At 37.4% G+C, this 68,703-nt stretch overlaps 7 protein-coding genes across 7 annotated transcripts; 5 read left to right on the forward strand and 2 right to left on the reverse strand.

Annotated features, from left to right (window-relative positions):
• Window positions 1-12,858: 12,858 nt before the first annotated feature.
• On the reverse strand, window positions 12,859-13,572 carry LOC126722036 (uncharacterized). The gene has a single exon (XM_050425169.1). The coding sequence runs from the start codon at window positions 13,570-13,572 to the stop codon at window positions 12,859-12,861; it is 714 nt and encodes a 237-aa protein (XP_050281126.1).
• A 2,239-nt stretch (window positions 13,573-15,811) lies between these two features.
• LOC126722037 (disease resistance RPP13-like protein 4) lies at window positions 15,812-17,869 on the forward strand. The gene has a single exon (XM_050425170.1). The coding sequence runs from the start codon at window positions 15,812-15,814 to the stop codon at window positions 17,867-17,869; it is 2,058 nt and encodes a 685-aa protein (XP_050281127.1).
• Window positions 17,870-39,714: 21,845 nt separating this feature from the next.
• On the forward strand, window positions 39,715-40,914 carry LOC126722038 (F-box protein At3g07870-like). Its single transcript, XM_050425171.1, has one exon. It carries the CDS (start codon window positions 39,715-39,717, stop codon window positions 40,912-40,914), a length of 1,200 nt encoding a protein of 399 aa, XP_050281128.1.
• A 5,910-nt stretch (window positions 40,915-46,824) lies between these two features.
• Window positions 46,825-47,877, forward strand: LOC126722040 (F-box/kelch-repeat protein At3g06240-like). The gene has a single exon (XM_050425172.1). It carries the CDS (start codon window positions 46,825-46,827, stop codon window positions 47,875-47,877), a length of 1,053 nt encoding a protein of 350 aa, XP_050281129.1.
• A 2,797-nt stretch (window positions 47,878-50,674) lies between these two features.
• On the reverse strand, window positions 50,675-52,364 carry LOC126722523 (UDP-glycosyltransferase 79B9-like). The gene has a single exon (XM_050425679.1). It carries the CDS (start codon window positions 52,308-52,310, stop codon window positions 50,934-50,936), a length of 1,377 nt encoding a protein of 458 aa, XP_050281636.1. The 5' UTR covers window positions 52,311-52,364; the 3' UTR covers window positions 50,675-50,933.
• A 7,286-nt stretch (window positions 52,365-59,650) lies between these two features.
• Window positions 59,651-60,196, forward strand: LOC126722043 (uncharacterized). Its single transcript, XM_050425199.1, has one exon. It carries the CDS (start codon window positions 59,651-59,653, stop codon window positions 60,194-60,196), a length of 546 nt encoding a protein of 181 aa, XP_050281156.1.
• A 9-nt stretch (window positions 60,197-60,205) lies between these two features.
• On the forward strand, window positions 60,206-60,886 carry LOC126722044 (uncharacterized). Its single transcript, XM_050425200.1, has one exon. The coding sequence runs from the start codon at window positions 60,206-60,208 to the stop codon at window positions 60,884-60,886; it is 681 nt and encodes a 226-aa protein (XP_050281157.1).
• Window positions 60,887-68,703: the final 7,817 nt, after the last annotated feature.

Genomic DNA, 68,703 nt, shown 5'->3' on the forward strand with positions numbered 1-68,703 from the left:
ATTAGTGTCTTTTGACCCCATTCTGAACGATACAAAAGAAAAGCACTCCCAAAAGTTTGTGTATTCTTCGTTCTGTGTCTTTAACCCTTTACCCCCTCTCTCGCTCTTGATGTCCCAAATGAGAGAACCACCGATTCTCCGACGGAGGAATACCCATCTTCCGTACGACATCGTACTCAACATCCTGGCAAGGCTACCGGTGAAATCATTGATGAGATTCAGGTGCGTATCCAAATCCTTGGACTCCTCAATCAAAAGTCACGATTTCATCTCCAACCACCTTAATATAAACAAAAATCATGTTAATGGTTATGTCATACACATGGGGTCCAATCCTTCTTCTCCGTCTTCTAATAGACCAGTCTGTACAGTGGCTTTGGACCGCACGTTTGATAGGATTTCTGAGTTTGTGGTTCCCTTTGACTTTCCTTTTAAGCATGCTGGAATAGTGGGTTCGTGCAACGGCTTATTGTGTTTCTCTAACTGCTATAAGTTTATATATTTGTGGAACCCCATCATTAGAAAATTCAAGAGTTGCCTCATACTTGCTTAGGACAGTTAAACAATGTTAGAATTGGATTTGCGTATCATTCCGAGAATAATGACTACAAGGTTGTGAGAATCTCATATAGTCCTTTGTCTATACTAGAGATTGAGGTGTACACATTAAGTTTGGATTCATGGAGAAGGGTTGGATTAGACTTGACAATCGATGTTGTGTTTTGTTCTGAATTGCCAGCCCCATTGGTAAATGGAGCTTTGCACTGGATGGCACGTATCGAAGGAGAAGAGACTGAATTGATTATGGCATTTGATGTCAATAGTGAGAAATTCGCAATTCTAGCACTGCCTGATGGTTTTACCAACGTAAACATCTTTCAGAGATGTCTTGCATCATTCAAAGGGAAACTGGCTTTAATTACATGTGCATGTAATGAACAATTTGGCTTCCCCTGTCAATACTCTGTATGGTTGATGAAGGAGTATGGCGTGGCTGAGTCTTGGAATAAACTTTCTGTTATACTTATATCATTTGAAAGAGTGGCTTGTTGCCTTGCCTTCACTGAGTATGGTTCACTTCTGCTATGTTGCCTCAATAAACGATTAGAGAGCAGGGGATCTAGGTTTGTATTAGTTGACATAGAAACTCTACATGAGAAGGAGGATCCTACCCAACATCGTTCATATGTAACTACTTTCATGGAACCCTTATTTTACTTGATGGAGCAGATGTGGAATCTTACTAAGCAGATGGGGGCATGCATATGATATAAGAAGTGAAATCATTAGTGGTATTTATGAAGTGAAACCCTTGTTATTTCTTTTCCTTTAGTTTGGTAGTTGGCATGACAATATTGCTAAAACTTCATTTTTATCCCAGTTTTACATTATCCTTTTGTGGCAATATTATATATTAGTATTTGATATTTGTATGTGGATTGTTGTTGTGCATATATATAAAAAGGCCATGATATTCTTATGAGATCAATCTTTTGAACTTGCCAATGTTACCTGTTCATGTGACAAATGTGAAAGGCTTAAAGTGTGTTGCAGTTTTAGATTTTCTGTTTGAGTTGATTGTATTTTTACAAGGTTCTTTATTCATCATTGTGAACATAGATTCGACCTTTTATTCTCAATAGATTCTATTACTTATCAAAAAGAGAAGTGTGTTGCAGTACAGGAATGAGTCTGAGAAGAAGAGGAGAAATAAATGCAGAGTGAGAGGCAAGGATGCACCAAAAATTGAGGAAGAAAAAAAATTAATTCAATCTTATTTGAATATCCCAATCTGTAGTAAATTGATAAGTGTTTATACTTGTATCTATATATGTATTGAAGCCTAAGTATTCTTGGCGGCCATAGAATCTGTTGTAACAATACATAACAAAAAGTATAACAAACTTCAACTAACTCTAAGAATCATAACCAAAACTACCGTAGAATTTTCTTCAACCAATGATAGTTGTAGGGGCGAAACAAGGATCAGGCCCAATCTAAACAGGAATGGGCTGACAAGCAAGCCCGGTGCAATTAATTTATAGAGATGGGTTATCAAGGCCAATCCTTTAAATCCTATTAGCTTTACTTAGTGATTGTTAATGAAAGGAAAAACTTACCATCCAATAGTTCAAGAAGAAAATAATAAAGTGAAAGGCGAAGATTCTTATTCAAGATCTTCCTCGATTTAGCTGAGGAGAGATGATTCTTTGGATTACACACTTCTCAGCAGTACAGTTCTTAATTTTTTTCTCTTTACTTTCCTTTTTTCTCGTTTTCAGATCCTCTATCTTGGCGGAGCTTCCCTCCTTTTTATAGTAAATGGGGTTGCATCCTAGCCTTCCACTTGGATGGCTATGGATCCTCACTTGGATACTTGTCCCATCAGTGTCTTGCTGGTGGTGGTAGGGTAGGTTGCAAGCTATAAAAACACCGTTTAGGGGTCATTCTTCCATTAAATGTGGCAGGTTGAGTTGGTGCAGTGCATTTAATGCGAAGATAATGGGTGCTTTATCAGGAAGCTTTCTCCTTCCCCTGCCTGCACGTCTCCACTCTCTTTCTTGGCCACCTATCCTGTTATTTCTGGGTTGGGACCCTGGTTTCCCGAGGGAAGCTTGCTCCTCGAACTCCTTGGACTGAACATTCCCCCTGGTCTTTGGTATTTGGTTGTCTTGTTTTGGCTGGACCCAATCTATTCAAGAGTGAGGCCCAATTGTCTCTTCGGGGTGTCCTAATGCCACATGCCTTTGCTCCTCGGGTTCCTCCCTCCCACAATAGTCATTTAGCATATTTATATCATAGGAACGGCTTGGTATAAACGTCTGATGCTTTTGGTATAAACGTCCGATGCTTTGGACGACATGTAGTGTGCTCAGTTGTCTTATTGCTTGACAAAGAACGATCTGTTGAGTTTGAGTGAGCTGTTGTTTAGTAGCATAATCACTGGCATCATCTTGTGCAACCTGTATTGTCTCAACAGTGAATAAGCTGGAGAAGCTAGACTGCTTTTAGGATGCTGTAGGTGACAAGTTCAGATGCTTTTTATATGGTTGGAAGGATGTCAATGCTCATAGTCGGTCAAGAGTCTTGGATATCAGAAAATATATATAGCCTTATTGGCACAATGTGGAGTACTTTCTTTTATTTTTTGTGTTGGTAAGAATAACTTTCACTGTAATTAATTTTTTCGTACAACATAAATGGTAGATTATGTTTTTATATTAAAAATTAAACTGAAAGAGTAGTTAATTCCATTTATAAGGTATTGATAAATTGTGTATATTGAATTAAAATTTTCGTAAGTAATTTTCAAATTCCTCTTTCGGGACAACATCTGTGTAGGTCAGGAATTCTAAAATTATGGGGACAAAGGGCTATGAAGAATTATAAGTAAAAAATCTCACAAACTTTTCTTTAGCCATGCTTTCATGTTTCCTTTCAAAACCTTAGAAACTGTCAATGGTGTTGCTATAAGTAAAATCCTCATCCAATAAAAATGAAGAAGTGTGACCTAAATTGATAATTTTGTTCAATTTCTATGAAAATAGTGAAAGGTCCTATGCCAAAAATACTGTTTTTTTTCCTTGAAACAAAGATATTCTATATATAAAGATATAAAAACATTTCAAACACACAAGAAAAAGAGTCCGGGGGAATTATATTACGTTGAGATGGGATAGGCCTACAAATCCCGATATATTCCTTTCAGTTAAAAACAATAGATAAGTGTCATATTGAATTTCCCTTTCTTGTTGGTTACTGCCTTCTACAACGAGCCTATATGCACAATTCCTTACTTCTGCTTCCTTACTTCTGCATATACTTGATCAATTGATGGTCTTTGTAGTGGGAAAAATATCTGATGTTTTGGATGTATGCAATATCACAATTTCCTGTATACTGGGAGGCTCATTTTTCCTGATTTATATAATCTTATTACTTATCAAAAAAAAAAAAAAAAAAAAAAAAAACGTGGACCATATCATGTTGTGAGCATATTACCATTCCAAGATCATGTTCTTACTTCCCTGGTTCAAGCTACATGGTCTTTGGTGATTTGTGTGCTCCATTTAACCTTAATATTGATGACCAGAAGCTAATTTATTGAGAGGGAATTGGTTTCAATATATGTGATCTTGCTAAACAAACATACTGTGTTCACATGCTCAATCACATGTTTATTGTCAGCGCATGTGGATCAACAAATTTAGGTGCTTAAATGATGTGTTTCTTTTAGTACTGTCCTAAACAAACATGCTATGGTTTCTACTACTGTGGAATTTAAAAGAAATATGTATTAAAAAGACTGTCGATCTACTTATGGTTGTTGATGCTATTCTTGTTACTACTGTTTGCATAACCATTTACATGTCCTTACCATGGGTAATTGAGTTATAGACCTCTGAATGCATGAGTGGTGCTTATTCCTGTATTCTGCATTCGATATCATTTATAATGCATATCCACCTCTTGTAGTTCTCATTCTTGGTTAGGCCTCCTTGTGTACCAGTTGGTCTCAGCTTGTACTTTTTCATCCTTTTGTCAGTAAACTTGCAAAATTACTACTTATTGAAAAGAAATCAGTAAACCTAAAAAATTGCTAGTATTCTGTGAGTTTCTAGATCTTATGGCTATGTCAGTGAGCAATAAAATAAAGTGTTGTGAAAAAATCTGTCAAACATTTAGCATAAACCTTAATAAATTTCTCATTTTAAAGCATGAGAAAGGTAGATAGGAGAGTTGCTAAGAATAGACTGAAGAAAGGAGACTAGAGAGGGTGCCCAAGCAACTTACTCCCTTGAACATAGGTCTAGGAGAAGAGGATGTTGGTCCACTTGAATATAGGATAAGAGCTTGAGCAATGTAGCCCCTGCTGGTTTACAGAGAGATGTGTTACAGCCTTGTAGAACACCATGTTATGATTTAATTGTGCTTTATATTCTTGAAAAAGGTCATCAAACATGATAATTAATACACTAGAAAGATGGGCATGCTTCAACCTTGCAATTGACTATAGTTGGAGAAGAGTCTATTAGAACTTACTGGAAAGAATGCAATCTTTGAGTAGGATCATTACATATTGTTATCATGAATATCAGTTAGATTTCACTAATAACATGGAAACTTTGTAAATTAAATGCTATAGGTCATAAACTTTCGGGTGCTAATTAGCAGAATCAAAATTTTACTCATTGCATTACATCTTTTTTTTTTCTTTTTTCTTTTTTTTTTCCTGAAATTCATTGCATTATTTTTACTGTACTTATTGAACCGACATTAGTATAATTTGAATATTTAACTAAGGTATCAACTGATTATTTATGTTGTGTGTATTGTATTTTTTACTTGAAGAAATTTCATGTTGATGACTGAACTAAGCTGCTCTCTTACTAATATCGTAATGATGGAGGCAACAAGAGGCTTTCAAAAAGCAAGCCTAAAGGCTCAAATATATAACAGGTAGTATGAATTTTTGTAACCCACATTAGAACCTTTATGTCTTTTACTGCATTTTTGAGGTTGGATTTAGAGGAAATGCTTGGAATTTTGAAGATCGTGGATTATCTACTTTGGTGTTGAATTTTCCTTTTCTAAGATGTTTGTATTCACTATTCATGGATAGATGCTTGTAAAAGCCCTTTACCGATGTTATTTTCTATTCTGCCTTCATTTTGCTTTTGAAGATGCATGACCATACAATTTGGGAATTTTTGTTCCATCATTTTTCTTTACCATATAAATTGGGAATTTTTATTTCATGTGCTGGTCAGATCTAATATTGGGGAAAATGAAGGAAATGGATTTTGGCTTGCAATATCACAATGAGATGCTCTTCTCTTGTATTTGGTAGTCATACTGGCTTCTATAGTAGCTTAGGTGGTGTAGAGCAAGGTGATTCTTTGCTCTTGTATTTTATTTCTGGATCGGTAAATGCACAACTCATGCACCCACATGGGATTGAACCTATGACCTCACCATCCACCCATCACTTACAAGGGAAGGATATGTCATTCGGTCCAAGGACAATTGATCTTGGTTTTAAAACTTGGATCAGATAGTTGGTCCAATTGGGAATTGGTCCTTAGGCTGTTCTTATTACCTAAAATACTGGCCCTAGAGAAAAAGTTTGCAACTTGTGCAAACTATAGTTATAAATACCAAATTATTCAAGTCATGTTATGCAATAGAATAACATTATATCAATGTCATTATATACTATATTTATATTAAAATAGGATTACATCTAAAAATCAAAGAAAAAAAAAAGATAATAGCTTAAAAACATAACCAAATTTTATCAATTTAAAGTTTTGTTTTGTAGTGACCCAAAAAGAGGGGTCTTGCATTTTATGGAATCCCACATCGCCTAGGGAAGCACTTGGGAATGTGATTATAAAGAATGACCTCCCTTCAATGTGTAGAGGTATTTTCCCCAGCGCAACCTGGGTACAGCTTTTAGCTAAGTGTCCTATCTTCCCACAATTATAACAAGCCTTTCCTTCAAAGAAACACGGCTTATCTCCATGAAAGCTTCCACATGTAGGGCAAGCATTCGAACTTCTACCTTGAGCATTCTGGGGTGGATTCTTATCTACTGGCTTATTTGATGATGAATTATTCCTAGACCTCCCAAAAGATCCTTTCTTGTTCCAATGACCTTGAGCACTACCTTGTCGAAAGCTTGTCGGTCCAGTGTTTCTAGGTGGGTTCTCCTTCCTTACATTGTTCTTGAAATCTTCCTCCAATCTCATAGCTCTCTTAACTGACTTTGCATAATTATCAACCCCTGATGCAATCAGATGGTGTCGAAGTCTCTCATCTAACCCCTTTTGAGATCTGCTTGCTTTCTTCACCTCACTAAGGATCAGGTGGGGTCCAAAGCGAGATAACTCAATGAATTTTGTTGCATATTGCTCAACAGCCATACTTCCTTGTACCAAATCAGCAAATTCCCTCTCTTTTCATTCCCGAACCACCTTAGGGAAGTAATTATCATAGAGAACCCCTTTAAATTTCTCCCAAGTGATAGGGTTTCTCTCAGTGTCCATTCCCTCCAAAATGGCCTTAGTGGATCTCCACCAATGCTCAGCTTCCCCAGTCAACTTGAAAGTTGCAAACCGCACCTTTTGAGAGTCAGTGCAATCCAAAGCTTCTAACAACTTCTCCATCTGCAAGAACCAATTTTTAGCTTCTGTAGGATCTGGCTTCCCATCAAAGGAAGGGGGATTCTGCTTCATAAAAGTCTCAAAAGAGCAACCAGCCCTTGCCTCTACTCTACCTGTGCCTCTACTAGCAACATGGGCCAACCTGTCCAACAGTCGAGCAACAGCTTCATCCAAAGGATCAGTGCGTGTCACCCTAGAATAATCCATAAAAGTATTAAATAAAAGAAACCAGCAACCTTGAATCTCATCACAAAAGTCAGAGCTCTAATTTACCAAATTCAAAACATCCTCAAAATAATTCTCCAATACAAAGTTTAATACCATAAAATAATAATAAAATTCTCAGTTCCACAAAATAATTCGTAACTGCTGTCTCCCAAGAATCTCTACTCCAAAAATCCCTCTAATGTATATGTAATGGGAAATAAAGAGGGGTGAGATAACTCAGTAAGTGGAATTCACTAACATTGGGGTATGGGAACAAACCTTCAATAAATAATTCTTACAGCAATTTCATAACTTGTAACTCATCAATATTTATCATCAAATATTTCACATAAAAAATAATATCTTTATATTGTGAGCCATCATAATATATATATATATATATATATATATATATACCATCATATAAACAATTTCCTAGGCTTTTCTTGTGGTCAACGTTTACGTCCCGTTGATAGGGTTGTGCTGTCTCCTTTTAGGACTAGAATCTCCTTTCAATCCTTCTTTCTTAGGGAAGGCTCCTTTGGAACCTAAAGGTGCATTCCCTTGCTAAGGAGCTTCATTTTTGGATCCTCAATAGTAAACTCCCTTGCTAAGGAGTTATCAAAAGTGCACTGTCCCCTTTTCTGGGACCGTCCCTTGCTAAGGACTAGCTGCAGTATGATTGTCCATTGCTAAGGACTAAAATATCATACGGAGCTTCTAATCACGACTTGACATAGGTTTTCAAAACATATTCAATATGCTCACAAAATAATCCATTCATAATTCTCAAAATATAAAGACATATTCACACATACATGTTTAAATAAATTTAGGTTGTCCCACAAGTTTTTCATAGAACGAATAGTCAATGTGCACGTCAAGAAATTATAAAATATCCATTTATATGTATAGAATAACAATATATTTCTTTCATATATAATAGTTTAATAACCAACACTGTTTGGGAAAACCCCCAAAATTAGTAACCACCACTTACCTCTTAGTTGCAAAAATAAAAGAAATCAACCTTCCTTGAATCACAACAATTTAGTAGAATTAGAACCTAGCAACACCAAAAATAGATTCATCAATACACAATTTTTCACTTAAAAATTTATTTTCACACTTAGATAGTTTTATCCTAGACGATATTGATATATCCAAAATCCTCCATTTATTCACTTAACTATCCAATTCACTCTAACATTACGTCTATCCAATTTAATATTGGAAGTCACGTATAGCCTTAATTTATCAATCTAGTCACTTAGCATTCCCATTTGATGCCACTGGATAACTATTGACTTTAATATTATATATCTATATTCAATCTAACATGGGAAGCCACATGATATATATAACCTATCTGAACAACCTAATATATATATATATATATATTAAACAAAAGTAAAAGCCACATAATCAATCAAAGCTTGGACCATACTTCGTAGGGAATAGCATAGCAATACGTGATGTAGCATGGCAACAGCATGACAATTGGTCAGAACGTATTCATAGTTTTTTAGCCTCAATGTTGGACTCAGAACTACTATTCCACTGCGGCTATATAAACAATTGCTATTATAATATTGTAATCATCACCCCAAAGACCCAAAATCTAGTACACGGTTGAACTAGTGTGAATGCATAATAACTGGTCAACAATTGAGGCTTAGTGTGAATGCAATAACCATAAGCACTCTTTTCACTTTAACATGGTGACCAAGTCCAAACCTATTACTCTATTTGGCTCAATTTCAAAGTTTGTATTCCTTCCTGACATATTGACCAAATCTTTATCTAATATAATACAATTATAGGAGCCCTTTTCTGTTAGTATAATGATAGTCTAGGTTCATATAAATTGCTAGCTATTGACAATTCAAACTTCTTAAATCTTGAGCATGAGAAAAATCATACCTGAAGACTCCAACTCAACGCCACAGTGAAGAAAGGAAAAATTCAATAGTCAGCTTCATTAACGAACAACTCTGGATACTTTGATTTCATCTCATCTTCTCACTCCCAAGATGCCTCCTCCACTGTGTGATTCTTCCAAAGAACCTTAACCAATGATATGGTCTTGGTGCGTAGCACATGATCCTTGCAGTCAAGTATTTGGATTGGAACTTCCTCATAAGTCAAGTTGTCTTTGATCTTGAATGGCTTATAGTTCAAGACATGTGAAGGATCTGGGATGTACTTCCTTAGCATGGAAACATGAAACACATTATGCACTTCTGCAAGTGTAGGCAGTAAGGCCAACTTGTAGGCAACTTTTCCAATATGTTTTAGGATCTCAAATGGACCAACAAATCTAGGACTCAACTTGCCCTTCTTCCCAAATCTCATCACACCCTTCATTGGGGCAACTTTCTAAAATACCATATCTCCAACTTCAAATTCTAGTTTCCTTATTGAGTTGTCATAATAACTCTTCAATCGACTTTGTGCTGTTTGCAATCTTTTACGAATTAGATCAATCTTCTCAGATGTCATTTGAATGATTTTTGGTCCTAACAATTTTCTCTCACCAACCTCTTCCCAACACAATGGGGACCTACATTTTCTACCATACAAAGCCTCATAGGGAGCCATCTCAATACTAGAGTGGTAGCTATTATTATAGGCAAATTCCACTAAAGACAAGTATTTTTCCCAACTCCCTTTGAAATCCATTACACAAGCCCTTAACATATCCTCCAAAGTACGAATAGTCCTTTCTGACAGTCCATCTATTTGTGGGTGGAAGGCTATACTAAAGCTAAGAGTAGTACCCAAAGCTTTATGTGGGCTTTCCCAAAACTTTGAGGTGAATCTTGGGTCTCGATCAGACACAATTAATGTTGGGACTCCATGAAGACTCATAATCTCATCAATATATATTTGTGCTAGCTGATCAAGTGAGTAAGTCATCTTAACTGGAATAAAATGTGCTGTTTTTGTCATCCTATCCACAATTACCCAAATGGCCTCATGTCCCTTAGGAGATCTTGGCAAACCAGTCAAAAAATCCATACATATACGCTCCCACTTCCACTCAGGAATGGGAAGTGGTTGCAGCAGTCTTGAAGGTTTCTGGTGTAGTGTCTTAATTTGTTGACAAGTCAAACATTGCTCTACAAACTGAGCTATCTCTCTCTTCATGTTATTCCACCAATAAGTTTCTCAAATGTCACGATACATTTTAGTGTTACAAGGGTGCACTAAGTATGGGGTACGCCGGGCTTCTTCCATAATCTCATTCTTTAATGCAAAATCATTTGGCACATAAAGTCTATTTCCAAACCTCAAAACACCATCATTAGACACATTAAATCATGGTTTCTCCCCTTCTTGTACTTCTTCTATGATCTTTACAATTTGTGCATTATCAACCTGTGAACTCTTAATCTTCTCAATCAAAGTGGGTTGTATTGTCAAACTGGCCATAAAGACTTGGGAATCACCCATGACAATTTCAATTCCCATCCTCTCCAAGTCCTTAATAATCTCCTTTTGAGTAGTTAACATGGCAGCTGAGAAACTGGAAGACTTCCGACTAAGTGCATCGGCTACCACATTAGCCTTGCCTTGATGGTAATTGATTGAGCAATCATAATCTTTAATCAACTCAAGCCACCTTCGTTGTCTCATATTCAATTCTTTCTGAGTAAAGAAGTACTTCAAGCTCTTATGATCTATATAAATCTCTCACTTTTCACCAAACAAATAATGTCTCCAAATCTTCAAAGCAAACACCACTGCAGCCAACTCCAAATCATGAGTGGGATAATTCTGTTCATAACTCTTTAATTGGCGGGACGTATAAGCTATGACCTTACCATGCTGCATCAACACCCAACCAAGACATTTTCTTGAAGTATCACTATAAATGACAAAACCTCCCAAGTTGCTAGGGATGGTTAGTACTAGTACAGTGACCAACCTTTGCTTAAGTTCTTGAAAACTCTTTTCACATTCTTCTGTCCACACGAACTTGGCATTCTTACGAGTTAGTTGAGTCATTAGGGCTGCAATATAGGAAAATCCCTCCACAGACCTCCTATAATAGCCAGCAAGGCCCAAAAAGCTTCTAACCTCACTTACATTCGTCGGCCTTGCCCAGTCAACCACAGCTTCAACCTTACTAGGGTCTACAGAAATCCTTGCCTTAGATATCACATGCCCTAGGAACACCACTTGGTCAAGACAAAATTTACACTTCTTAAATTTGGCATATAGCTTCTTCTCCCTCAAAATCTGAAAAACAATTCTCAAGTGCTCTTCATGTTCTTCCATGCTTTTGGAGAAGATTAGGATGTCATCAATAAAGACAATAAAAAGCGGTCTAAGTACTCATGAAAAACCCTATTCATCAAGTCCATAAACGCAGCAGGAGCATTGGTCAATCCAAAAGGCATTACCAAGAATTCATAGTGCCCATACCTAGTCCTGAAAGCTGTCTTGGTATGTCTTTACCCTTGATTTTCAACTGGTGATACCCAGAACAAAGGTCAATCTTAGAGAAGACTTGTGCCCCTTGCAATTGATCAAACATGTCATCAATACGAGGGAAAGGGTATTTGTTTCTCACAGTAACCCGATTTAACTCACGATAATTAATACACAACCTCATAGTCCCATCCTTTTTCTTCACAAATAAAATTGGTGCACCCCAAGGAGATGCACTTGGTCTGATGAACCCCTTATTAAGGAGTTCTTGTAACTGTTCCTTGAGTTCCTTAAGTTCAGTTGGTGCCATCCGAGGTGGTGCTTTTGAAATAGGAGAAGTTCCAGGGAGCAAATCAATAGAGAATTCAATCTCCCTATCTATAGGTATCCCTGGTAGGTCTTCAGGAAAGACATCAGGAATCTCCCTTACAACAGGGATATCATCCAACTTCAATACATCTTTCCTAGTGTCCACCACATGAGCTAGGTACCCTTGGCATCCTTTCCGTAAAAGACGCTTAGCTCAAAGGGCTGATATCACCCTAGGTAAAGCATGCATCCTAGAGCCCTTAAACTGAAATTCAGGTTCTCCTAGAGGCCGAAACATCACTTCTTTTCTAAAACAATCTATACTAGCATGATAAGCCGCCAGCTAGTCCATTCCCAAAATTACATCATAGTCATACATGTCCATCAAAATCAAATCTGTTAACATTTCCCTATCCTCAATTTGGATGATACAAAACTTAAGCATAGAGTTACACACCAAAGAATCACCCATAGGTGTGGCCACAGACAAGTCATAATCCATAAGTCCAGGTTTCTTATCACATAACTTAGCATATCGAAAGGAGATGAAAGAGTGTGTAGATCCAGAATCAAATAAAGTTTTAGCAAAGTTTGAGAATAAAGGGAGGATACCTGTAACCACAGTATCCGAAGCTTGAACGTCTTGTGGTGTGAGTGCAAACACTCTCCCTTGTGCTTTCCTCCTCTGCTCATTCTTTCCAAGTTGTGCCATTGAGTTTTGTTGAGGAGAAGTACAGCTTCAAGCTAAGTGTCCTGTCTTCCCACAATTATAACAAGCCTTTCCTTCAAAGAAACACGGCTTATCTCCATGAAACCTTCCACATGTAGGGCAAGTATTCGAACTTCTACCTTGAGCATTCTGGGGTGGATTCTTATCTACTGGCTTATTTGATGATGAATTATTCCCAGACCTCCCAAAAGATCCTTTCTTGTTCCAATGACCTTGAGCACTACCTTGTCGAAAGCCTGTCGGTCCAGTGTTTCTAGGTGGGTTCTCCTTCCTAACATTGTTCTTGAAATCTTCCTCCAGTCTCATAGCTCTCTTAACTGACTCTGCATAATTATCAACTCTTGATGCAATCAGTTGGTGTCGAAGTCTCTCATCTAACCCCTTTTGAAATCTGCTTGCTATCTTCACCTCAGTAAGGATCAAGTGGGGTCTAAAGTGAGATAACTCGATGAATTGAGCTGCATATTGCTCAACAGTCATACTTCCTTGTACCAAATCAGCAAATTCCCTCTCTTTTCGTTCCCGAACCACCTCAAGGAAGTAGTTATCATAGAAAACCCCTTTAAATTTCCCCCAAGTGATGGGGTTTCTCTTAGTGTCCATTCCCTCCAAAATGGCCTTAGTGGATCTCCACCAACGCTCAGCTTCCCCAATCAACTTGAAAGTTGCAAACTGCACCTTTTGAGAGTCAGTGCAATCTAAAGCTTCTAACAACTTCTCCATCTACAAGAACCAATTCTCAGCTTCTGTAGGATCTAGCTTCCCATCAAAGGAAGGGGGATTCTACTTCATAAAAGTCTCAAAAGAGCAACCAGCCCTTGCATCTACTCTACCTACGGCTCTACTAGCAACATTAGCCAACTTGTCCAACAGTCGGGCAGCAACTTCATCCAAAGGTTCAATGTGTGTCACCATAGGACGTTCATTATTTCTCACGTCTTGAGTGACTTCGGCCTCAGTATCAACCTTTGCTTTGGTTGGCCTTCACAAATTAACAATAGGTTCCTTGCTATTGGAATTAGCTACTCTCTTCTTTTTGGGTGGCATGATACCTAGTTAACAAAGAAATCAAGAAATATAGACGGTGCAACAATTATTATTACTACACATAAGAAGTAACATTGTCAAAATTATTTAAAATATCTCATCAAACATAACCTAAATTCCAAATGCTCTGACAAAAATCAAGACCATAACCTAGTTTCAAGTGTCTATAAAATCATAACCTAGTTTTCAAGTGTCTACAGAATCATATCCTAAGCTCTGATACCATCTGTAATGGCCTCACCCCAACTGTGTAGATATTGTCTGCTTTGGGGCCCATACCCCTCATGGTTTTGTTCTTCCCCAGGTTGCGTTGGGAAAATGGCCTCTACACATTGAAGGGAGGTCATTCCTTATAAACACATTCCCAAGTGCTTCCCTACACGATGCCGACAATATTTACACTGTTGGGGTGAGGCCGTTATAAATGGTATCAGAGCCATGCCCTAATCGAAAGTGTGGGCCCCACACGCAAGGACGCGTGTGCCCATAAAGGGGGTGGATTGTAGTAACCCAAAAAGAGGGGTCTTGCATTCTATGGAATTCCACATTGCCTAGGGAAGCACTTAGGAATGTGTTTATAAGGAATGACCTCCCTTTAATGTGTAGAGGCCTTTTCCCTAGCCCAAGCTGGGGAAGAACAAAACAATGAGAGGTATGGGCCCCAAAGCGGACAATATCTACACAATTGGGGCGGGGTCGTTACAAGTTCAACACAAAAATATATTAACTTAAAATAGAGATATATCATATATACAAGATTGAATTAAAAATCCACCAAAAAAAGAAAAAAAAACACACACACACACACACACATATATATATATATATATAAATACACACACATAGAGAGAGAGAGAGAGAGAGAGATCATCTTCCTGTGGGAAAAATAGAAATAATGGCAAGAAGATACTAAATTTGAAACTAATAAGAAAAGAACATTTGAAGAAGAAATGCAAGGACTCGAGGCATAAACCATACTACTTGCTAAGATTAAGTTGGAAATATGTTTACTCAATTTGCATAGTAAAATTGAAACTTATAGAATTTAGTTGTATATTAGACAAATATGACACCCCATAACAAAGATTAGGGAAAATATGAATCACCTAAAAAAAAATATTAATCATACACAAAAAAAGAAAAAAACAATAGAATGGTATATTTGTGGAGACAAAAAGATAAAAAATACTTGTAGAAGTCTTTAAAAAGAAGGCAATACTTGCTGCTTTTTATAAATTACACTTAATTATAATTTTTTTATATATTCACACACATTGCGAAGGTTGAGACTAGTTAGAAGAAAACTTGAAAAACTAATTTAAAAAAAAAAAAAATGAATGGCTTGCCTAGCCCCATTAGATTTATAATGAGAGTAAGCAACCTTCCGGGAGGGAATCTGCTTGAAACCCAAATTTCTGTGCTCTTTCTTCTCGATTCGATGTATTGGCTTTTCCTTTTTCTTTGGTTAAGGCATCTATTGGATGAGTGTGAATTAAGGGAGGTCAATTAAAAAGTACTCCATACTAGATTCCTTTCAAACCAAAGGTCACAGGCGGGTCTGCTTGGCCTTGGTATAGTCCTTGAATTCTTCTTAATTAAGTCTATTATGATGCGTTGATTTCATTCATATTTGGTTAAGGTATCTAGTGACTAGTGGATATGTGTGAAGTTAAAGGGACGAATGAGCATAAAGTAAAATCAACCCTTTATCCTTGGCTGCTCCCTACAAGTAAAGTAATATGCCTTGAGTTGGAAGTTGGAACAGGCATAAGCGTAACAACAATAACTATGAGTTCCCTTTTCCCTCTTGAAAATTTTATTTTGGTATGCTCCAATTCCAAAATAAGATACCTTCTTCAATCTTTTCTTAACAGCTCCTGAACATTTTCGTAGGTTAACGTGTGCATTTCTCATAATGGAAAAGACTGAAGCCAAGATGCCTACAATGTCTGAGATTCTACAAGAGGCCATGACTCGCATAAAAAAGGCAGCAGGAAAAAATGTAGAGTTGGAGACGATTGCAAACGACCTTGAGAAATCAATTAAGGAGTGGGATGATTTTGTACGAGAAAGCGATAAAATCAATACTGCTTTGAAAAAACTCATTGATGATGAGGGCAACATAATCGAAAAAAGTAAGATACATTCCATTGGTAGCAATATCGAAGGATTAAGAAGGTGGGTTATTCTACAAGAGGCCAAGACTCACATCAATAAGGCAAGAGAAAAAGATGAAGATTTGAAGACGGTAAACGAGCTTGATAAAATCAATGCACTATCCAGAGATGAAGATTTGAAGATGGAAAACGAGCTTGATAAAATCAATACAGTATCCAGTCGTGTCTCAAAGTGGGAGAGCGATTTCGATGGTGAAATTGATAAAATCAATACTGCTTTGAAAGAACTACTAATTCTCAAACAAGGCGACGACAGTGAAAGACAAAAAAAGATAAATTCTGTTCTTGGCGATATCAAACAATTAAGAAGGAAGGGTAGTTCAGTGCAATTCACTAAAGTGAAGAGCAGTTCATCATCTCGGCCACCACAGACACAAGATGTGGCTTTGTCAGAAGCGTGGAAACAACTTGGTTTGGAAGAGAACATTTTTTCAAAGACGATAAACGTGGGAAATCTTCAATCAAGTTACCACAATGTTGAGAACCACCAAATAAAGCTCTGCTTACTCTCTCTCTCAATATTCCCGGTGAATTATCCTATAAAGAAGAGGCTTTTAATTTACTGGTGGATTGGTGAGGGCTTCATCAATGGAAACGGGAAAAAGACAGCTGAGGAGGTTGGAGAAGAAGTGTTTGAGAAACTCATAAATCAAGGCCTAATTAGACCGGTAGTAGACCGTCATGATTCATGGCCAATTGTGAATAAATGTAACCTGCACCCTTGGATTCACCGTATGTTGATATCGTTGGCCAAGGACGTTGAACTTTTTGAATTCATTAACAAGAGCTCCAATACCAAGGTGCCCAAACATAGGCGGTCGTGCTTAGTTTCAATCACTCAAAACTATTCTTCAGCTGATCAGTATCCCGCCATGCCTGAGAACTTGTGGACATTATTCAATTTAAGTGAGCAATATCTTCATTTCAAACCAGACTGGCTTACCAAGTTGAAGACGATTGAGGTTCTTCAGTTGGGGCGTTGGCAGGACGTTTTTTTAAATCACATTGAAACGATAAATGAAGAACTTCTGAAAGGTTTGGGGGCTCAGAAAAACTTGAAGTATCTTAGTCTCCGAGGGATTTCAAGAATAGCTGAACTTCCTCCCTCCATTGTAAACCTCACCAGCCTTGAAATTCTTGAACTTAAAGCATGTCACAATTTAGAGACATTGCCCAATGATATTTCATTATTGAGGAAGCTGACGCATTTGGATGTATCGGAGTGTTACTTGCTAGAAAGAATGCCAACGGGGCTTGATACCCTCACCCTCACTTCTCTCCAAGTGTTGAAGGGATTTCTTATAGGAGATTCAAAAACCACTCCCTGCAGACTTGGTGATCTTGGCAAATTGACGAGATTGAGAAGGTTGAGTATCTACATAGGAAGTGCGGCTGAAATCCTGGAGAATACTTCCTCTCTTCGCTGCCTAACAATCACATGGGCGTTACGTTCTAATTCAGAATCAAGAGATAAAGTAAAGATGCAATCCTTTTCATTTCCACCAGATTTGCAAAAACTAGATCTCAGAGCCTTTCCTCTAGAGGCTCCGCCAAAATGGTTAACACCAACTAAACTGAAAAGATTAAAGAAGCTGTATATAAGGGGAGGGGGACTTGGAAAGTTTGATTTTGGGGAACAAGACAAGTGGGCAGTTGAAATCTTACGTCTCGGGCATCTAAAGAAGCTGCGGATAGACTGGAACAAGTTAAATCAAGATTTTCCTTGTCTACGGTATCCCAAAAAAGAAGAAGAAGTTAATCCAAATAAGAGTGATTCAGAGATGGTTGAGAGTTGAGACTAAAACACTTGATAGAAGTTGATCAAGTTCAAACTACTGATCATGTTCAGGATTGCTAACTAAGGTAGAGGTAGAGGAGGATGATGGAATTATTGTGGGAGGAGATGTACTGCCATCAATATGATGCAGAATTTTATTGCCTTTGATGTAAGGTGAAATGGGGGTTTTCCAAGAGAGTTATCTTTGGTGAGTTTAATTTGAAGGTGATTTGATGGAGTAAGACTAGAGAAGGGTCGAGAGGTAGAAGATTCAACAATGGAGGAGGAAGAAGAAGAGTTTGTCAAGGTTGGACGTGAGTCCGTTTGCTCTTATACCATATAGGAACTTGAATATATATAATTATTAATAGAGATTTGAAAATAATTTTGCTTCCCGTAACTTATTTTTAGGAGCTTATTCTTGTATTTATATGTTCAGTAAAGATTACATTTGTTTGAATATGTATATTATATTTCATTTGAATTTGGATGTTATCAATCTCAGTCAGATAATAGTTGACTTGGTTTTGGCCTGTCAGATGATGGTTTACAAAAAGAAAGTAGTTACAGAAATCTAATATGTATATTATATTCTTGTATAACCTAGGAGAAGAGAATTGTGGTCCACTTGAGAAGAGCTTCAGCATTGTAGGCCCTGCTAGTTTACAGAAAGAAAGCAGTTACAGACCTGTAGAACACCATGTTTTGATTTAATTGTGCTTTATATTCTCGAAAAAATCACCAAATACAATAATTAATACACTAGAAAGATGGGTTTCTTCAGCCTTTCATTTGACTATAGGTGGACTGGTAGAGAAGATTTTATTAGAACTCACTTGAAAGAATGCAAACTTTATCAGGACTATTACATATTGCTATCATGAATTTTATTTACATTTCACTAATAACATTGCCATCTGCCAATTAAATGCTATAAGTTATCAACTTTAGGATGCCAATTAGCAGAATAAAATTTTTATTCATTGCATTACTTTTACTGTCCTCATTAATGCACCAAGTTTGGTGTAATTTAGATACCACTTTTTTTTTTTTTTTTTTTTTTTTTGCGTGTATTGTATATTTGACTTGAGGTGATTTTGTCCTGATGACTGAACTAATGTAGTAATGATAGAGACAACAAGAGGCTTACAAAATGCAACCCTAATGGTTCAAATATATTCATTATGTTTACTTTGTTCTTTGCTTTGAGGCTATGTCTAGATTGAAGGTGAATTTTGGGTCAAGAATGAGATGGTTTCAGTGGGGGAGATGGCTGCCACTCTGAACTTTAAGGTTGTAATGTAGCTTCTTTTCATACATACTATTCAAGAGTTTAATCAGTGTACTTAGGCTGCAAGCCTTCTTTTCCTACATATATATAAATTGGCTTGTACGCACAGTGTTTAGCTTCTCCATATGCATGTGATAAATTGAGAACATCCATGATCTCTGTAGTGGGAAAAAAAATATCATTGCGAAGCATTTAGCATCATAATGACGTGTTGTGATTTTGAAGCTACATGCATCTGAAACACTAGATACAGCCTCTTACTCTAGGTACCTACAATAAATCAATAAAGAAGGGCAATGTAAGCTTAAAGTGGTAAGCCATTGTACCTCTAACAACTGTTTTTGGTAAATTATTTATTAAAAAAAAAAATGTAAGATAGCAATGTTTAAAAGTTTTTTTTTTTTTTTTTGGTAAATAGCATTTCTTTTTTAATTTCGAATGTTGGAGATTCGAGTTCCAACATTGAAAGAGATGAGTTATATGTTTAGTGAAACTCGTATCTTCAAAAGACAAGCTCAAAAGAGATGAGTTTCATATGCTCATATGAACTTGCATCTAATATCCCCCCAAATACTTTTAAAATAACACTAATTAAAAAATTAATTTTAGAATAGTATTTTATTAAGTATGGCCTACTGCTAACAATGAGTCTATTTCCAGTTGAATGTTTCGATAACCCAAATTTCAAGCTAATTGTAGACCAAATCATGTAACCGTTATATTAATAAGATTGAAGTTGCAATAATCAAATATCAATCTCTTGGCTCAGAGAGGTTAAGCAATATTCAAACTTAAAATTACATCATAGCCAAATTTGGTAAGATTGCCAAATTGGCTTTTTATTTGGTCGCATTGGAGAATATTCATCATAGCCAAAGATTTGCTGAACAGAGCAGAGTTGGGGGAGCTAGAATTAATGCCTTCCTTCTCTTAATTGTTAGATTCAGTGAAGGTTCATGTTGGAGGAGAGGTTGACATGGTTTGGAATTTAATGGAATATAGAAAGTTTGAAGTCCACCCTTGTTGTAGGTTAGCAGAGCACCTATTGTAGATATGTTTCCACGGAGTCCATAAGTGTCCTTTAATGTTTCTATGTGCAAGACTTCAGCTTTAGGAAAGATTTTAAGTAGTTATTATGGACTGCTGTTGTATGTTCAAGGGCAGTGGAATGAAAATGTTGAGAAGCTATTGTTGCAGTGTTTAGTTATAGCTTGGTTATGCTGCAAATGTTTCCTTGTTTCAGTTTATCATCCTAAGTAGGTTGTTGAGATATTGGATGGTGGGGATGGAAGGTGCAGAAGGCACAACACTAATGGAATTTATAATGGTCATACCACTCTGCCTAAATGGTGTATTTGGTGAAAGTTCTTCAAAATAAATCATTACTTCAGTGTACTAAGAGTTTCTTTCTGTAAAGTTCTTCTCTATATCTCCAGTGTACTAAAGTTGTATCCAATGTAAATAAATCATTACTTCAAAATAAATAAGTAACATAAGGTTGTGACATATCCTGACTCTTGCTCTTTTTTTTGCACTGTTACAGTTGATGAATATGGTTTACAGGTATTGCTCAAAGCTTCTGAAAAGCTCAATGTTTTACCTTGTCAAGCCTCTGTTAAGATTTTAAACAAACGTAGGTCTTATTTGTTGAAACTCCCCATATAATTTGCACCTTAGGTTCTAGTTAACCCCTTAAACCACCCTATCTTAAAACCTCTGTTGCTGTCTAGAAAATTTCTGTGACTTGTTTCTTCACAGTTTCTTAGACTTCATCCTTACAAACCCTGCTATTATGTTCAAAATAGAAGCTCTAAACCCTTTTAAAATTCCAAGCCCTTAAATTATCGTTTATCCAATCTTTAATATTGGCAACTAAATAAAAAATTGTAGGAAATTTCCTTTGTTCCTGTGTAATCTTCTTAACTGAAACATCTGGTTTTGTTTAGTCCAATAGTTTCATCAAAGATACGGTCATACAGCTATTCCACTTAAAAATTAAGTAAATAAAAAAGTTCTACTGTTCACAGAATAAACTAAGCCCAGAATAGCTGCCAATTTATGCTCCATTTTAATCTCTAACCACTTCCCCCCTCCTTGCACTTATACAAACTTTTTTATTGACATTTTTATTCGGCGTTTTGCTACGATTGAAGCTATAATAATCAATCTGAAACAAGCTACTCAGTAACAGCCCTAACTAACCTTTAGTTTACTGTGCAATACTTTTTCTTTCATGTTGGAGCCATGAAGTTAAATGTTATTTGAGTCCCAATGCATGCTTGTAGGCAGAATCACTCAATTAGCCCATGTTCTCCTGTCTGTTTGTTACTGGAGTTTTTTGCCCATATATCTTGTAATTAAAACAGTCATCTTGTCATTATTTTATTCAAACTAAATTTGAATTGTGCAAGTACCTGATTGCCAATTGAATGAGTTCTGGAAAAAAATGAAAATCAAGACTTACAAGTGATTGCTTATTGGATTGCTCTTAACCTAGGCTTCTTGGAGCATGTTTTTTTTTTCCCCAAGTGAATTTGCCTTTCTGTTGAGTATCTGCACTGTTGTTTGATGGATGATGGCCTAGAGTCCTGCCTTGTTATGGAGATAATCATGCTTGTTGATGAAATAAAAAAATGGCTTCCCAAAATTTTGAAAATGTTAGCGAAACTAACCTAGTGGTCAATAGAGGAACCAAGTCTGTTAAGCTGGTATTTCTGATGATCCTATGCTTTTGTACATTAATGGATTGGTTGGCTACAATGCGGAACTAATCATTTTTATCTTTTCTTGATTTCCTAGATTCTTGTAACTTTTGTTCTTGATTGTTTGACCCCTTGTACACTCCCTATGGTGCTCTCCCTTTTTTGATATCAATAAACTTATTACTTATAATATAAAAAAAAATGATCCTATGCTTTTGTAGCATGAATAAGTGGTTTTTTTATATGCATAGAGATGCCTAAGTACTATACTTTTGTCGAAGCTACATATAGTTCTATTTTGTTTTTGATAGATTTGATATGATTTGAAACATTTGATGTCTGCTTCATGGTGTTTGCTCTCTATTATAAGGCCAATGCATCAATTGGTTTCTTCTTTGTGTAACCGAAATTCGATCCCAAGTCCCTTATTCGACAACAATAAACTTTACCAGTTGAAATAATTGAAACTCATTGATGTTATATATTCTTGGTTGTCAACAATGTAGAAGTTTAATTAGCCAATTAAAATAAATACATTTCATGTTTGCATTTAGAGATGCTAGTGCTTGTATAATAGCCCAAATGATCATATCTTTGACATTTAATTAGAATATAAGTGCTATAATAAAGTACCATGTAACTAACTATGCACAACAGGAGGCAACGTATGGGAAGGAGATATGAACATTGCCGATTTTGTAGGCGTTTTCTTTATAGGTTACTTTTAGCATAATGGTAATCGAATTTTTGTAGTGGTTTGATGTGTTTCTCCATCCTTTTGTATTAATAAAATCATGCCTCATATTATCTTTATTTGAGGTCTTTTGCTGATTCTGAAATTAAAACCAACATTGTAACAATAATTTAATAGATAGATTTTGATGTTTATTTAATAGATAGATTTTAGCAAAACATCAAGAAACTTTACCGACAACAATGGATTTGATTAACTTCAAGAATTTAGATTTTAGCTTCCCCTCCCCAAATGGCATCTACATCTTCAATTAAATTCCACCATATTTTCATCCTCGTGTACCTCTAACAGCTATTTTTGTTAAAATTATTCTTTAAAAAAAATATTTGATAAGAGAGCAATGTTTGAAAGTTATTTTGGAAAAAAGTATTATTATTATTTTTTAAAATCTCATCTGTTAGAGATTCGAGTTCTAGCATTTAAGTTTTAATGAAACTTTCTCTTCAAAAGACGAGCTCGAACGAGATGAGTTTCATATGTTCAAAAGAACTCATCTCCAGTATCCCTAAATACTTTTGAAATACACACTAAATAACAAATTAATTTTAAAATAGTGTTATTTAGTAAAATCAACCTATTGCCAACAATGAGGGTACGTTTGGTACGCTGAATGAAAATTATGATAGGAATTGTAATCTTTATTACTAGGAATAAAATGTGTTGTAATGCAATAATTAAATCTATTCATTAGTTTGGTTGTGAGTTATAACATTAGAATAAAACTTATCATTTATTTTAGGAAATTTCTTACCCATACAATTATATTTCCTTAAAAATTGTTATTTTTAAATTTAAGAGGGATATGTGTTATTTTTTATGATTTTTTATTTTTATAATTGTTAGATGTATATAGAAAGTTTATTTATTTGGAAATATATTAAGTTTTGAAATTATTGCACTTACTAAGGAATAGCTAATATAACATTTTAAAGAGGAATAGTTATTCCTTATCTATATATATATAACCGAAACTTTTGAAACTCCCACAATTTTCTATGCCAGCATTTAATTAAATTTTTTCTATTTTTTAAATTTGATTTTTTTTAAAAAAAAATCTAATTTCTACCCACCAAATACACGTTAGAAAACCCAATGCCTCTTTAAAACCAAAAAACTAAAAATTCTCTCCTCTTTCTCACATGCTAATGTAAGGTTGAATTTATTCAACCATCTAATTGGCTTTATTCCGTGCCAAATTTGCTTGTAATTCAGCATTTAGTAACCCTGTATTTAGGTGGGATTGTTGTAAGGGTAGTGAGTGAGATAGAGTGAAGATTGCTCAAGAGTGTGCAAGAAAACAGAATGTCGCGGCTGAGACTCGCGGGTGGACTCGCGGCTTCAACCCGCCAGAAGATGTACACGTGCCAAGCATGCTGGAAGATGAACAGTCATGCTAGCTGGAGCACTACAGGACAAAACAGGACAACTGGCCATACGGTTAACTCGCGACTGAATCTCGCGACTTGGTCAAGCCGCGAGCCGCCCTTGTTTTGGAAAAACCTGACGTTTCGCATTCCTCTTCACTCCAGTATAAATACCCCTTTAACCCACGATTGAAAGAGAGCTTCCAGAGAGAATTTTGAGAGAGAAACCCTAAAAAAAAACCAGATTGTTTCACCCACAATCTATACCTTAGAGTCTCTTCAAATTCCCTCACTCTCTTCCTCTCCATTGTCAAATCCTTGAGAGGCATTATACCAAACCTGGTTCTCACCATTATCATCTCTGTGAGACAGTCGTTTGGAGTTCTGGGAAGCAGTTAGGAAGGAGCCAATCTTCATTGGTTGATACTACGGTGTAGTAGCGGAATCCGGAAAGCTAGAAAAGAAAAAGGTTCGGCACAACCTCGTTGGAGCAAGAAGCTTGGAGGGCTTAGGTGCACTGGGTAGATTAGGCTTGGAGGGTCTATTGCTGTCCTTGTATCCCAACTGTATTTTCTAGTGGATTGATTACCGCTTGGAGGGCGGCGGAGAGGTTTTTCGCCGAGGTCTACGGTTTCCTCTTCGATAACACATCGCGTGTTGTCTTTGTGTTTGCATCTTCCTTCCTCTCTATCTTTGCCTTTATATTATCTGCTGTGATTTTATCATGTTATGGCTTAGATAGTATTTAACCTATTTCACATTATAGCATATGTTAAGTTTCCGCACACTTGTTATTTAACATATTGCTTGTGTTGATTAAGTTATTTTTTGGGGGTCTAAACGTTCAAAAGTGTTTTGTACACGTTTTTGAACTTTCAATTGGTATCAGAGCGGGTACACTTGTTGTGGTTTAAATACCTAAGTGTGATCCTTGACCCCTTGTGTTTATTTGCCATGGATTGTGCTTTGTATGACTCTTTGCATGATTTGGTTGGTGATGAATGTAACATGCCACGTGTTTGTGAAAATGCCTCTATGAGTGTTAATCCTCATAAGTGTGATGACATGTTATTTGAATCTATGGGTGTTGTTGACAAACTCTTCAAGAAAAATGCTAAGAAGTTTCAAAAGAATTTGAGTAAGTTATTTTGTGAAAAGGATGATTTGATTGCTAAACTCAATGAATCCAACAAATTGGTTGAGAAATATAAAAAACTTGCTGAAATTTCTCTTGAAAAGCTGAAAGAGTTTGAATGTTTGAATATGGACTTGGATGCTAAACTTGTTTTGTCTAACAAACTTGTTGATGATCTTAAATGTGAAAATGAATCTCTTAAGATGCATGCCAAGTGTTTGATTGCTGAACCCATTGATAAAATGGATGATAATATCTGTTGCAATCATGTTGTGGTACCCGATTTTGTGCCTAGTGTGTGTTCTACCTTAAAGGACAAATCGGTGTACATTCCTCCACATAAAAGAAATCAAAAGGTGGAGAGAAAGGCTGTTAAGTCAAAACCTTCGTTTAGGTCTCAACCTAAGGCTTTGGATGGATCTAAGTTTGTTCCAACTTGCCACCATTGTGGTGTGATTGGTCATATAAGAGCTCAATGTCATAAGTTGAAGAGGGAACAAAACCATGTTGCTAGATCCATTCCCAAAAAGCCTAGTGGACCTAAACACATTGTTTGTCACCATTGTGGTGACTTTGGTCATCTAAGACCTCATTGCTCTAAGTTTCAAGCTCTTAAGAGAATCAAAAGAAAAGAGAAACTTGAGCTTTTTGGAAGTTGTGCTAAAAAGAGTAAACTGGATTTGAGTGAAAATAGCATGCTGTTAAAGAAAATGTTTAATGCTCTTAACTCCTTGACTATGTGCATCTTCGGTTCTCATTCTTCCAACCCTCGTCTCGCTTCTCTTGAGACACTCATTCCAAACAATCATTCCGTTTGGATGAGGAAGGGTTCCTATGGTTGAGCTTTTGCTCTTTTGGTCCTTGATCTAATTCTTTCGATCTTTGTAGGACCCTTCATGCATTAAATGTCATATCTTCATACATTTTGTGCATCTTGCATTTATTTGTATGCATTGTTTCGTTTTTGATCTTACTTTTATGTTTCTATTTTGTGTGAGTAAAAATCCAAAACCACATAAAAAGTGAAAAATTCAAAAAGTTTGATCGTATTTGTTTGAGCACATATCACATGTGAGTTTGGCCTTGTACCTTTGTACAAATGGCTTTGTGCATTTTCGAGCTTAGCTTGTTATTTTTGCACCTATATCTTTGTGGGAAAAATCTTGACATCTTCGTGTGATTGTTGTAAATCGATCTTCAAGCTTGTCATGAATGATTAGTCAATAGTCATGTTGGTTTTGATACTTGCGTTGACTTGTGCTTATATCTCTTCCCACTCTTTTGTTTTCATTGCTTAAAGAGCTCAATAAATGTAAATCTCAAAATGAAAAGAGATAATGAGCTGCAAAAGCCGTCGCAAATACTAGTATTCGACTAGGAAAAAGGGAAAGCGACTTAAATGAAATTGTATGATGCCCAAAAAGCCAAAGGCTTGTTCGTCAAATTGAAATATCACAAATTTCAGGCATCGATTTCAAAACGAGATGTTTTGATTCAAAATGATCAAATGTTATGAATTGTAAAGAAGCTAAATGAAAAGCTTCAATCTTATGTAATCATTTTCTTGTGGGAGGTCATATATGTTCACTTCTATAATTGAGATAGACCACTTGACTTAGTACTAGTTGTGTATGACTTGATTGAATTGATCATTGAAGCTTCACTCTAGACTAAGGACTATTCCACATTTGATACACACACACAACACACATGCCTAATGTTTAATGAATGTCTTATTCATTTGTTAGATTGTACTTGTCTAAATGTGATGTGTGTGTGCTCAATCTTATATGAATTAATCCAAAAATATTTTTGATCATTTTATATGTTTTTGGAAGTGATTTTTATCACTTTTTGTGTTTATGTTTAGTGCTTACTTTGTTTTTCAATGTTTAAACATGTTCTGGTTTGAAAAACAAGTGTCAGATTTTTTGGCCACTCATTTTGGCTACTTGCGTGAGCTGCCAGCAAGCTGCCAGTTTTGGCTGGTCGGTTTGGCGGCTTGCAAGCCGCGAGTTCAGACAGAGAGGTTTCTCGGCTCACTCGCGACTTGGCTCGCGACTCGCCAGTCGCGAGTCGCCCAGAATCAGCTTTTTAAAGAGCTTTTTCGTGGGAAACTTGTTTTAAACCTCTCCCATCCTCTCTAAAACCCCTCTTTCAATATTTTTACATCAAAACCCAACCAATTTGAATGGTTTTTCAATCCATTAACATCTCTAAGGTAATTATAAACTCTTTTCATTGATTTTGATCCTTAGATTATGTTTTGGAGAGTTTTATACTCTTGGTTGGGATTTTCATCATAGGGGTTGGGAAAACTTATTTTTTGTCAATTTTCTTCATGGGATTGGTTTCTTTTGTTGATATGCATTGGATGTTGGCCCCTTGTGGCAGTAAGAACATGTATTAAGGGTGGTTTTCATGATGTTCATGCATTGTTTCACATTTTTGTTTATAGTGTGCATGCTAGGTGTTTGATAAAATGCCTCTTAGATATTTTCTCGCTTGTTTGGACTCCGATGAGTACCAAAATTTGGGGTTTCTCATGTTTCCTCATTAGGAACATGTTTGGTTCATTGGTTGTGTATTTTAACACACTTTGCCCCACATGTGCATTTTTCATGCATTGATCATGCATTGCACTTAGCCACCTCTTGCACACACCTTTGCTACCCTTGTCATGCATTGGTCTTGACCTTGCTGTTTCATCCTAGCTTGTCATGTCTACCTTATGTTTTGTAGCATGTTACTTTGTCTTAGGTTTGAGCTTCATTTTCTCATTCATCTCACATCCTTCATGCATCATTATCATTGTTCATTACTTCATCTCTTGCCCTCGTTTCTTCTTGACCCTTTGTCTATTCCTGACAAAAAGGGGGAGAGTATACTCTAGAGAATGTTTCGGAGTATTTTGTCATTTCTATATGACTCTTGTGCACATCCTTAGGGGGAGAAATTCTATTTTTCATGCACATTTGTAGGGGGAGAGATATTCCATAGGGGAGATGCATATACCAAGGGGGAGAAGACATTGTGTTAACTAGAAAACCTTGTTCTATTTGTTTTCTTGTTGGCTTTATGGTGCTTTGAGTTATGCTTTGTTGTTCTCATTGCATCATGTTTGTGCTTTGGACATGCATATTTCCCTATGCTATTATGCTTCATTGAATGCATGTTCAGATGATCATTTGCTTTGCTATGTGATCATTATAGCCATTTCTATACTTGTTATATTATACTTGTTCTTTATTACTTGCTTTACCTTGAGGGTCTAATGTGTTTTGTGCAAGTGTTTCAGGGTACAAGTATATATATGTTCCAAGTGCATCACAACTTCTCATCACTTTGAAGGGGAGAAATTTTAAGCACTTTTAGTTTATATTGTTTAAGTTTTTATTCAATATAATGTGTTTGTACCCATGTGCTTTTGTAAGCTTTTAGGGTTAATGTTTTATGCATAGTTTGTAGGCTTTATGGTATGTACCTTGCTTAAGTGCAGCCTTTATGCTATGTTGAAATCAGTACTTTAATCTAAATGTTTTGCATTTTGGTTTAAGTACTGTCACTCTTGTGCCCTTGTAGGATTGTTCCTAGATGCATATGCGTTGTGTGCTATGCATTGGTTGAGTGTTGAGCAGACAAGTGTCTTGCCTTGTGCTTGTTAACTTGTATGTCCTTGTGTTCATTCCAAGTGAGAATGAGCACTGTGATCACTACCTTGTGGTGTTCACTTGGTTGATCAAGCCATGGTTTGTTTATTAACTCCATCTTTGCTTGATCACATTTAGCCTGTTTTATATGCATTTATAATTTTCTGCTTACAATGATCATGGTGTATTGTTGTGTTTCAGGAGTTTTATGTTCATATGATTCAAGTGCTTCACAGCTTCTAGAGTTAGGTGTGAGTGAGTTTTGTTCAACTGTTCCCAACTCACATGTTAAGTCTAGAGTCTGTTTTAGGGTTTTGTCACGGAATAGCCAAAGGGGGAGATTGTAAGGTTGAATTTATTCAACCATCTAATTGGCTTTATTCCGTGCCAAATTTGCTTGTAATTCAGCATTTAGTAACCCTGTATTTAGGTGGGATTGTTGTAAGGGTAGTGAGTGAGATAGAGTGAAGATTGCTCAAGAGTGTGCAAGAAAACAGAGTGTCGCGGCTGGGACTCGCGGGTGGACTCGCGGCTTTAACCCGCCAGAAGATGCACACGTGCCAAGCATGCTGGAAGATGAACAGTCATGCTAGCTGGAGCACTACAGGACAAAACAGGACAACTGGCCATACGGTTAACTCGCAACTGGATCTCGCGACTTGGTCAAGCCGCGAGATCAAGCCGCGAGTCACCCCTGTTTTGGAAAAACCTGACGTTTCGCATTCCTCTTCACTCCAGTATAAATACCCCTTTAACCCACGATTGAAAGAGAGCTTCCAGAGAGAATTTTGAGAGAGAAACCCTAAAGAAAAACCAGATTGTTTCACCCACAATCTATACCTTAGAGTCTCTTCAAATTCCCTCACTCTCTTCCTCTCCATTGTCAAATCCTTGAGAGGCATTATACCAAACCTGGTTCTCACCATTATCATCTCTGTGAGACAGTCGTTTGGAGTTCTGGGAAGCAGTTAGGAAGGAGCCAATCTTCATTGGTTGATGCTACGGTGTAGTAGCGGAATCCGGAAAGCTAGAAAAGAAAAAGGTTCGGCGCAACCTCGTTGGAGCAAGAAGCTTGGAGGGCTTAGGTGCACTGGGTAGATTAGGCTTGGAGGGTCTATTGCTGTCCTTGTATCCCAACTGTATTTTCTAGTGGATTGATTACCGCTTGGAGGGCGGCGGAGAGGTTTTTCGCCGAGGTCTTCGGTTTCCTCTTCGATAACACATCGCGTGTTGTCTTTGTGTTTGCATCTTCCTTCCTCTCTATCTTTGCCTTTATATTATCTGCTGTGATTTTATCATGTTATGGCTTAGATAGTATTTAACCTATTTCACATTATAGCATATGTTAAGTTTCCGCACACTTGTTGTTTAACATATTGCTTGTGTTGATTAAGTTATTTTTTGGGGGTCTAAACGTTCAAAAGTGTTTTGTACACGTTTTTGAACTTTCAGTTAACATCTCCTTCCCCTAAACCTAAAACTCATCCTTTCCTTCCTCCAAAATCAAAACCCAAAACTCAGATTCTCCCACCGTCGCCGCCGCCACCATAGATTGCCGCCACCATGGATTGCCGCCCTCCAAGTCTCTCGCAACTTTCAATGTCAAATGAGTAAAAATTTGAAGTTAGAGTTCCAAATTTCATCAAAGTAAAGATTCTAATTTGTTTATAAATTGTCTAAAATCAGGTTTGCTATCAAATTCGAGGTTGGCTTCGTTGAACCTAGGGAATCCATTTGTTTGCTGAGAAAAAAGAAAAGGTGAAAGTGAATAGCAAGTAAGGAACTTAATTTTTGTTTTTTAATTTACTTTTTCACGGTTCTTGAAAGCTACTACGAAGATAGAAGAAATCTCTTCTGAGTTGCACTTTTCACATTTGCTTATTCTCTGTTTTTCTTTCCCCTATTTGCTTATATTTGATTATCATCTGTTTGCTCGCTGAGAAAATGGAAAACAATATTTTAGTCTCTGTGATTTTGCTTTTAATCACTCAATTGCGTTAAGTTTCTTTTAATTTAATTTTTTAATTTATATTCAGGAAGACATGGTAGAGACTAAAACCTTTGAAAATTGATGGTGATGATCATAGTGAGAATTATACCATCAAAAAACGTAGAAGTATTATAGGATTTTCTATATATGTATGTGCGCGTGTGAAAGCAGGGATGAAATTTATGGAGTTGTGAAAGTGAGATTATAAAGTTTATTCTTCATGATAGTTACTTTGAATTCTGGATGTGAATTGTAGAAGATTATAAAATATTTAGTTTGGAATCGTTTGAACTGTATATTACTTTTTCTTACTATCTTTTTTGGTTTATTATACTGCTTGATTGAATACAGAGGGAATTGGTGGAAATATAACAGAAAAAAGAATATAAATTAAAAACTGAAAATTGAAAACTATATTAGTTTATTCATTATTTTTACATTGATAATCAGCCTGGAGCACACTCAATATAACTTTGGACATTGAGTTGCAAATTTTTAGATATATAAAAATACCTGTGCCTTGCGTTATACACTAATTCTTGCGTGGCTAACAAATCAGATAAATAGGTTTCATTGTTAATTCTACATGGGCTTCGTCTCTTGGCATTTTAAAGAATGGTGAGTGATGTTTTTATTTTAATTTTAGGTTTTCCCCCTTACCTATTCTCTTTATTTGGAGTAAATTTGTGGTTTTTAAAAAAAAAAAAAAAAAAAAAAAACCAAAAGAGCCTTACATTATTATTGTTCATTGAGAGCCTTAATAAGGGGCAGAGAGAGTCAGAGAGGGAGAGAAAAATCTAAGGGACTTTATAATCAGACCAAAACTTCTCTGAAAACATTACCAGCAAGTTTTTAATTTTGTTCTATTGCTTTTGTCTGTTAAGTATGATTTAGGGTTACGTTTGGGAGTGTTTCTTTTGAATGATTAGCATAGATTGATGGGTTTGGAACCGGTAGTAGAGTTTGCTAATTTCAATTATTGGCCACATTGCTCTCTCTTTAATAATCAAATTATTGCTCTCTCTTTCATATCAATTGAGGGGGTTGCTAATTGCAGTAGCATGGCTTTGTCCTCAATTTCTTGGTTATGATTGTCCATCTTTTTTTGTTAATAGGCAGGAAGTGGTGTCATTGCCGAATGGTGTATTTGCCCATGTCTTATTTATATGGGAAAGATTTGTCGGTCCTATCGTGTCCATAATCCAATCTTTGAGAAAGGAGCTTTATATGGTTCCCTATCATGAGCTTTTTCTCCTTTAAGCTTTCTACATTTAACTTTTACCCTTCCATACTATAATATTTTTTATTCTTTTTTCAAACTCTTGCTGTTGCATGGAAAAATAATTCAAATAATAGGTTTCAAAGATACTTCAAAATAGGAAGCACAGATACTTCAAAATAGTTGCTGTATTGGATTAATTGATATTTTATAAGTAATAATGATTGCCTGAAGATTTAGAATTGTAATAAGATTTTAATCAATACTATAGAGTTTGGTTAGGCTCCCAAGGGTCAACTTCAAACCCAATGGATGTTTTTTATAGAGGTGTTGAAACAAAGATTTTGACAGGTACAATCTCTTCCACTCCAATATGAATTGCCCATAATATTTTGTATCTATAAATATTCTTCTCTTGGCTTCAACTCAAACTTTTCTCATAAACAATAATTTACTTTTGTTAGTGGGAAAGAAAGAAAAAACAACCCAACAATCCAATCTGTTTTGTGTTAGATAGCACCTTTAAGATAAAATACCTGACTGTTTTATTCTTATTACATAATCTAAATCTAAATTCCCAAATTTTTAAATTTTTACAAAAATTTATGTTCTTTTTCACTTATTTTTATTGTGTCCATGCTTTAATTTAAAAGATATTGCAAAGGTGGAGATGGAGTATAAGTATGAGGACTTAGCTAAAACCCCTCAAAGCTTTGGAAACAGTTATTATATCTTTCTTCTCTTTTTGTTTGTTTGTCTAATTCTTTGACTGAATTGAAAATAAACAGTTAAGTTCTTTTGCAATCTAACATTTTAATCTATCTAGATTTTTATCATTTTGGGTGTGTTACTGATAATTGATACATGAGTTGATTTGTTTGGTCTGTTATCTGCTCATCCAGTAACACCCTTGATTATTTGGGTTATTGGTTTTGATTAAGGTTGATAGGAGGGCAAAATCGAAGACATCTACAATCCCACTTACAAAAGAAAGCAAATACGCCCTCAGGAAAAATCTTCTACTGAAGTTATACCTCTCATCATGTACCGTAGATTTACTAAGTTGACAGAAATCCCTAGAAAATAGATATCAAGGAAAATTGAATATTTACCTTATATTTTTTGTGCATATGGGTTGGATAAGAGTCTGGCTTTTGTCATTGTGTCAGTCTGTGGGACAGACAATGTGACACCTAATTGAAAAGGTTACTAAAACAAACATTTCCCTGCATTTATTAACCATAACCCATATACTTCAATAATTATATGTATTATTGAATTTTGGTTTGTGTATGTGATTCGAATTTGAGAAAAAATTTAGTTAAATTAAAGTAACCATTTTAGTATTACATTATTATTGAGAACATAAAAAATGGTTAGAGAGGAAGAACATTTATAGATATACTACAAGTTGAAAATTTATATGCTTGCAAATAACATTTACAAATAGGCAGACATAGTAATGTTTTGCAATGTTGAGGCTGAATTGCATGAAATAGAGATTAAGTCTATTGATGGAACTAGAGAAGTAGAGGGAAGCAGAAGAATGCACATTATAATGTTTAGCACTTTCTAATGTTCACAGCCACTGTTATATAAGCATATAAATCTTTTTGAAGCCAAAATTTAATGGTGGTTCTTGCTTAGCAATTCTTTTGTTAATGTAAGTAGTGAAGATCAAAACCTTATAGAAACGAAGTAATTTGAGACACATATAGTTAAATGATATAATAGTTCTCAACTCTATATTTCTTTGAGCATTTAGATTAATGAAAATTTCGTATCTTGGTTGTGTATTGAGGTAGCACCATGAAAGGTTAATTAGCAAATACAAGATTCTCTTTCTATGAAACATGTTTCTCCAACTTAGTTAGCCTAATTTGTTTATTGATTAATTTAAACCCTTTTCTTTCTTCCTTTTTTTTTTTGTGTCGTTTATTTATTATAGATTGTATGCAAAGATGATCCATTATCCATTGATTCAGTATCAGTTACCTAAGATTGTCAGATTTACAAGAACTATGATTGCATATTAAAAGTTTGTTGCTTAGAACTATTTGATCATTTTTGGCAAAAGCACTTTAGCCATCAGATGCTTTGTGATTCAAAATGATTTCTACACAAGTTGGGAAAGTTGACATTCATCATGCATCCTGCAATGGAACAATTTATCTCTTTCCTCTATCATAGATTGTTTTATTAAAAAGATGAAAACAACCTGTTTGTTATGCAAACAAATGTGCAAGATAACATAGATTATATTGGTAGTTGTGGGGCCCAATAATTTATGGGCCAGGCCCACTTGCTCATGGGGAGTCCGAAGGCCCAAGCCAAAAAAGGTTATGGCCCAAGCTCAAAAATATAAGGCAAAAAATGGCCCAGAGATGCAGCCGAGGACAGTTTAGTCCTCGGCAGACCCAAAGCTCCCTTGAGAAGAGGGGTAAAAAAGAGGTATAGGAACAAATCTGTAAGGAGACCTAAAATATCTTGGGAAAGTTACCCTTACTACCCTTCCCAGATAAAACTCTGCACCTAACAGAGCCGTATTCTTCAGCTTTATCAACCATCCCCAACAATTCTGGGATTAGACTGACGGGACAAATATCAGTCTTGTAAAGGTTGACCCTACACGTGGACGAAGGACAGCGAACGCAGGCTAGTATAAAAGAAAAAGGAGAGCCTCCCATCTAGAGGGGAGCAGAAAAAAGACTCCATGGGTGAAAACACCTTAACAACTCATGCACATCACAGAAAAAACCCACCGTTGGGTAACCGGGATAAGACCTTAATGATCCTCGGACCAAGTCCGAGGAGACCAACCCCGCAGGATACGACGCTATAGGGTTTAAATGCTCAAACCCAACTCCTTTTTCTACACGAATTCCTCTAAAATCAAGACCGGACCATCGCCCCGTGATCAAAGGCGAGCCTTTCAAGCCCACTCTCTACAAATCATATTGTGAGGGATCTTTCACGTGCGAGCCCAACGTCATTATTGGGCCTTTAAATAATCGTGTCCCTACAGTAGTGAATGGTAGAATTAATTGCAGTTGAGCATTGTGTGAAGTTATCACCATAGCATTTTTTTATAGCCAAGTTATAATAGAAAAATAAATTTTTATATTTTTTATTTAACTATCCCGTGCATCGCACGGGTTAGCGACTTGTTTTGAAGAATAGCTATTCATAAGGAATGATTATTCCTTGTAATAAAAACATAACCAAACTAAAGAATAACTAAACTATAGGAATAACTATTATATTACAGGGCCTATTACAGTCTACCAAACATGCCCTGAGTCTTTTTTTTTTCTTTTTTTCTTTTTTTTTTTTAGAATACTATTTCTAGTTGGATGTGTAAATAACCCAAATTCCAAGCAAATTGTACAGTCCATAATTCCACGGTAATGCTATTTGTGAATATGAGATGTAGCAAAAAAAAAAAAAAAAAAAAAAAAAAGTTTGATCCATCTTCCTCCTAAATCATGAATTCGCCCCATCCCATCTAATTCAAATGTCATCCCAAATTTGTGTAGGTTTCATTCCTTGTGAAATCAAGTAATAAAACTAGGGTCCTGTTAATGGGTGCCTAAGTGCACCTTAATGGGTGAATAAGTGTACCCATTAAGGTACAGTTTTTATAATAGCGTTTTATGACTTTATCCCCACTTTCATAGGTAGTCAAGCCTAGGGGCGTGTAGTCAATCCGCTAATTTGCTAAAACTGACCGAACTCAACATAACCTAGTGGGATGGGTTGAATTGCCTCTCTTTGTTCTTTTTTTTGCTGCAGGGTTTGGGTCATAAATTTACAAATCCGTCTAGCCCAACCCAATTTACCTATATTTAATATATATTTCAAATATATATTATATGTTTTTGTTAAATACCCTTTTGCCCCTCTCCCTAATTTAATAAAATAGAAAAACTAGTTATATTTATTTTGTTTCTTAAATGTGTTGGGGATAGAACTAACTAGTTGATATCCTACAAACTATAGAACTAATTCAAACTTATTTTGTTTCTCAACTAAGTTGGCGTAGAACTATTTGATATCTTACTAAACAAATGTCATTTGGTTTGATAATTTGTATTGATATGATAATTTGTGTATGGTGTTGCTACTAATTAGAATTTTAAGATGACAAGGGGCAACAAATAGTTGGAATACTTTTGTGATGGGTTGGGGTTTTTTCAATCTGCTCATGGTGGGTTGGATTGACAAAACTTCTCAACCCAACCCAACCCAACCCATGTACACCACTAGACTACGATCAAGTTTTTATTTATATCTTCTATATAGTCGGGACATCTTTGAAGCATCCTTAATGGGTGCCTTTGGTTCTCATTAACAAAAGCCATAAAGCTTTGTGCTTGTGAAAAGGAAAAACCAATCCTACTAACAGATGTCCATGTGCACTCGCAAATGTTGAATTTTATAATGTAATTAATTCACTTTTTATAGAAAGTCAAATCATTTTAAGTTTAAAGTTCATATTTTTATTAACTTTTGTTATTTTTCTCAATGTTTGTGGGACCTCTCAAAAGCCTCCTTAACAAGTGCACACCTGTTAACATACTCAAAAGAAAAAAAAAAATTGTTACATTGTCATTAATTTATTAATACACTCATTCCATTTTATTCACAGAACCTAAAGCAACATCTCAAAAACCAAACTCATATTCACAGGGTGAAACTAAAATACTCTTTAGGTTCGATAATAGCTAGTTATTGGAGCTATATCGTAGTTATATCATGAAACTTGTAGGTCAGACTGTCATACAAAATTTTGTGTGGGTATGAAAGAAATGTTAAATTTGAAAATCTCCTATAAAATCGTAAAAAACCTATTTTTTTAGAAATATACCAAAATTTACGTTTCATTCAAATCTATTGGTTTTTTAATATAAAGTTATTTTGATTAAGTGAGCGTTAGGGGAGAGCTGAAAGTTGCGTTTCACTCCTGCGTTTTCATGCCTTTTTTTTTTTTTCCCTCTGCACGTGAACAGTAAAATCACTGTGCAGGGGACAAAAAATACTATTCACGCACTGTTCACGTACTGTTCAAGCACTATTCATGAGTCCCACAACACTATTCACACATTTAAAAATTATTTTGCTACAGTATTTTCAGTTTTCAGTTTTCAGTTTCAGTAACAATAAGTTCAATCCAAACGGACCCTAAATACACTATTTTTCCTTCAATTTTACACTTTTATTTATGGTGTTTTAAGTTTTTTACTTTCAAATTGGACCGAATAGGACCACAGTGGACCGAATAGGACTAATATCGACTAAATAGAACTGAAGTGGACAAAATGGACCAAATAGAACCAATGTGAACCGAATAGAACCAAAGTGGACAGAATGGACCGAATAGGACCGAATAAGACTTTTGAATATTTATCAATTTTATTGCATTTTTAGGACTCATATTTCTAATTTTCTAATGTCTATTTTGTTTTTATTTTTTTAACTTAAAACTAAAGAGTTTAAGCCTAAATATAATAAAATCTCATACTTTTCAACCCAAAAATTTAGAAAAAAATTATTTTTGAACTAAAATTGAAAAGACAACCTACAAAAAAATCAATTTAAGGCCCAATTTGTCCAAAATGGACCAAAGGGGACCGAAAATGACCGAGTGGACCAAATTAAACCGAATAGGACCAAAGTGGACTAAGTAGACCTCATTGGACCAAATGGGACCAAAGTTGACCTAATTGGGCCGAATAGCAATTGTTTAATTTTTAGGGAGAACAAGTTATCTTCAACAAATTTTAGAGAACAAATTATACATACAATTACAAAATAATTATTTATTCCCATGCATCTCATGAGTCTACCACTAGTTCACCATAAAATTGGAAACAATGAAACCCATTCTCAACTCCAATCATATCATATCATAAACAAAATAATAAAAGTTGAGATTAGAAGCCATGATTGCACCAAGTGACTTTACCAAATTGTAGAAATTTTTGTAGATTTAAAAAAAAATAGATATATTTTTCTTTTCCTATAATTTCTAAGTGGATAAAAATCATATTTTTTTTATAAAACCAGCAACATAGTAGTATAGTACACGTTTATATGATTTTAACTTCTCTTATAATTTCTAAGTTGATAAGATTCATAATTTGATTACAATCCAAATTCTTCATCTAATCCTTTATATATATAAAAAAAAAAAAAAAAAAAAAAAAAAAAAAAAAAAAAAATCTTCATTAAAAAAAATAAATAAATAAAAAAACCAGCAACATGTACACGTTCATGTTGAAAAAAAAAAAAATTGGCTGCCCCAAATTGCAAGAAATTTATAGATAAAATAAATAAATAAATATTAAGCCCTATGTATATCACTATATCCTACTTGAATTTGATCACAATTGAACCTCCAAAAGTAATTAGATAAAGCATGAATACAAAAACTTCTAATTAAAATGAATTACAAGGATCAACAAAGTTAATTTGATAAAGCCTAAGATACCTAAACAAAAAGGAGAATATGCAAACACTAACTGCATCAAATATCTCTTCTTCTAACTATTAATGTTTTAGCTAATATATATTGATTTCTTTGTCAAACAATGTCCCTCTCTCGGTTTGAAAAAAAAAAAAAAAAAAAAAAAAATTTCACTCCCTCTCCAAGAAGCAATTTGACATGGAAGACATAACCACCATCATAGGCAATTTTTTTTTTTCTTTTTTGCACTTTACGTGCATTTGATTTATCTTTTAGATATGCATACTGTTAAATTTAAGATTATCAAGATCTGTAGATTCAGCCAAAAAAAGACAAAAAAACACTAGTCTTGCGAACATATCATATAAGTAATGAACAATTGAAGGTAATCAATATAGTCATGCATTTATTTTACATAATAAATTAGTATCAATCTGCTTCAATTGTGCACATTTATTTTATAATAAATTTGTTTCCAAGTAAAATTAATCTTCTTGATGAATGCTTCAATAAACCAGGATGCTAATGTTGTTGCAAATTTGCAAAGATGTGAAATACCTAGCAAAAACCCTGAAGACATACCTAATAACGATCAAGACTAGAATCTTCAAAATAAAATTGGATCAATTGATAAAAGACACTATATAAGGTCAGTAGTTTGGGAGATGTAGCCTTGCAAGTATGATGAAAAACTAAATATTATCAAATAAAAAGCCTTCAAATTTCAAAATGACAATTTTTTGCATCATTACATGTTAATTATAGTAATTATATTAAAAAAATATTATCACAATTAATATTTTTATTTACAAATAATTAAAAATATATTCTTCTATGTAGTTTTGTACACTATTGAACTTCTAAAAAGAGAATTGACCGTGCACATATTTTGATTTCACTTTACCATCGGTAAAAATTCCAAACAAAGGCCTTGATACATATGAAGTAATAGCTCAATTCATGATGCATACATGGACCATGTGGCGTAGCAATTAAAAACTCATTATTCATTTTTTTTATAATAATTATTTATTTTGTTATTGTTTTTCAAATAATATATATATATATATATATATATATATTATATAAGATTATGATAAAATTGTGCAACGGCAGCAGCCTTTAACTAGTTTATATATAAAAGAAGAAGAAGCAAAACCCTAGCAAATTTTATTATAATCGAAAAACAAAAGAAAATCAATCCAGCTATGTTCAGTCGATAAGATACTCTGTATAGATTACAGGTTTTCATCTCAAAATTAGCGTAGAGACCTACCCCTTGTTTCAGTGGGAATGAGTCCCCCAAATAAGACAATCTCGTCCGCCACAACCACACGTTGGAGGAATAACCATATTCCGAGCGATATCGTACTGAATATCCTGGCAAAGTTACCCGTGAAATCAGTGATGAGATTTAGGTGCGTATGTAAATCCTGGGACTCCTCAATCACCACTCCTTATTTCATCTCCACCCACCTCAACAACAGCTATAACAAAAATCATGATAATGGTTATGTGATACACATGTCAAATCATTATAATAGGGCAGTGTGTACGGTGGCTTTGGGCCGCACGTTTGATAGGATTTCTGAGGTTCAATATCCCTTCGATTTTACTCCTGGCTGTGCCCATGTAGTCGGTTCATGCAATGGATTATTATTGTGTCTCGCTGATTTCGGTAAGGTTATATATCTGTGGAACCCTAGCATTAAAAAATTCAAGAAGTTGCCTGGTACTTGCTTAGGAAAGTTAGGATGGTTCACAGATCGTACTGTCGGATTTGCGTATCATTCCGAGAATAATGACTACAAGGTTGTGAGGATTTCATGTTCTTATTTCGTGCCAACTGAGTCTCGGCCTCTGCCTGAGGTTGAGGTGTACACATTAAGTTTAGATTCATGGAGAAGGGTTGGATACAATTTGACAACCAATGTTAAGTTTATTAGTCATTGTTGTTTTTTGCCAATTCCATTGGTCAGTGGAGCTTTGCACTGGATAGTACGAATCATAGAAGGAGAAGAAGAGAATCGCATTATAGCATTGGCATTTGATGTCAATAGTGAGAAATTCAAAAGGCTAGCACTGCCTCATGGTTTTATCGAGGCAGACACCTTGCATAGATATCTTGCATCATTCAAAGAGAAACTGGCTTTCATTACACGTGAACCTATTGAACAACCAGGCTTTCCATGCCAATACTCCATATGGGTGATGAAGAAGTATGGTATAGTTGAGTCTTGGAATAAACTTTTTGTTATACCATTTGAAAGAAAAGTTCAATGCCTTGCCTTTACCGAGTATGGTTCACTTCTGGTTGGCCACATTTATGATCCAGTAGAAAGGCAGCGGCAGCAGGAAGCTTTTAAGTTTGTATTAGTTGACATTGAAACTCCACATGAGAAGAAGGATCCTGATATCCAATGTCCTTCATCTGTAGCTACATTCATGGAGAGCCTTATTTTACTTGATGGACCAAATGTGGCATCTTACTAAGCACAGGCTGGTGTGCATATAAGAAGTGAAGTCATTAATGGTATGGATGAAGCCTTGTTTTTTCTTTTTTCCTTGAGTTTAGTAGTAGGCATGATATATTGCTGAAAGCTTGATTTAATCCCAAGTTTAATTTATCCTTTTGTGGCTCTATTATATATATTAGTATTTGATATTTGTATGTGGATGTTTGTGCACATACCCAAGTCTGGCAATGTTAACAAAAAAATAATAATAATACTTGGCCATCAAAATCCTTTTTTGCTGGTTTGTCCCTCTGGTAGTGTTACAAAGAGCTACATTAGAGCTCTTGTGGCTTCGATTTAAAAGAAATGAAATAAAATAAAATAAATACCAGAGAAGAATAAAAAAAGATCTAAAACAGAGAATGTTGAAAAGGAGTAGCCAAGTGCTTAACTAGTGAGCATGTTACCATTCCAAGATCATGTTCTTAATTCCCTGGTTCAAGCTACATGGTCTTTGATGGTCATGTGTACTAGGTTTAACCTTAAAATTGACGAAAAGAAGCTTTTTTAAATGACAGAGAGTCGTTTCCAAGAGAAGTGATCTTGCTATTTTCTTATGCTTAGCTGGGTTCAATCACATGTTTATTGTCAGCAGACGTGAATCAATATGTTTAGGTTCTTAAATGTTGTGTTTCTGTTACTACTATTGTGTTCTTTAAGCCAAAGTAGCATTCTGTGGTTTATAATATTAAGGGATTATTTGCTAAACTTGTTAAATTAATGAGGGACTGTTAGGTTGTGAGTTACATTTGCTTTTCTCCTGCGCATTAATAAGACTTTAGTGACCAATTCATTTATGAGAAGATGAAGCATCATATATCACTTTTGTTGTATGTCATCTTAAGAATAATTTTTTGACTTCTTGCGTGGACATCAACTACTCATCTATATATTTGGAAACCCTGGTTCGCTTTTTCTTTCGGCATCTTGAAATTGACAAAAATTCTAATTCTCAAAACTCTTTTTTCACAGCTTAAGTCCGCTTATTGTTAATACTAGAGGAATTCATCATGATTTCTGCTTTAAGCTTGTGGAATAAAGTACTTTGTTTGTACAACGAAAAAAAAAATCAAAAATTCATTCCTAAACTTCTATCAGAGCAATAGCATTCTCCCAATAACATTTTACATTGTTCATTGACCTCTCAACTCTATGGCATTATTTCCATACCCAGCATTCTACATCTTGCAAACACACTCACTATTTCCATACCCAGCATTCTACATTTCGGGAAGTAGGTAAAAAAACACTGCCAACAAAAGCTCAAAAAAGACTTTATAATAGCCTTTAGTAAACCTAGAACCTTAGCCATTTATCCTACGTATAACAATTAAATCCTAACTACATCCTAGTCACTTGACCTCTTAACAACACTAGGGGCCTAATAGTAATAATAAAAAAAATGAAAATAGTAACATAGATGAATAAAAGACAATGGATTGAAGGGACTTTTTTCATTGGGCTTAAATTCTTTGTTTTTTTAAGTTTCTGATGTTGAAGGATTTTACATTGTTTGATGCCAGAGATGGCATGCATGCTTCTTTTTTTTAAGCACGATCCTTGGTTTGGAAGAGGCCTCACTAATATTATATCCAGATTTCTTTGTGATAGTTTTGGTAAGATTGCGGAACTGGATTCTTACTTGGTTGCATTGGAGAATATTCATCATAGCCAAAGATTTGTTGAAGCAGAGTAGAGTCGTTTTCTTAATTGTTGGATTCAGTGAAGGTTCATCTTGGAGGGGAGGATGACATGGTTTGGAATTTAATGGAATACAGAAAGTTTGATGTTGACTCTTATTACAGGGCTTCTAGAGCACCTATTGGGGCTATGTTTCCATGGATTCAAAGGTGTCCCCTAATGTTTCTTTGTGCAAGACTGCAGCTTTAGGAAAGATTTTAAGTAGTAAAGAATATCCTCAGTAGAAAATTATTATTATGGACTGCCATTGTATGTCCAAGGGTAGTGGAGAGAAAATGTTGTTAAGCTCTTGCTGCAGTTTTTAGTTATAATTTGGTTATATCTGCAAATGTTTCCATGTTTTATTAGACGCCTAAGTAGGTTGTTGAGATATAAGGAGGATGGTGGGAAGGAAGTTGATGGCACAACAATAATGGGATGAACGTTTAACCACTTTGCCTGAAATGGTGCACTTTTGAGGCTGTTTGAGAACAGCCGTAGATTTTTGTTTCTCTTTGATAGTATGTCAGCTATAGGCTGCTTCTCTTCCACACCCCCCCCCCCCCCCCCCCCCAACCTCTCTCTCCCTCTCTTTCTTTTTCTCCTAATACTCATATTCTTAGACTTTCCTGATGCTGCAAAAAAAATTTCTTGAAAGTTTTTTCTTTATCTATGGAGTACTAAAGTTGTTCCTAATGTTTATAATAAATCTTTACTTCAAAATTAATAAATAACTAAAGTCTTGCATTCTTGCCCATTCTCTTATTTTTGCATTGTTACAGTTGATGAATACGGTTTGCGCGTAGTGCTTAAAGCTTTTGAAAAGCTCAAATTTATACCACGTCAAGCATTTTTAAGATTGAAAAGAAACCTACATCTTATCTGTTGTAACTCCTATATAATTTGCAACTTAGCTTCCAATTAACCCCTTAAACAATCCTGTCATAAAACCTTTGTTGCTGTCCAGAAATTGCTGTTGCATGTTTCTGCACAATTTGTTAGACTTATATCCTACAAACCCCTGCTATTTTGTTCAAACACAAGCTTGAAACCCTTTCAATTCAAAGCCCTTAAATGATCATTTATCCTATCCTTGGCACCAAATAAGAAATTGTGGGAAATTTCTTGTGTTCCTGTTCAATCTTCTTAACTGAAACATCTGGTTTTGATATCTCCAATAGTTTCATCAAAGATACAGCCATTGCACTTAAAAACTACGTTACTGTCCACACAATAAATTAGGCCCCAGAATAGCTGCCAATTCATGCTCCAATTTATTTTCGGACCACTCCCACCTCATTGCAACTTCTTGTTGGACCCATTAAGTTAGATGTTATTCGAGTCTCACCACATACTTACAGGCAACATCACTCAATTAGCCCTTGTAATTAGTAATTTTGTATCTCAACATCACTCTCTTATGTCAGTTTGTTATTGGTGTTGTTTGCCCTTATATCTTGCAATCGAAATAGTCATTTCATCCATTATTTTACCCAAACTAAATTTGATTTGTGTAAGTTACTTGATTGCCAATAGTATAAGTTAGGATGCTTCAAAAATCAAGACTTACAAGTGTTTGCTTATTGGGTCACTCTTATAACCCAGGCTTCTTGGAGCATTCTATTTACCTGCTCCAAGTGTATTTGATGCTTTTCTGCTGAGTGTGGTGCATTGTTGTTTGATGGATGTTGACATAGAGTTCTGCCTTGTTAGGGAGCTAATCATGCTTGTAGCTGAAAGCAAAAATGGGAAAATATGTAGTGAAACTAAGGTAGTGGTAAAAACTAAAAAGAGGTGGCTGACTCTGTTTGGTCAATTTCGTATATCTGATGATCTTATGGTCTTGTAACATGAAAAAGGGGTTTATTATATGCACGCTAATATGAAGATGCCTAACTTATATACTCTTGTTGAAGTTATTATGTAGTTTTTATTTTCATAGATTCAATAGGATTTGAAAACTATGGTATCTGCTCCATAATGTTTACTTTTTACACTTAGGTCAAGATACTAATTAGTTTCTTTTTTGTGTAGGAGGTGTTTCATAGTGCGCATAATAGCCCTAATAATCATATTTCTTTGACATTAAATTAGAATATAACTGCTCTAATAAAGTGGAAGTTAACTATGGGAAGAAAAGATATGAACAATACAAATTCTGCAGGACCAATACTGTCATTAATAGTCATATGCCTGATAGGTCACTTCTAATGGTGGTTGAATTTTAGTAGAGTTGTTTCACGTGTTTCACCATCCTTTGCATTAACAAGACCAAGCCTCATATTCTCTTTACTTGATGTCTTTCGCTGATTTTGAAATTGAAACAACATTTTATCGATAAAATAAACAGATGGATTTTAGCTGAACAACAAGAAATTTTACTGGCAACAGATGGATTTTATCCTTTGAAAATCAATCTTCTTTGGAAAAAAGATCATAGATAGATTTTTGAAGACGGTAACATTGGAGGCTCCAAATGAAGAGTAATAGCTTCTCTAAAAATTGACTGACTTTGTGATTTTCCTGTTTGAAGCTAACATATGTGCGTTATTTGCGAAAGCTGTTTGTGCTTCTGCATTTTATGCCATGGGGTCTCCCTCTCCCTACTTCTGTGAAACACAAACAGCTTTGCACAAATAACTTTATTGGTGTGGTTGAAAACTGAGAAGTGCAAATCAAACTCTGTTGGTCTAGCATTGCCAGAGTTGCTACATGGAAGCAACAACTGAAAATGGTTCAGAAAGAATACAACGCCTGTTTGATATAGTTCTTAACAAAGCTAGCAAAATTTTCCCAATATTTAGAATAATTTTTTAGAAAATAATAACTGCTCCAAATTTTATCATAAAATTTTTACAAACTATTGTGACAATGAATATAATTTGTGTCACTTCATATTACAAAGATCATATCGTAAAAATTTGTATTTCCTTAACATTACTCTTAATTTTTTGCTAAAAGAGAAACCAAAACATTAGTACAACCCCAAAAATAGAATTACAACTAGATAGCCAAATATAAAAACATTAACAAAGAAGTATTAACCCGAACCCAATCCGACCCAAAGCTTAAAATAAAATTTTAACCCATCCCAACAACCCATGAAACCTAACCTAAGGTGTCAAATTGGATTGGGTTGAGTCGATTTCAATAGGTTAGTGAATTCGGTGCACACCCCTATAAATTGGAAAACTTTATCATGTTTTTGCTAAGGGGATCACGTAGTAGCATTGATTACATTTTTTTTTTTTTTTTTATTATGCATCAAATAGTTACAAATAATAATTGTAGCAATTGCGAAAGATTTTTTTGCAGTTTTCTTTTATTTTGGGCTCGGTAAATGAAGCTATTTATTCATAACATTCACGAAGTTGAAGCAAAATTGAAATAAAACTCTTACTTAACTAAAACACTAAAACAATGAATATCTTATCTTATCTAAAGAGCTCAAGTGGGATATTTTGATACAAGATAGAATATCTACTTTAGCCTAATTTAAGTGTATATATGTGTGAAACTCCCTCATAGAGACTTGAACCCAGCCTTTGCTCCCCACATCTGACAAACACTTATACTTGTGGAGTGACCATCGCACCAAGAGCATGCGGTGGTTCAAGTGGGATATTTAAAGACCCACAAAAGCTGTCAACGTTCATTTCAATTCCAGCAAATTAGAACATGAGCGTTAAAGTCTCTAACGTTTATTTAAACGTTAGAATCAACTCTCTTATTCACCTCACTACCCTCACTCGCAACTCATTATCCCTAAGAAATCTCAACTGCATGTTTGACCATGTCAAATTCCACATAGCCAATCATGGCCAAAACATTCAATTTGATTATTCAAATAATGTTATTAATAATTGTTAAGAGTTATATTAGCTCATTAGCATAAGTCTAAGCCTAATTTTACTTTGTGTGCAAGTCAAGTCTTTTACTTGTATTAGAAGTCTATTAATTTAGGGTTTAGTCTACTATATATATACATATATTGTAGTTCATTGTAACACAGAATTTGTACAACACTTTAATATACTATTTAATATACTATTGTATAAGGTAGTTTCTTTTGTGTTAAGTTCATCATTTTGGCCGATCTTTTGATTCTCTTTTTCTGAGTGTCTCCAAAATGTCCCAGAAAACGAGAGAACTACCGATTCTCTGACACAAGAAGAACCACCTTCCGTACGACATCGTACTCAACATCATGGGAAGACTGTCGGCGAAATCAGTTATGAGACTCAGGTTCATTTCCAAATCCTTGGACTCTTCAATCACCACTCCCAATTTCATCTCCACCCACCTTAACAACAACAAAGATGATGATCATCGTTATCTCATACACATGCCGCTGACTTTTTCTTCTAACGGACCAGTCTGTACAATCGCTTTCGACCGCACGTTTGATACGATTTCTGAGCTTCAAATACCCAATGAATCTTTTTTTAATCGTGCCTACTTATTCGCTTCATGCAATGGCTTACTGTGTTTATATAATTACAGGGATGTTATATATTTGTGGAACCCCAGCATTAGAAAATTCAAGAAGCTGCCTCATATCTTAGAAAAATTTAACAATGTTGCACACGGATTTGCTTATTGTTCCGGGAATAATGACTACAAGGTTGTGAGGATTTTATTTGATTGTTTCTTTTCAACTGTGCCTCTACCTCTACCTCTGCCTGAGGCTGAGGTGTACTCATTAAGTTCGGATTCATGGAGAAGGGTTAAAATCCCTTTGTTAATCAATGTTCGCAATTTTATGTTTCCAACCCCATTGGTTGGTGGAGCTTTGCACTGGATCGCAGATTTCATAGAAGGACCAGAGAATCACATGAAGATTTTGTCATTTGATGTCAATAGTGAGACGTTTACGGTGCTAGCACTGCCCGATGGTTCTAACGATGCCAACACCAGTCGGGCAAGTCTTGCATCCTTCAAAGGAAAACTGGCTTTCCTTACATGGGGAAATGCTGAAAAAGCTAGCATCCAATGCTCCATATGGGTGATGAGGGAGTATGGTGAGGTCGAGTCTTGGAATAAACTTTTTGTTCTACCATTTGACGGATTGCCTTATTTCATTGTCTTTACCGAGTATGGTTCACTTCTGACTTGGTGCATGAACCAGGCATTAAAGACTGTTTTAATTGACAATAAAACTGTACAGAAGAAGGATCCTGCTATCCAACTTCCTTCCGTTGTAGTTACTTTCATGGAGAGCCTAGTTTTACTTGATGGAGCAAACATGGTATCTTACTAACCAGATGGTGGTGTGCATATAAGAAGTGAAGTCGTTCGCAGGTGAAATCCTTGTTATTTTCTTTTTCCTTTAATAGTAGGCATGATAGTATTGCTAAATGCTTCATTTTTATCACAGGTTGACACTATCCTTTTGTAGCTATTTTAGATTAGTATTTGATTTTGTACTTGAATGCTTGTTATGCTATGGATGGTTGTTATTCCTTTAGTGTTACAAAGATCTAGATTACAACTCTCTTGGCTTCAATTTAAAACATTAAATGACCAAAAAAACAGAACAGAATAATAGAAGCTGTAAAACTGAGAATGTTGAAGGGAGTAGGCAAGTTCTTGTCTAGTGAGCATGTTGCCATTCCAAGTTCATGTTCTTACTCCCTTGGTTCAAACTACATAATCTTTGTTGGTTTGTGTACCGCATTTAGCCATAATAATCATGACAAGAAGCTAATTTATATGATAGAGAGTCGGTTCCAAGGTAAGTGATCTTACCATATCACCCTATCTCCTGCATTTGAGAGATGTAATGTGATAAGGAATGCTATTTTCTCATGCATATTTGGGTTCAATCACATGTTTATTGTCAGTGGATCAACAAGTTTAGGTGCTTGAATGTTGTGTTTTTGTTTGTCCTATTGTGATCTTTATGCTAAAGAAACATACTACGATTTATAGTAGTCAGGGATTTGTTCACTAAACTTGTTTGGTTAATGAGGAAGAACTTAAAGGCATATAGAGCTGTTAGCTTGTGAGGTACATTTGCTTTTCTCCTGGGCCTTGATGGGATTTTAGTGACCCCAGAGAAAATTCAGTTGATGAAGAAACATATACTACTTTAGTTTTATGTCATCCCAAGAAAAATTTTGGACCGTATTTGACTTCTTGCATGGACATCAACTAGTCATCTATATATTTGGAAAACCTCTAGAGGTGGTTCCTTTTTACTTTCAACATCTTTAAACTAACAAGTATTCTATTTCTCAAAACTCTCTTTCTATAGCAGAAATCCACCTTTTGTAAATACTAGAGGAATTCATTGTCATTTCTCCTTTATGTTTGTGGAATAAAAGTCTTTTGAAAAAAGAAAAAATAGCATAAATTCATTCCTAAACCTCTATCAAAGCAATAGCATTTGTTCTATAACGTTGTACACTTTCCATGACCTCCCAAATTTATACCAAATTATTTCCATACCCAACATTCTACATAGTGCAAACACCATATTTCTCAAGTGATAATCAGAATCCTGTTTGTTGTTGGGATTTTTTTTTTTTTTTTTTTTTTTTTTTTTTAATGTTAACCTGCCTAAGAACACTCTCTCTTTAACAAATCACAATTCTTTATCCCACTTTCTCTTCTGTATCTACCCACAAATGATGTAGACACATACCCCACTAATATTATATCCAGATTTCTTTGTGATAGTTTTGGTAAGATTGCCAATTTGGCTTTTTATTTGGTTGCATTTGGGAATCTTCATCATAACCAAAGATTTGTTGAAGTAGAGGAGAGTTGAGGGAGCTAGAGTTAGTGTCTTCCTTTTCTTAATTGTGGATTCAGCAAAGGTTCATCAAGGAAGAGAGGATGAAATGGTTTGGAATTTAATCGAATATAGAAAGTTTGATGTCCACTCTTATTATAGGGCTTCTAGAGTATCTATTGGAGCTATGTTTATGTGGAGTCCAAAGGTGTCCTCTAATGTTTCTTTGTGCAAGATTGTAGCTTTAGGAAAGATTTTAAGTCGTAAAGAATATCCTCAATAGACAATTATTTAAATGGACTGCTATTGTATGTCCAAGGGCAGTGGAGAAAAAATGTTGATAAGCTGTTTCTGCAGCATTTAATTATAATTTGCTTATGCTGCAAATGTTTCCTTGTTTGAGGTTTATCGGCTGCCTAAGTAGATTGTTGAGATATTAGGATGGTGGGAAGGAAGGCGCAGAAACAAAATAATAACAAGTTTGTAATGGTTATACCACTTTTCCTAACTAATTTGTTGAGGATCCATAGCTAATCCTAAAATTTTGGGGCTAAGGATTTGTTTGTTGTTGTGTAAATGGTGAAAAAGAAATAACTGCATTTTTTAGGCTGTTGGGAATAGCTGCGGTTTTTCTTTTTCTCTGTTTTTGGTCAAAAGCTCTTTGATAGGATGTCTGCTATAAGATGCTTGCCCCCACTCCTCCTCTCTCTCTCTCCCCTAACCCTTCTATCTTCGAATTTCCAAATGCTGTAAGTTATTATTTCTGGAAGGTCCTCTATATCTCCAATGTACTAAAGCTGTACCCAATGTTTATAAATAAATCTTTACTTCAAAATAAATCAATAACAAAAAGGTTTTGACACATCCTCACTTTTGCTCTTCTTTTTGTACTATTGCAGTTAACAAATGTGGTTTACGGGTATTGCTTAAAGCTTTTGAAAAGCTCAAAGTTTTATCTTGTCAAGCGTTTCAAATTTAAAACAAGCCTAGGTCTTCTTTGTTGGAACTCCCAATATAATTTGTGCCTTAGCTTCTAAATACAATTAATTTGTCACTGAGTGATACACACTTAGAATTTTGAAGTGTGCTGTTTGTGTAAGTCTTATCCATAAAATAAAAAAAAAAAATTTAATTAAAATTTAAAAAAAAATTAAAAATTAAATTAAATTCCTCTCACATTGGGACTGTGCTTGCGTATGTTCACTCAATGGCTTAGTGCCTCTAAAAGTTACCAGGACTTTTGGAGCGTGCTGCGTGTGCAAGTCCTATTCATCAAAAAATTAATTTGGCAACAAACTTTAAGTATATTTACAACTTGACATACTTCTATAGTTCTATTTGCAAAGCTCATGTGGTAAAAATTGTATTCTCCTTAGCATTACTGTTAATTTTTTGCTAAAAGGAAAACGAAACACAAGTGCAACCCAGAAAAGAAATACAAATGGATACCCAAATAGAACAACATTGACAAAGAAGTAGCATCCCCTAACTACAACATGATTAAATCCTTCCTATTGAAACCCTTTACTGCTCTTTTTAGTGCAAATTTTTAAGTAGTTGAGTTCATATGTGGCACTTAGTCAATCCAAAAGACCTTGCAGGTTTTGAATGAAAGTGTCTAAATATCTCTCTTGCATGCCTTCGCTAGTAAATTCCTCCTTCAACTTGGCATGATTATATTTCACCAACCTAGCTATTTCACTGTCCTCGTCCATCACAGAGATAATGGCCTTACTCAAGCTTTCCTTGGAAATCCACCCATTATCTTCTCTCTCCACCTCCACTGCAACTTTGAGTTCTTCCACCATTAACCTGGCACACAGAATTTGATCACCAAGGTATGGAACACATACTATTTGGCAATCACTAAAGAGAGACTCCCACATGGACCCATATCCACAATGGGTCACAAAAAAACCAATAGATGGGTGCTCCAATATCAATGTTTGTGGCACCCATCCCCCATACACCCATCCTCTTCCTTTAACACTCTCTTCAAACCCCTCTGGAAAAGCTTCTTCAATTGTTGCGCAACCATGTGGAGTACTCAGAGCCACCAAAAATGGTTGCCCACATAACTCAAACCCCAAAAGTAGCTCCTGAAACTGGTCCTTTTGTAGTTTATTTTGACTCCCAAATGCACAATACACCACAGTACCTTGCTTGAAATTGCATAACCAATTAGTCCATTTCTTGTCTAGCTTTGCGGCCGGTGTTTCAGGCAGGACAGGTCTTGTTAGCAGCACAGGCTTAGCATAATGCTTCCTTAAGTAGTCATAGTATGGCCCCTCAACCTCATGATATGTCCTAAAGGCCATGGCATCACTCCATATCACGCTAGAGGTAATTTGAACAGAAATAGTCATCCCTGTTCCAAGATCCTTGGCAACCACTTTTAGTTGTGCAATCTCAAGGCCCTTGGACTTTATTCGCACAGACAAAGAAGGATAGCTAGGAGGCAGTTGCATGAAATCTTCCAGAGTCATATCCTCTGGTTTCTGCTTATTAGGAACCTTTAGTGCTTGTGCTACTGGGGTTATCACCGAATAATATATGGCCTTGGACCCAATTTGGTGTGCTAAGGCTGGCATCCAAAGGCTGAAGTCAAAGAAAATGAAATTAGGCTTGAGACTGCCCAAAATGGTTTGAACTTGGTCTTGGGTATGGTCAAAGGCAATACAAAGATGTCCATGAAGTGGAAAAGGAACATCTGAGGCAGTCTCAGCACCAGGGGGTAGTCTATCTACACTGGGAGCAAGAAGGGGATAGAAGTGGATGAGGTTTGGATAAAGGTTGAGATGTTCTACCTTTGCTTGTGCTCCTTTGGGCAGTAAGAAAGACACCCTATGGCCTCTCTGTGCAAGGTTGTTTGAGAGGTGCAGGTAGGGAGTGATATGGCCAAAGGCAAACCAGGGAAACATGGCTACATGAAGTTTTGTGCTTCTTGAATTGCTCATCTTTGCTTAAACTCTTTTTTTTTTTTTTTTTTTTAGTGAAAAAATCCACTTGAAAACTAAGTGATTCCCACTGCTGTTTATGCATACCTGATAGAACTGGATCTCCCTAGTGTAGAGACAAAAAATTACAAACATGTGTAAAAATTAATAGAATATATTCTGATGTTCACTTCAAAAAGAATATATAGTCTATACAAAGTGGAAACGGCAAAAGGGGAATTTAAATATTTGTCTCTGAAGATCAATAATAGAGTACATAATATATAATTGCTCAAGAGTTGAAGGTTTCAATGCAGAGATTTTGGCTGAATCACATAAAAAGAATTTCATTTTTGGTCATACCCCACAAAAAGATCTCTCTATCTTTTATGGCAGACCAGGTCTCCATTCTGCCAAATTTGAAAATAAACAAGCATCCACTGCATATACATGTTCATTAAAATATAGAGTCTGCACAAAATGGCAACTACAAAAGGGTAAACCAAATAATTATATCTGCCCATAAATAATAGTAACTTAATATAAAATTTCTTGAGAGTTGAAGACTCTAATGCAAAGAACTTTTACTGAACCCTGCTAATTTTTGAGAGTATCTTGGACTAGAAAATAACTTAGCAAACATCAAACATCAAATTAGCAAATTCTTAATTTAATCCCAGTGAGTATTTTTAGATTTTTTTCAAAATTATTCGAGAATTAAACTAAAAGAAATAGCCAACAATATACATACCACTCGAAAGCTCTATTTGTCAGTCAATGGCTTGATTTCAACTAAGCCTCAGGAATCAAAATATTTACTTGATTTTTTTTTTTTTCATGCATTAAATGGCATGTCTTTCTTTTGAGGTGGTATTACATGTATCCACCCTCTCACATGGGAGTGGATGCATGTATTGGATACTTGATAGATTTTCTCCTTGCATGCATTATCTACAAAAGTTGGATCTTGTATCACCCTATGTTGACAATGTGGCTTGAAATATCTAGCCTAGCAATCAAATGCATGCATGCTTCTGACACACGCACATCAAATTCGTTTGCTGAATTTTGTGAGCTCTTAGCAAGAGAGAAGTGGTGCAGTGCAGCAGTTCAGAAAATCAATTGTTTTTGAAATTTGTATTTGTGAGAGAGTAGCATTGGGTGTATTGGAGTTTGGGTATAGTGAGAGTGTCCTTACACCATTAATATTCTCCACATTTGTGAATGAAATTTCTCCTAGTTTTCGCCCATGGACATAGGCTAAATGCCAAACCACATAAATCCTAGATGTTCTCTCTTGTGTATGTGTTTATTTTCTTGTCAAGTTCTCTTTGTTCCTACTATTTATGTGGTTATAGCCTTTTAAAGCCAATAAAATTTTCACAATCAATCTTGTGTGATAGTGCTATCCAAAGGCATTTTCCACAACAATTTGGTAACAGAGCTTTTGCTATTACAACGCTATGTTTCTAGTTGCTAATGTATGAAACAACTAGTCATTGCCCAGCACAATGTGTAGGCTACAGGTCGAACTTGTCCTCCTTGAATCCCCAAGCTATTCGTGCATGAGGAGTTACCATCCCATCTTCAAGAGCAGGTGGTAAGGGTATGATGTATTTGACAATTTATATTTGTAAATGTTTTTAAAGTAACAAAAATATTAGAGATTATATTTTATGTTTGAAACTTTCAACAAGATGGACCTCAACCTAGCCCGGGTTCGTATTGAGGAGTTCGTCCCACCACTCTAATCAAGACTCTTGATTGCTAGTAAGGCAAATCAATCCAATACTTAAAATAGATAGAACAGTGACAAAGCTAAGATTTGACTTCAAGAAGGCAAAATTTATGTACACATGTATACATGTGTACTCAACATATAATCTTCTTTTTTTTTCTTTTTTTTTTTTCTTTTAAGAAAACATATATAGTACTTGATATATAAAACAATTCATGTTAAATGTAATGTACGAAGGAGACAAATATTATATAGACAAATAATTAGATAGAAACCAAAATTTGGCTTATTACAAAGAAATTTGTGATGGAGAAAGATATTATTACATAAAGAACTTAAAGTCTTATAAGCCTCTTTTTTTTTATCACTTTTGAAAGAGAACAATAATTTTGTCCCCTTATTTTAAAAGTCTATCTTTGTTATTTTTCTTGACCTTCTTTCTATTTTTATAGGTTTTGTTAGAGATATATTAGACATATTAGCCTAATGTAATAGGCCCAAGCTAACTCCTACTTGTACTAGTAGTCTAGGGCTTAGTCGCTTATATATACTCATGTTAGGGTTCATTGTAACACAGGTGGTTGTATTACACTCTTATACAATAAAGATGTAACCCTTAAGGGATTTCTCCGTGGAGGTAGGCCGACAAGACTAAACTACGTAACCCTCGTGTTCTTGATGTTCCTATTCTATGCTTCTCCTTCCATATCCACTCTAGCATATATAACATGGTATAACACATCGCGTTGCTAATAATTTTAACATGGTATCAGAGCCAAACTTCGTCTCAGAAGTCACACATGCTTCTCTGCTAGATCTAGAATCCACAGCATCTTGTAGCAACCGTGGCTCATTGCTGTATCCAAATCCTCAAGCCTAAGCAATTTATGCCTCTTCCTATCAGATATGTGCACATCAAGCCTTCACCTGATGAAACCAACAAGACAGACGTGCTCCACGGCATATTGTGACCAAAACCCAGGAACTCGGCCTCCACCTGCCGTCACACACGCCACCACGCGCGAACAATGGCTCTTGGAACTCTCACACCCGCTGCTAAAGGTTCTCGGCTCTAAGCTTTGATCTCGGCCACACGCGCTGCAATGACAACCTTGTCGTCCCCTGATCTACTTAGCCCGAGAATTTGGTCCACAAACGATATCACACGCATCGCCTGGGTTTCTGTCTCGCCACCATGCGCCAGTACACACCGTCACATGCCTTCCACACGCCAAAGAACTCCTGCTAATGTCATTTGACATCACTGAATGATGTCATCACTCCATGTCAGCATGCCACATCATCAGCCACGCAAGCCCTAGTCCAGGTCAGCGACATGTCATAGGATGATATCAGTGGCTTTGTTGCCTGATCTGTGACCTGACCTAGAAACTTGGAACTAACCCGGACCATGTATCCATTGACTTTACCCTAGACCAGTTGACTTTAACTTTTGTTGAGTTTGATTTTTTACATTGACCTTTGACCAAAAGTCAAAATTTTCAAAATGACCTATCTTGCTCAATTTTTCATGTAGATTCCAATTTTAGACTCTGTTTCTTCATTTGAAGCTCCAAAATTGGTCAATTGGCACATTCTTCATTGTGGTTTCTTCAAAGGCATTCTTGAAGGCATCTCTAAGTGATCTTTTCATACTTATCCAACCTCAAGCCTTCATCAAGCTTCCGCCTTGAGTTTGAGGGCCTTTTGTTGAGCTTGACTTTTTGCATTGACCTTTGACCAAAAGTCAAAATTTTCTAAAGGGCCTATCTTGCTCAGTTTTTCACTTAAATTTCAATTTTGGACTTCGTTTCTTCATTTGAAGCTCCAAAATTGGTCAATTGGCACATTCTTCATTGTGGTTTCTTCAAAGGCATTCTTCAAGGCATCTCCAAGTGATCTTCTCATACTTATCCAACCTCAAGCCTTCATCAAGCTTCCACCTTGAGTTTAAGGGAGGGTGTTAGAGATATATTAGACATATTAGTCTAATGTAATAGGCTCAAGCCCACTCCTGCTTGTACTAGTAGTCTAGGGTTTAGTCGCCTATATATACTAATGTTAAGGTTCATTATAACACAGGTGATTGTATTACACTCTTATACAATAAAGATGTAGCCCTTAAGAGATTCCTCCGTAGATGTAGACTAACAAGACTGAACCATGTAACCCTCGTGTTCTTGATGTTCATATTCTATATTTCCCCTTCCGCATCCACTCTAGCATATACAACATGATATAACACATCGCGTTGCTAATAATGTTATTTAACAGGTTTTGTGCATTAAAAGACAATAATAAAATTGGAAAGATTTTCTATCTTTTTTTTAAAAAAAAAAATTTAATGAATTCTGACTTATAAAAGAGGTAAGAGTACTTAAATTATATTTGTATGATAAAAAATTAATATATAAAAAAATTAGAGAAAATAATTCACATGAAACGAGAAGAAACACGAATAATCCAAATAATCATTGGCGTGGAGTCAAAAGATATATATATATATATATTTTCCAATTTTTGATAGGTATGAGCACAAGATAGATAAGTGTAGAACAAGATTGACCTTATCACACTAGTCACATGACTCACATCCTAGTTATCCAAACACTGAATTGCAAAGTTGTAAGATACATATATGTAGTGTTTAAGTTGTTACCCCTTAGCTCCGCCCTTGACATAGAACACAAAAGGCAATGATTTCCAAGTTGTATGCTAATCAAGAAGATGTTGCTGAAGAGTGAGGAATGATTTCCAGTAGCTGGGAAACTTTCAGTCATTTTGATTTCTTCTTTCCTTCTTATTTCTTAGTAATTCTGCCTATCTATTGCTTGATTTGTAGCTTGCTAAACCATCTCTCTCCTTATAGTGGCTTGGAGTGAACCCCTAAATCAGTTGATTGTCCTTTGGATGAAGTTGTGTTTCTACGCACTTTTCTTTAGGGAAAAGGAAAGCTCTCACCTCACTTCCCTCAATTTTTCTTCCCCAGCCAAGTTGGGGAAAAATTGCAAATTAACACCAATTCCTAAACAATTTCGTTAGTTAGCAACGTTTTTAAACTATTTAGAAAACTAACATCTCGAGTGTAAGAAACTTGATTTTGCTCTTAGAAATCGGGCCTAAGAGACTCGATTTCCTTAAAGCAAACCAAAATGAAAACAAACATGACACCAGAGTGAAGCTACCGATTCAAATTACGGTGCAAGCCCTAGGCAGCGATGGCAAAGGCTTTAACAATCATCGCCACCATCGGCGATGGTCCGATCTCAACCTCTGCTCTCTAAACTTCCATGGCTGAGCTTCTGGGTTTGGGTATACTAATTTGGTTTGGAGAATGAAAAAAGAAGGAAGAATGGGAATGTAGCTTTTACAAGACATGGAACTCGAATCTCAAAAACTCGAGTTCCATGAAGATTTTAATCCAAAACCGAGTATCAGAGAATTGATTTGCTCCAATAAACTCGAGTTTATTAGTCTCAAGATGCGAGTTTCCTAAATAGTTTAGAAACCTTGCTAACTAACAAAATTATTTGAGAATAGGTGTTATTTTGAAAAAAATTCCGCCAAGCTTCTACTAGATCAACAAATCATCATTATATATATATATAAATAATTCATTTCATTTTTTTAAAATTCATTTTATTTCTTTTTACTTAAGAAAAATCATCTTTTCAAAAAAAAAAAAAAAAACACACACACACACACACACATGTATATATATATATATATATATATATATATAGAGAGAGAGAGAGAGAGAGAGAGAGAGAGAGAGAGAGAGAGAGAGATGGGTTCAAGTTACACCTAGTGTAACTCTAAAGAGTTACGCATTTTTTAAACCGTTGGATTTAAGAAAATCTAATGATTAAAAAAAGACTCACATTATTACAAATATTTTTATTAGGATATCATTAATTGCCCTCATTTATTACATTCTAAACTTATCTCTAAACTCAAAAACGTTTGATGTCTGACTTTCTCTCTCTATCTCTCTCTCCGTTTTTCTCTCTGTGATCCAACGGTATGAATCATAGATGCTTATCATGTGGGCATGACTATGAGTCTATGAAGTCTGAATTTCCCTTCTCACACGTGACACGCATGGAATGAAAAAAAAAAAATTGTTCTAGTAATTCCAAATTCCAGGCTATGTGTATTGTAGGGGTAAAGTCCCCAGATCATACAATGGGCCTTGGGTCCCATATAGAATTCGACCACATCCGAAGAGAAGGTATGGGCACCAAAAGGGCTCCCGGCCCAATTCTTATAGGCCCAAACTTGTTTAAAGGGCGGTCCGAGGAGGAATGTCTCCTCGGACATACCAAGTAAGGCTCAAACATGCACCCTCCCTACAATAAAGATTCGCTCCAATGAGTATTAGTAGCAAGGATGAGTCCCATAAGCCCGGAAGAGGGAAGAAAGTATAGGATGTCAATGGAGAGACTACAATTGCCACATTAAATGCATGACAGCTACTTTTCTGGCCGCATTAATATGGAGAGGACTTGTGAACAGTGTTACCTTGGCTACTACAACTCACAGAAAGATGGGGGAGATGTCCGATTGGACGGGCACTCAAGTGAAGGTCCAGATGATCAACAAGTGTAAGGTTCTGATGACTTCAAAAGGGCTATATAAGAGAAGGGAGTCCCCATGAAGAGGGGGATGGAAAAAAGGAGTAACTGAGAACAGAAAAAGAAGAGAAGAACCATAACCTTTGATCAGAGATAGAGATACACCCCATACATCTCCTCGGACTGTATATCTAATGGACATGAAGGAGATTTTCTTATTTTCGATCGTTGTATGGCCCAAAGTTAACTAGCACGCACTTCGTTAGGGCCCAGTTCTGTAACCCACTCTCTACAAATTCATTGTTTAAGGCTCTTTGGGCCAGAACCCCAAAACTGTTGTGCCTGGACCCCTAACCGTGACCCTACAATTGGCGCCGTCTGTGGGAAAAACTCGTGCCTCAACAAGTGAAACCGTTAGGAATGGAAGGATCAGGTCCGCGCCAAACGGGACATGCAGACTCCCAACAGCAAGACAACTTCTTAAACCTCGAACGGGAAAGAGATCAAGACAAGCAACAAAAGGGTAGTGTAAACACCTCCCACACGAGCAGAAGTCGCTCAAAAGGGAAAGGTCACACATCCCATAAGCGAAATGATCATAAGGCTCTACAGCAAGAAATCGATGACTTGAAGAAGAAGTTACTCCGAGTGCAGCGAAAGCGTCCTTCCCCCAGCTCGGACACTAGCGATGAGGAGGACAATGAGTACAGGCAGAGATCGAGAACCCCACCAAGTGAAACCTTTTCCTACGAGGAAGAGCAACCTCACAAACGTGGTCACAAAAGCCCATCTTACCAAGGCTTAGCAAACGACGCTATGAGTAAGGCCTTGGACTGCATCTCCCAATCGTCTTTCATGCGTAGGATAGAGGGGGCTGAGCTTCCTCGGCGGTTCCACCAACCCGCTTTTGCTATATATAATGGTCGGACGGACCCAGTAAAGCACGTAAGTCAATTTAATCAGAGGATGGCCATCCATTCTAAGGACTCCATTCTAAGGACGAGGCGTTGATGTGCAAAGTGTTTCCGTCTAGCTTGGGACCCATAGCAATGAGATGGTTCGATGGCCTCAAGCCAAACTCCATAAACTCTTTTAAGCAGCTGACACAGTCTTTCGATTCTCACTTCATAACTAGCAGCAGAGTCCCTCGACCCCTAGATTCCCTCCTGTCCTTGTCCATGCGAGAAGGAGAGACCCTAAAGGCCTACTCAAACAGATATTGGGAAATGTATAATGAGATAGAGGGAAATTACGATGACGTCGCCATTAGCACATTCAAGAGGGGCATGCCGATAGAGCATGGTTTAAGAAAGTCCCTGACTGGGAAACCGGTCACTAGCATGCGCCAACTCATGGACAGAATCGACAAGTACAAGAGAGTCGAAGAAGACCAACAGATGGGAAAGGGCAAAGCGAAGGTTGTCTCTCAGGAGAGGAGGGACTTCAGGTCGGACCATTTTAACAACAGTAACCGGCCGAGAAGGGATTACTCGGAGCAATCTGGATCCATAGGGGCACAGACAGTCCATGCTGTATTTCGAGAACCATTACATAAGATCCTAAAGAAAGTGAAGAACGAACCATTCTTTCAATAGCCAAATAGGATGGCAGGCGACCCCGCGAAACGTAACCAAAATATGTATTGCGAGTATCACCAAGAGCCGGGCCACACCACCGATGATTGCAGGAATCTGAAAAACCACTTAGACCAGTTGGTCCGAGAGGGGAAGTTAAGACATCTGTTGCATCATCCTACTGGATGGCAGGAGCAGTTGAACATCGAAATAAGACAAAGCACATTGAGACCACCCATTGGCATGATAAATGTCATTCTCGCGGTATCAGGAAGGACCGACTCCCATTCTTTCAGAGTAATGTCGGTGGGCCGGCTCCCCGCTGAAGCTGAGGACCGGGAGTCCAAGAGGGCTAGAGGGATGGCCACGCCTCTAATCGGATTCTCGGATGAGGACAAACTAGGAACCTTCCAACCCCACGACGATGCCCTAGTCGTCACGCTCAGGATTGAGGGATATGACGTGAAGAGGGTGCTAGTCGATCAGGGCAGCGCTGTGGAAGTAATGTATCCTGACTTATACAATGGGCTGAAACTGAAACCAGAGGACCTGACAGCATACAACTCCCCTTTAGTGAGTTTTGAGGGAAAAATCTTCACTCCAAAAGACATGATTAGGCTGCCTATACAAACAGGCTCGAACGTAGTGGAGGTGGACTTCATAGTGGTAGATGCATACTCCCCCTACACCGCCATCGTAGCCAGACCGTAGCTTCACACCCTAGGGGCTATGTCATCAACCTTACACCAAAAGGTGAAGTATCCGTCGGAGGGTCGAGTGAAAGAAGTAATAGGGAACCAAGCCATGGCCCGGCAATGCATGGTGTCAGCCATCTCGCGACGACCAAGTACTGAGCCCTCCACCTCAGCCGAGAACGATTTATAGCAATTAACGACCCCGGCCCTGACCTCAGGTAGTGAGGGACCTACTGAGGAAGCGAATTGTGAGGATTTGGAGAAAGTTCTTGTGGGCTTCGACCCAAAAAGATTTTTTCAGGTCAACTCAGAACTACCGCCCCAAGAGAAGGAAACACTAATTGACTTTTTCAAACAGAATGTTGACGTGTTTGCATGGGACATCTACAAGGCTCCGGGGGTCGATCCAGATTTCATTTGCCACCACCTTAATGTTAGCCCGGCCGTAACACCTAAGAAGCAACCTCCTCGGCGATCGTCGAAAGAGCATGCAAATGTGGTGAGAGAGGAGGTTATAAAATTGAAGAAAGCAGGGGCTATCAAGGAGGTATTTTACCCCGAATGGCTGGCCAACACAGTCGTGGTGAAGAAGAAGAGTGGGAAATGGCGAGTCTGCGTGGACTTCACAGACCTTAATAAGGCCTGCCTGAAGGATCCTTTCCCTATGCCGCGGATAGACCGATTGGTGGATTTGACCGTGGGACACCCTCGAATGAGTTTTTTGGACGCCTTCCAAGGCTACCATCAGATACCCCTGACTGCCGAGGACCAAGAAAAAAACAACTTTTGTCACCCCATTGGAAACTACCATTACAAGGTAATGTCCTTTGGCTTGAAGAATGCCGGGTCGACCTACCAGAAGATGATGACCAGGATGTTTGAACTACAGATGGGTAAGAGCATCGAAGTCTATATAGACGACATGGTGGTGAAGAGTAAGTTAGTGTCCAACCACGTCAGAGACCTCGGCAATGTCTTTGGAATTCTGAGAAAGTACAGGCTGCGTCTAAACGCGTCCAAGTGTTCATTCGGAGTGGGGTCAGGGAAATTCTTAGGTTACATGGTGACCCATAGAGGCATTGAAGTTAGCCCCGACCAAATTAGAGCTATCTATAGCCTGCAGCCTCCTCGGAACCCCAAAGAGGTCCAAAAACTCACTAGCATGATTGCCGCCTTAAACCGTTTCATCTCCCGCTCGACGAACAGGTGCAGACCTTTCTTCCTCTTATTAAACAAGTGAAAAGGCTTTGAGTGGACTGAAGAGTGCGCCTTAGCCTTCCAGCAGCTTAAGAAATACCTAACTCGGCTACCAATCATGTCCAATCCTGAAGCCGACGAGGTGTTATTCGCCTATATTGCGGTAGCCCCTCACGCAGTGAGTTTAGTGCTGATCCGGGAAGACAACGGCACACAACGGCCCGTCTACTACGTAAGCAAATCGTTGCACGAGGCAGAGATCCGTTACCTCCCCCTCGAAAAGGCCATCCTAGCAATCGTACAAGCCACGCGAAAGCTCCCCCACTATTTCTAGGCACATACCGTTGTTGTACTAACCCAACTTCCACTTAGATCAATACTCCGGAGTGCCGACTACACGGGCAGAATAGCAAAGTGGGGGACGATTTTGGGCACCTTCGACATTAGGTACATGCCTTGCACCGCGGTGAAGGGTCAGGTTCTCGTAGATCTGGTAGCTGAGTTTGCAGAACCCACACCAGAAGGAGGAGGAGGGCCACTAAACTCAGACGAATAACGAAGCAGAGTATGAGACATTATTGGAAGGAATGTCAATGATCCAGAAACTGGGTGGGAACTTCATAAACATGTTCTCGAACTCAAAACTTGTCGTGGGACAAGTAAATAAGGAATTGGAGGCAAGGGATGAAAGAATGCAAGAGTACCTAGTCTAAGTCAAGCGCTTGCGGGCGCATTTCGATCACTTCAATCTAGTGCACGTATCCAGGAGCGGGAACACCCACGCTGACTCCCTTGCAACGCTCGCCACCTCCTCGGCTCAACCACTTCCTTGGGTCATACACGTAGAAGATCTATACAGCCCAACAATGGCGAGAACCGACTTAGTACGGGTTCACAGCGTTAGGGCAGGGCCTAGTTAGATGGATCCTCTAGTACTATTCTTAAAGAACGACACCTTACCAGAAGATAAGAACGATGCCGACAAGATTAGAAGAAAGGCTTCTCGATTCTGGTTATCCGAGGACTCCAAACTGTATAAGCGCTCATTCTCAGGACCGTACTTACTATGCGTGCACCCAGATGCCACTGAACTTATCTTGGAGGAATTGCACGAAGGAATTTGTGGAAGTCATATGGGGGGTAGATCCATGTCCCATAGGGCCATAACGTAAGGTTATTGGTGGCCGAACATGCAGAAAGAGGCGCAGGAATATGTGAAGAAGTGCGACCAATGCCAAAGGTTCGCCCCGAATATACATCAACCAAGCGGAACCCTTAATCCGTTGTCCAACCCTTGGCCATTCGCGCAGTGGGGCCTGGATATCCTAGGGCCATTTCCTAAAGCAGCAGGGAACAAAAGGTTTCTTCTTGTCGGCACGGATTATTTCATAAAATAGGTTGAAGCTGAGCCACTGGCAAACATTAGAGACGTTGATGCTAAGAAATTTGTTTGGAAAAATATCGTCACCAGGTTCGGAATCCCTTACACCCTAATCTCGAACAACAATCTCCAATTTGATAGTAAAGTTTTCAGAAGATATTGTAGTGAGTTGGGAATTGCCAATAGGTACTCCACACTGGCTTACCCACAGGGGAATAGGCAGGCTAAAACCAGCAATAAAACCATAGTAAATGGGTTGAAAAAGAGGTTAGATGATGCGAAAGGAAGGTGGGTAGAAGAACTGCCCCATGTCTTGTGGACGTACCGCACCACGCCACGTAGGTCCATAGGGGAAACCCCCTTTTCGATGACCTATGGAGCTAAGGCTGTTATTCCTCTAGAGACAAATTTCCCAACACTGAAGACCAGCTCATTCTGCCCCAATGCTAACAACGGACTGCTGGAAAAAAACTTAGACCTCAACGAGGAAAGAAGGGAGAGTGCAATGATCCAACTTGCCTACTACCAGCAGAAATTCAAGCAAGGTTACGATACCAAGGTGAAGTTAAGGCCCCTGGCACCTGGGGATCTGTTATTGAGAAAGGTCCTGGGCATTACAAGAAATCTCGCGTGGGGAAAACTCGGACCAAATTGGGAAGGCCCATATCGTATCACCTCGGTGGCCGGCATAGGGGCCTATTTTTTAGAAGATTTGGATGAACATGTAGTGTCACGCCCTTAGAATGTAAATAACCTGAAAATGTACTACTATTAATGAAAGTTTGTAATTCTTGGCGCTACGCTAGTGTGCAATTTCATCTAAGTGTTAAACAGAATCCAAGTCCTGCCTGGCTCCTCGGACCACAGACTTGGGGGAAATTAATTAGTGTGCAATTTCATCTAAGTGTTAAATAGAACCCAAGTCCTGCTTGGCTCCTCGGACCACAGACTTGGGGGAAATTAACCAGTGTGCAATTTCATCTAAGTGTTAAATAGAACCCAAGTCCTGTCTGGCTCCTCAGACCACAAACTTGGGGGAAATTAACCAGTGTGCAATTTCATCTAAGTGTTAAACAGAACCCAAGTCCTACCTGACTTCTCGGACCACAAACTTGGGGGAAATTAACCAGTGTGCAATTTCATCTAAGTGTTAAACAGAACTTAAGTCCTGCTTAACTCCTTTGACCACAGATTTGGGGGAAATTAACCAGTGTGCAATTTCATCTAAGTGTTAAACAGAACCCAAGTCCTGCCTGACTCCTCGGACCACAGACTTGGGGGAAATTAACCAATGTGCAATTTCATCTAAGTGTTAAACAGAACTCAAGTCCTGTCTAGCTCCTCAAACCACAGTCTTGGGGGAAATTAACCAGTATGCAATTTCATCTAAGTGTTAAACAGAACCCAAGTCCTGCCTGACTCCTCGAACCACAAACTTGGGGGAAATTAACCAATTTGCAATTTCATCTAAGTGTTAAACAGAACCCAAGTCCTTCCTGCCTCCTCGGACCACAGACTTGGGAGAAATTAACCAGTGTGTAATTTTATCTAAGTGTTAACTATCATTTTTTCTCATGCATTAATTCATGCTTAACCGTATTGCTTAAATTTCAAATAACGTTTGGCTCTCAGCAGTTAGTAGCATAACAGAAATTCATTCATAACAAAGTTGGAAAAGGAAGCAGTGAAACAAGATTCAAAGGAGAAATAATATCATTCATTGGGCTCCAAAATGCGTTCTCTTACAAACATTAGCAAAATAAGGAGATAAAAGATAAAAAAGACAACTACAAGTAAAGTCCTACACTAATGTCCTAGACTTTATCTTGGGCAGAACTCCTTGTAGGGACCTCAGCCTCAGGGTTATCACCTCCTGCCTTGGGCTCCGGTACGGCTTTCTTGGCTTGCGCGACAACGTCCCTTATTGTGTGGGTGTCCTCAGGCGACTTGTCCTTCGCAAGTGGCTGCACCTCCTCGGCTTCAAGTATGAGGGAATCTGAAGTAGTGACCTTAGCAGAGAGGGGCTCTTCAGGAGGAACCGAGCCCGGAATCTCGCGAATATCTTCAGGAAAGAAGATATTCTTAATCTTCCTTAGGTCGGAGTCCGCAGGAACTGCCGCCCGGTCTAAGGCCACCCCTTAGGACATGGTAATGTAGTCCCTACATACCGTAGCCACCTCTTCGGTTAGCCTGACCTCGGTATCCGCCACTCCACGCTCGTAGGAAGTTGCCATCGCAACCTCAGCTGCCTCCCTGGCCAAGCGAGCCGCCTCCTTTGCCTTTAATAGCTCGACCTTAAGGTCCAGGACCATCTGCTTCTCGGTCGCGAGGTTTATTTCGGACTGATAAAACTATTGGCGCATGTCGTCAGCCTGCTTGGTGGTGGTCCTGAGTCCGGCCTCAGCACTGTCACGGGCCTTTAGCGCCTCCTTTATTTCCTTATTTAGGCGATCCTTTTCCAGTCTGAGGACGCCAGTAGCCTTCTCCGCGACGAGGCGGGACTGAACCTCAGTGTTCAGATCTTCGCAAGACTTCTTGGCCCACTCTTCAGCTACAAAAATTTGTTAAGTGACCTACGTGGGAATAATGGAAGATTGATTAAAAGAAAATAACAAATAGACAGATGCGGAATAAAGAAACTGAATAAGGAAAAGTCTTCGTTTACCATGGTCATATCTCTCTTCAGCGACATAAAGAGATCCGGTTGCCGAGTAACCCGGAGCCCCTCTATGTCACGAGGCAGGAGAAGGGGCTGCTGCAAGGCCTCAGCCAGATAAGACGCCTGTCCTCGTTGGGACTCCCACAGAGTTGCGTCCCACGAGATAGGGGCACTGTCCAACTCTAGGGGTGGGGACCAAGTCCGCTGCTCCCTCCTTATAGCTGCCTCGTCTCGGCTATCAACAGATCTTGTTCTTTTTTCCTTGGGCTCTTTGCCCTTCTTCTGTTGCTTAGCCTTTTCAAGGCCGACCTCGACCTCTTCCAACTCTTCCACTGGCCTCTTCCGCCTCAAATTGGGAAGAGGTTATAGCGCTGGGTCAGTTGTGGGGGGAAGAGGAGGAGGAAGCTTGGATGTAGCCTGTTCCTTGGGGGCATCCCTAGAAGACTGCCCCTTATTTTTATTGGACAGGAGGCCCCTGAGACCAAACCTTGACCTCAAATCCATGTCGTCTTCTTCAACCTCTTGGCTAGTGTCAACCTGAGCAATTACCAAGCCAAGGGTGGGAGCCGCCGTAGAATGGTCTATGTTCGAGTCGGAGTCTGAAAGCTCTGCAGGCCTGGCTGGTACCTCTCCCTCCTCGACAAAGTGGAATTGGTCAATTTGAGCCTCAAGAGATGAGTGCGAGGAATCAGCTCCTTCTCCTGGGACAATTGCCTCTGGAAGAATGCGCTGAACAGGCAATTGGAAGGGAGGTAGGTCTTTCCAAGCGAGAAAGCCTGATATAGAAACGTTGATACGAGCTAATCAGGGACTTCCAGCCCTGATGGCTTGACCAGCGTCCACTAAAGCACATGAAAGGGGCTCGTAATCCAAGATAAGAGAAGCGGCACACAGTTACCCGTCCTCACTCACAAAGATTTCAGACCTTAGGAGGAAGTTAAGGGCCTGGACATTGACCAAACTTAGCCGCAGAGTTGTTTGTTCTTTGTCTGCAAAAACCCAAAGGAAGGGTTACGTTAGTCCGAGGAGACAAATAATCAAAGCTAAAACTAAAATAAGGAAGAGAAGACTCGAGACTAAGATCCCCTCTAAGGGATCTGACCCTACAGTGCTCCATCTGGTGTTCCCGCCCTAATTGGGCAGTGAAGACCGTCGTGCCATGCTCCGGAAACGATCAAAATGTCGTCCTTTAAGCCTTTGTTAGACTTGGGAAGGCAGAATATCAGACTCACCTCGTCGGACCTGGATTTCAGGTAATACGTCTCGTTTAGGCAATGACATTCATATAGGTGAACTACATCGTGCCATAAGAGGCCGAGGTTCATCTGTTTGTTCAGAGTGTCTACGCACCCCAGGATTTGGAACATGTTCGCGGCGCACTGGTGGGGGGCCAGCCTATGACCAAGCAAATAATCCCTAGTTATTCTCCCCATAGGGATCGTTATTCCTCCCTCTATGAAGGCTATCATTGGAATGGCGACCTGCCCCGTCTTTCTCTTGGTTAAGACCTCGTCCAAGGAGCAATATTCTAGACCTACTCTCAGCGGGATATGGTATTTGGCCCTGAAGCCTTCTATACTAGCCGGAGAGTCTACCAGTTTCTCAAGCTTACCCATCCCACTAACCCTAGGTGACGCGAAGAAGGTTTACTTAAGGGAGAAAGCCGGGAAAGGCAACGGAAGGGAAATGAGCACTTATGGGAGCGAAGATCCTAAACCTCTCGAGCTTGTGAAGAACTCGTTGGGAATCTTCAAGGGAATGTCTGTGGAGTTTTGAATGCTTTGCAAAAGAAAGTGCTGGAGTGCTCTGGGACGCTTGAGTGCTTTTTCAAAAATGGAAGTAAGTTCCCTTGGAAATCTTATATAGCGGGGAGAAACTGAACGGGCTTACTCCCGCCCAGAGAATTGGGAAAATATCAACCGTTGATCAGGTGCCCCACCGTTGGATTCGAAGGACATAAAGCCACCTAGCACAATAATTAGTGTCTCGTGGGTTACGAAACGCCAGTAGCAGTAATGAGGCACGTGGGGCTGTACCTCCACACGCATAAAACAAGGATTTACAATAAGTGACCCCATAAGTGTCAAAATCCCGCCTTTTGTTCTCGGATAAGAAGGAAAGAACCAGAATTTTGAGAGGCTATTGTAGGGGTAAAGTCCCCAGATCATACAATGGGCCTTAGGCCCCATATAGAATTCGATCACGTCCGAAGAGAAGGTATGGGCACCAAAAGGACTCCCGGCCCTATTCTTATTGGCCCAAACTTGTTTAAAGGGCGGTCCGAGGAGGAATGTCTCCTTGGACGTACCAAGTAAGGCTCAAACATGCACCCTGCCTACAATAAAGATTCGCTCCAACGAGTATTAGTAGTAGGGATGAGTCCCATAAGTTCGGAAGAGGGAAGAAAGTATAGGATGACAATGAAAAGACTACAATTGCTACATTAAATGCATGATAGCTACTTTTCTGACCGCATTAATGTGGAGAGGACTTGCGAACAGTGTTACTTTGGCTACTACAACTCACAGAAAGATGGGGGAGATGTCCGATGGGACGAGCACTCAAGTGAAGGTCCAGATGATCAACAAATGTAAGG

This window comes from Quercus robur, chromosome 4 (assembly GCF_932294415.1).
Source record: "Quercus robur chromosome 4, dhQueRobu3.1, whole genome shotgun sequence".
NCBI lineage: Eukaryota > Viridiplantae > Streptophyta > Magnoliopsida > Fagales > Fagaceae > Quercus > Quercus robur.

What these genes read in the sequence shown, in the direction of transcription:
- LOC126722036 (XM_050425169.1), bottom strand. Translation starts at nt 13,572, where the DNA reads ATGGAGAAGTTGTTAGAAGCTTTAGATTGCACTGACTCTCAAAAGGTG.
- LOC126722037 (XM_050425170.1), top strand. Translation starts at nt 15,812, where the DNA reads ATGGAAAAGACTGAAGCCAAGATGCCTACAATGTCTGAGATTCTACAA.
- LOC126722038 (XM_050425171.1), top strand. Translation starts at nt 39,715, where the DNA reads ATGAGTCCCCCAAATAAGACAATCTCGTCCGCCACAACCACACGTTGG.
- LOC126722040 (XM_050425172.1), top strand. Translation starts at nt 46,825, where the DNA reads ATGGGAAGACTGTCGGCGAAATCAGTTATGAGACTCAGGTTCATTTCC.
- LOC126722523 (XM_050425679.1), bottom strand. Translation starts at nt 52,310, where the DNA reads ATGAGCAATTCAAGAAGCACAAAACTTCATGTAGCCATGTTTCCCTGG.
- LOC126722043 (XM_050425199.1), top strand. Translation starts at nt 59,651, where the DNA reads ATGAGATGGTTCGATGGCCTCAAGCCAAACTCCATAAACTCTTTTAAG.
- LOC126722044 (XM_050425200.1), top strand. Translation starts at nt 60,206, where the DNA reads ATGGCAGGCGACCCCGCGAAACGTAACCAAAATATGTATTGCGAGTAT.